General features: G+C 36.6%; 7 protein-coding genes across 7 annotated transcripts; 5 read left to right on the forward strand and 2 right to left on the reverse strand.

Annotated features, from left to right (window-relative positions):
• The first annotated feature begins 26 nt into the window (after positions 1 to 26).
• Positions 27 to 601, forward strand: LOC113691773 (outer envelope pore protein 16-3, chloroplastic/mitochondrial-like). The gene has a single exon (XM_027210069.2). The coding sequence runs from the start codon at positions 75 to 77 to the stop codon at positions 510 to 512; it is 438 nt and encodes a 145-aa protein (XP_027065870.1). The 5' UTR covers positions 27 to 74; the 3' UTR covers positions 513 to 601.
• A 2900-nt stretch (positions 602 to 3501) lies between these two features.
• Positions 3502 to 5312, forward strand: LOC113692388 (6,7,8-trihydroxycoumarin synthase-like). Its single transcript, XM_027210790.2, has 2 exons — positions 3502 to 4387; positions 4576 to 5312. Exons 1-2 carry the CDS (start codon positions 3506 to 3508, stop codon positions 5182 to 5184), a joined length of 1491 nt encoding a protein of 496 aa, XP_027066591.2. The 5' UTR covers positions 3502 to 3505; the 3' UTR covers positions 5185 to 5312.
• Positions 5313 to 17593: 12281 nt separating this feature from the next.
• LOC113693361 (5-OH-xanthotoxin synthase-like) lies at positions 17594 to 20074 on the reverse strand. The gene is made up of 2 exons (XM_027211912.2): positions 19142 to 20074; positions 17594 to 18502 (listed from the first exon to the last, which is right to left on the reverse strand). Exons 1-2 carry the CDS (start codon positions 20033 to 20035, stop codon positions 17894 to 17896), a joined length of 1503 nt encoding a protein of 500 aa, XP_027067713.1. The 5' UTR covers positions 20036 to 20074; the 3' UTR covers positions 17594 to 17893.
• Positions 20075 to 26405: 6331 nt separating this feature from the next.
• Positions 26406 to 27089, forward strand: LOC140008843 (uncharacterized). The gene has a single exon (XM_072053741.1). The coding sequence runs from the start codon at positions 26406 to 26408 to the stop codon at positions 27087 to 27089; it is 684 nt and encodes a 227-aa protein (XP_071909842.1).
• A 3503-nt stretch (positions 27090 to 30592) lies between these two features.
• On the forward strand, positions 30593 to 31780 carry LOC113693362 (uncharacterized). The gene has a single exon (XM_027211913.1). The coding sequence runs from the start codon at positions 30593 to 30595 to the stop codon at positions 31778 to 31780; it is 1188 nt and encodes a 395-aa protein (XP_027067714.1).
• A 5424-nt stretch (positions 31781 to 37204) lies between these two features.
• On the forward strand, positions 37205 to 37993 carry LOC113693364 (uncharacterized). The gene has a single exon (XM_027211915.1). The coding sequence runs from the start codon at positions 37205 to 37207 to the stop codon at positions 37991 to 37993; it is 789 nt and encodes a 262-aa protein (XP_027067716.1).
• Positions 37994 to 38062: 69 nt separating this feature from the next.
• On the reverse strand, positions 38063 to 41129 carry LOC113692279 (6,7,8-trihydroxycoumarin synthase-like). Its single transcript, XM_027210666.2, has 2 exons — positions 40078 to 41129; positions 38063 to 38844 (listed from the first exon to the last, which is right to left on the reverse strand). The coding sequence occupies exons 1-2, from the start codon at positions 40969 to 40971 to the stop codon at positions 38236 to 38238; spliced, it is 1503 nt and encodes a 500-aa protein (XP_027066467.1). The 5' UTR covers positions 40972 to 41129; the 3' UTR covers positions 38063 to 38235.
• Positions 41130 to 72089: the final 30960 nt, after the last annotated feature.

Consider the following 72089-nt stretch of genomic DNA (forward strand, 5'->3'; position numbering starts at 1 on the left):
AAGTTATATTAAAATTACAGCCTCTCTCTGAAATAGCCACTGCAGATCAGTGCCAAGTCTGTTTGGCCAAAGTTATGGATCCGGCAGAATTAAGGTACTTAGAAGATGAAGATACTCCGTTGATGAAAACAATTAAGGGTGCTACTTCAGGTCTAGTCGCTGGTACTATATGGGGAACCATCGTTGCGACCTGGCAGGACGTGCCTCGTGTTGAGAGAAGAGTTGCACTTCCTGGGCTGATCCGGACTCTAAAGATGATGGGAAACCATGGGATTACTTTTGCTGCCATTGGTGGGGTTTATATTGGTGTAGAACAGTTGTTGCAGAATTATAGGATGAAAAGAGACTTTATCAACGGAGCTGTTGGTGGGTTTGCAGCTGGTGCTACTGTTGTGGGTTACAAAGGAAAGAGCATTGCAACTGCACTATCTGCAGGAGCTGCCCTTGCAGCCACTTCTGCTTTTATTGACGTTGGAGGTCAGACCACCAGAATAGATAATGGCAAGGAGTAGTACCCATACACCACCAAGAAGAGGGCTAGTGCTGATTAAGTCGTCTTGCTGATAGGTGTGGAAGGCTGTTGGAACATGTACAAGTGGAAGGATTCAACTGTTTTTTAGTCTGCTGCTTTTTCTTTGTTAGGGGATGGTCCATACTCCTGGACTATGTTTCATGTCTTCCTTTTCTTTCCTATCCTCAAGAAAATTTGAATAAATATGTTGTCTCGTTATTTTTTGGCGTGACATGTGATTTCATGGTTGAGATCGTACCTGATTCTGGTTAATGGTTTCTGAAAGCATGAAATACCTCTAAAAAAAAAAAATTACAGATAATTTTTAAACACATAATATAATCCAAATAGGATTAGTATGGGTAAAACTCAAACCCCATAACTCATTAATTTTTTTCAATTAGACATGCCATGTTGGAGTGAGAGACACTATGATTAAAATAGCTACTTATGTATATATATATATATCAAATTCCATATTACACCAATACCATCAACAGTGTTATAATAATGTTCAAATTTTGAGTCATAAAACAGCCTTAATATATTATGTTCAGGGTATTGCTGAAAAGAATCTAAATCACTAAAAGTCCAAAATAAACTTGCTATTTGTTCCTTTTCTTCTTTTCCTTTTCTGATTTAGGTTCAATGAAGACTCAAAACCTCATAAGAAGTAAAGGGGAAAAGTGGCAGCTTGAAAGTCGAACCAATAATCTCACAATAATGTAACTAATGTCTTTACTAGTTAAACTGGATCTTGAAAACAAACTTTCTGTTTAACATAAATATAGATATAGATATAGATGTGATATGACTAATTGCTGTTTAACATAAATATAGATATAGATATAGATGTGATATGGCTAATACGTTGCTCCACAAATAACCATTCGACACAGGAAATTTGTGATCGGAGTAAGGAAACCATGTTCCATGAAATCAAAATGATAAACGTGACTCTATAAGAATTTGGAACTATCATGAAAGTGACACTGAGTCACTTGACAAGTTAGTCCCCCAAAGTTGAACAGTGACTTTGTGTGAATGGGTCACAAGAACTGGTGGAAGATTTTGATTTGTACCAGCTGAGCTTCAATACAACACATCACAATTCTACTTGGTTTCCCATTTCCCTCCCATATTGTCATATTATTGGTGCTCTAAAAGCTTGATTAATTTGCTTGTCCAGTCATGTTGAATGGTGCCCTTTATGGTTGGATGAGAATAAACCTAGATTTATATAGCCGTGTTTTTCCCGTGCAAATTAAAGTGTCGGCCCAAAAGCTTTTGGTCCTGAATCCTGCCGCGCATTTAATGGCGAAAAAAGAATGGCAGCACAATCTATTCAATTATTTCTCTCATCGACATCCACTCATTCTCTTATTTTCTCTTCTTTGTTCTCAACTCTTTTTTTGTTATCCTTATTTACTCTTTTTTTTTCTTTGTTATCCTTATTTGTTTGTGGGTTTTGTGGAAAAGAATTAGGGTTTTGTGTAGCGCATTAATTCGTGTATTTTTATGACAAAAAATGGACTTCTATCAAAATGTGACACTTGAAAAATGTGAGAAAACAAAATTTGCTTAATTTTCTTCCCCATATTTATTCACGTAATCTATTAGTTTTTTTTAAGACAAAAAGTGGACTTTACCAAGTTGGAACTCCTTAAGAATTACCGAGAGAACAAAATGATTCATCTTAAATGTGAAAGACTTATAATCAAATGGAGGAAAAACATAAGGAATCATTTGTGTGTTTTTTCCTATAAACACACAATGATGCACTTGTAATCACTGGAGATTAAATAGGATTATGCTCCCAAATCTCAGTAATTCAATCTGTGCAGATAGTTTTGTCTCTAAAAAATTGTTCATCTTCTGATAACCATTTTGATTTTTTCATACTTGCAATCAATCAAAACACAGTAATCATGCTCCAACCTCTACAAAAGTCAACTCATTATTTATCCTTCGACATTGTCCAACATTTCTGGAACCAGTTTTTTTTGGCTGCATGTTTTGGACTCATTCTACAGCAGCGATGCTCCATGAGATTCATTATTGATTCATTTAGCATCATGAGCAAGGAGTAAATGATTATGGACTATGTGAGCTCTAGAAAAATCAGGCTTACCCGTTTTTATTCAATGGTGAATTTGAGATATAGTCCTACAAACATCGAGGGATGGAACACAAACCAGTAAACCACCCATAAACGGGAGTTGAATATGGTGTCAAGTAATTTTTTGATAAGTTTAAAGACTTAAGTCACTGGGTTGCGAGTGATGGGGTTGCCGTTACATTTCCAACAGTAATAGTCTCATTTAGAATCCTACTGCATCACAAACGTGCTCGTTCTTCTGGAGCCAAATCACTTTCAAGTCTCACGATTCATGAGAAGTTTTCTTCCTTAGTTTGATTCCTTGCTAATTTGAGCTGAGTGCTTTAGTGACCAGGAATTCCATTTACATTTTATAGTGTGGTCCTACCAAAATGTATTACATATTAGACTAAAACTATAAACTTTTGTTTCCTAAATGGACAAAATATGTGGAAATGGGGTTTTTCATATATTTTACATATATAATTTCAAGGTTTAGAATCTCCATATATTTTACATATATATATATATGTATCTATGTATATATATATATAAGTATATGTACGTATAAAGTTATGATAGATTTAGGTTGGTTGGAAATGGGGCTCTACAATTGACTTCTAGTCCAGTTCAATCTAATTAATATATGATATAAACTCCTACAATTTTGGGTACGAGTTGATGAATTTCATGATTACACTAAAATTATATAAGTTTCCACCAAATGTGGTAATACTTATATCAACTGGACAGAATTGGGTAGAATTGAATTGGAGAAACACGAATCCAGGTTGGTTTCCAAAACAGGCTCCTAGTGACATTCTAATTACCTTTCATGGCCTTTAAATACTGAGCCCTTGAACCTATCTCACTTCACTGCTATCCTTCGATTAAAGATGACAATGCTTTTTCTCTTATTGCTCCTTTTTTCAATCCTCATATCCATAGGTAAAAAGCACAAGCAACTCAGAAATATCCGTCAACCACCAGGTCCTCCAGGGCTCCCATTCATTGGGAACTTGCACCAATTCGACAGTGAAAAGGCTCATGAATTCCTAAGCCAACTCTCCAAGAAATATGGCCCCCTCATGTCATTACAGCTTGGTTCAGTACCAGTACTAGTTATTTCTTCAGCAAGGATGGCAAAACAGGCCCTGACAACCCATGATCTTGTGTTCTCCGGCCGGCCAGCTTCTGTTGGGCGGCAAAAGCTGTCATACAATCGAAGGGATATTGCATTCTCACCTTACAGTGACTACTGGAGGGAAATGAGGAAGATTTGTGTCCTCCAACTCTTTAGCCTTAAAAGAGTACAATCTTTTCGTCCCATTCGTGAAGATGAAATTTCGAGCATGATTCAAAAGATACTAAATCTCTCATCTTCATCACAACTAGTTGATTTAAGGACCATAATAATGTCCTTGACGAGCACTATAATATGTAGAGTTGCCTTTGGAAAGAGGTACGATGAGGAAGGGCATGAGAGAAAGCGATTCGATAAACTTTTACAAGAATCTCAGGCCATGATTGGGGGTTTCTTCATCTCAGATTATTTTCCTTCATTCAGTTGGGTAGATAAATTTTCTGGGATTATTGAGCGTCTTGAGAAGAATTTCAATGAGCTGGATTTATTCTACCAAGAGTTGATACAGGAGCATCTCAATCCAAACAGACCAAATAGCATGAAGGATGATTTGCTCGATCTCTTAATTCAGCTAAAAGAAGAACAATCATCAATTATAGGCCTATCTTGGGATCACATAAAGGCAATTCTCATGGTAGTATATCCCTATTTTCAAGATAATCAATTGTTGAATTTCCTCTTCTTTCTTTCTTTTTTCATCTTCTTTAACAAGCATATTGGTACATGGTTTTCTGAACATAAATCAAGTAAACTGAAAGTTTTTTTTTGGGTTAAAATAGTTGATATGGTCCTTAATAATAATCGTTTACCCTTTTATCACAGGATATATTTATTGCTGGGACGGATACAGCTGCAGCAGCAATTATTTGGGCAATGACAGCCCTGATGAAGAGCCCTTCTGCACTAAAGAAAGTACAAGCAGAAGTGAGAAAATTGGTCGGAGAAAAAGGAAGAGTAGATGAAGAAGATATTCAGGAGCTTCCTTATCTAAAAGCAGTGATAAAAGAAACTCTAAGATTATACCCTCCAGCTCCACTTCTAGGGCCAAGAGAAACTACACAAGAATGCACAATCGAAGGCTATGAAATTAAGTACAAAACATTAGTTTACATTAATGCATGGGCTATTGGAAGAGATCCTGAATGTTGGAAAAGTCCAGATGATTTTATCCCAGAACGATTTTTGAATAGTAATATTGATTTTCGTGGACAAGATTTTGAAATGATCCCATTTGGAGCTGGACGTAGGGGCTGCCCTGGATTTTCTCTAGGACTCGCAACAGTGGAACTTGCACTGGCAAATCTTCTGTATCATTTTGATTGGAAATTGCCTTTTGGGATGAAAGCAGAAGACGTAGATACTGAAGTTATGCCGGGACTAACCATGCACCCGAAAAATGCTCTTTCCCTCTTTGCCAAGAAATATGGGTAAAAATAAATAGTGATATGGAAAAAATAAATAAATAGTGATATGCCAGTATCAGTTTGAAGTATGTTATCAGTGATTGTGTATTTGTATTTCTTTCCTAATATTTCGAAATGATATCAAATATTTTTAAATGTCTACATTTAATCTAATGCAACCTTGTTTGCATCTTTCGAGAAATAATGTGTTGCATCCTGAAGTTGAAGAAGCCCGAGAAGAAAAAGTCATCAAATTGCGCAAAAAAAGTAAAGAAAAGAAAAAGTCTTCCAACAGTAATGGCTTTGGAGTTTTATTCAGAAAATTTGTTTTCATTTTGTAATGTTGGCAGGGCGTTTTGGCTATATTTTTATTAATAAATTCGGGCTACCATCCCTCGCCATATACCAGCTGGTTTAGTCAAATTTTTTTGGGACCACGCCCGCCGGGGGGGAAGAGACTTTTAGTGGATTAATTCCCACCAAGGAATGACAAATTTTTGTCAATCGGGTGTTTGCTATTGTTGAATTTAATTAGCATTTTCCAACTAAAAGCGCCTAAAAGTTTTTTTTTTTTTTTTTTAGATCAACGATTTGAAAATAACAAAAGACAAAGTGCTTATATTTAAAAGCTTATTTAAGATTTTCTCAAGGTGCAAAACATTACTTTCGTCATCTATAAAGTATTTCGTATGATTTATAAATGTTTTGTAAACTCCTTAATGATTTGTGCCGAAATTATGACACTGAAACTATTAAAGGATTTATCAACTCTTTAAGAAGGGTTAATTTTTCATTAACGAACCACATTTGTCAAGTTTTCAAATTTTAAAGGATTAAATTAATTTGTCATGACAATTAAGGGACCATAATAAAAGGGTGATTTTCAACTGAATTTATCTATTTTCTTGCCAAAATCAACTTTTTAATCCTATGTTTTGAAATGAGTTACTGGAGTTGCAAAAATGTCAAAATAGGGGAGGTTAGTGATATTTTTTGAAGTTCAGGGTGCTTAGTGATACTACAAAAAATTTCAAGGCAAGCATCGTCAAACAATTTTCTTTATCCACTTAGGTTATGCCCATTGGCCATTCCCATCAACGTCTTCGTAGCAGACCCATTTTACCAACCTTGGTCACAAATGAAGTATCTAATGAAAAATCGTTCTCAAGTATGTTGAACTTTTTCTTCTTTCTCTATCAACTAGATTAGATCTGTCATGTGAAAGGATAAATATGGATCACATGTACAAAGATGAAAAATTAGATGACAAGGAACTTAACCATCACCCTTAATAGTGATTAATTAGCATCAATTGATAATAGTTACGTATAATATTGTAATATTTTTTTAGTAAATCTTATAGACGCTGACAGCATATACACTATCATCGCTTGATTCATGACATATGTGTAAAAATTGAATTTTAAATTCAAATGTTACATAATTGTCATTCATCCAACGCTGATAATATATACATTGTCAGTATAGAAAAGATTAATTCATAATTTTTATCCTAACTACTCTTAATCAATTGCAGTAAAACATTATAAAGTAATCACAATAGTAATACAACATAATGCAATAAAATGCAAATCATTAACTCCACTATCAATGAGACAAGACAACCTGAACAAAATTGAAAGATCAGATAAGGAAATAATCAAACAATTGCTGGTCATCACTATATCTGGCACCCCAAAATCATACACTTGAGATCCTCGGTGACAAGTTTCCTATGCCAATTCAATGCCACCTCTAGCATTCCGCCAAGTGTCCTATTATTATTTGGGGCTTTAATTTTCTAATAATCCAAATTGGTTTGATTTAACAAAATTTTTCCTCAACCTCTAAGACTTTGAACTGATCGGTCTAATTTTTCTTCCAATACTTTTGTACGGCAACCACTCAAGATTGGTTGCTTTGGGGAAAAAGAAAAAGATAACCCTAAACAAAATTGCCGCACCTTGTCCAATAAGTTGAAAGTTGAAGAAAGGTCTTGAATGTTGTGTCACCATTCCAAAGAGGATCTGACTGCGTTTTCATGCTAATGGCAATTACATTTTGTTTCTTGGTGCTATAATGAATAATCCTGTTAGACCGGTCACGTGGGCATCCGGTGGTTTTTCGTTTCACATTTTTTTGTTTTTGGATCAAAAGGTTGGGGGCAGATTTTGAATACCAATAATGTCATCTTGGTCTCTGCAACTATTCTTGCAGAAAGTTTGGTCTGAATTGTAGCAGCATTCCTTTTCCCTACATCCCCGAGTTAATCTGCATCCCGATCTTCAGATCCTCTGCATTTCCCGGCATTCAGATATCCGTGGAGGCCGACCAGATGAGGACCAAGAATCTGAGCCTCCCAGGTTGTCGTTTCTCTCAAAATTGGAAGAAAAATTAGACCGGTCAGTTCAAAGTCTTAGAGGTTGAGGGAAAATTTTGTTAAACCAAACCAATTTGGATTATTAGAAAATTAAAGCCCCAAATAATAATAAGACACTTGGCGGAATGCTAGAGGTGGCATTGAATTGGCATAGAAAACTTGTCACCGAGGATCCCAAGTGAAAATCATAGCCATATCTTTGATCCTTAGTTGTCCACTTAAGAGGTAGAATTGGCTAAAATAGTGAATAATGACTTTTCCATAAAGAAATATGTCTGGTTTCAACTCTAATACTCTATTTTCCATTGCTTTAGAATATTGACATACTCAAATGGGGAACTTTTCCCTGGTTATCTTTCCAAATTTTCAATGGGTTCAAGATCTAGAGTCGTTGAAGAACAAATACACTTGAGGCGTTGAAACAGAGCTGTTTTAAGATGATACCCGAAGTTCAGGGCCATATGTCCAAGGACAGAACAAAGGAGGCCAGGCAGGGACACCACCTTAAGAATTTTCAAAATCTCTTTTGCACCCCCTTAGAATTTTAAATACTTTATTTGTATTACGAATTTTTACATCAAGAAACTATTTTGATAGTAAATACTTGCCTCTCCAAACTTGAAAATATGTTGTGCTTAGACACTATTGCCATAAAATTCACCTTTTGAAAATAATGTGTTACATCCAAAAGTTCAAAAAAGCCGAAAAGAAAAGGCAATCAATTTGCATAAAAAAGAAAAGAGAAGAAAAGGTTATCCAACAATAATAGCTTTGAAGTGTTAATTCAGAAAAGCTGTTTTCATTTTGTAATTTTTGCCGGAGATTTTGGCCATATCCCCTCCTTATAAAGTTTAGTTTTTTTTTTTTTTAAAAAAAAAATAGATATTCGAGCTAGCATCGCTCCCCATATACCAAGTTTTTATCAGATAAAATAGAAAAATTAGTTTTCACCCTTTCTTTGGGGAGGGAAGGGGAGGGGAGGCGGGGATTGTTATCCTGCATTTAATAAGACATTGGTAATATCTCGAGCTCAAATAGTGGATTAATTCCCACCAAGGAATGGCAAATTTTCTTCAATAGGTGTTTGCTATTGTTGAATTTAATTAGCATTTCGAACTAAAAGCGGCACTTCATTTAGAAGAAACTAATTCTGAACTCAAGTACATAAAAGAATAACTTCTTAAGAATTCACAGTTTCTTAGATATAAATGAGACTCATTAATTTCAGAAACTTTCCTTGAGGCTTCTAATGATATAACTTTATAACCCTAAATTCTAAAAATATCGCTTAATTAATTGAGATAATTTCTTTCCAATTTTTCCTTTTGTAGTCCTACAAATTTACAAAATTATAAGTACATTAACCAAAATGACGAAAACAATGTCAAAAGGTACAAAGGTGCGAGTCTAAGAGGACAAAATATAGAGAGGACAAAGTATAAAGGTAGCAATCATAAGCAGCATGTCTTTTTAAAGAAACTAACAAACAATTCATAGTTTATTTTAGACATCTTCAAGATACAGAAAAATTTTATAGTTTGTCTATTTGGAAAGGAATTGGAGGTTTTCTTTTCTTTTCTTTTTTTCCAAAGATGGTAAATCTCTTCTACAAAAGGTGATTGTAAAACTTTAATATTGGGCTACTTTTATTTTTTGATGTGCTCATCGGGTTCCTTAATTAGAAGAAACACTTTCTTTACTGTAATGTGTATTGGGTGGATTTAAGGAGTCATATAATTTGTGTAGAATCTTCAAACTTTTTTTTTTCCAGATCAATGGTTTGAAAATAATAAAAAGACAAAGTGCTTGTTAAAAGCTTATTTAAGATGTTTTCAAGGTGCAAAACATTACTTTCTTCATCTATAAAGTATTTTGTGTGATTTTTTTACATGTTTCGTAATTTTTAAAATTTTTAATGTTTTGTGGCTAAATTGTGACACAGAAACTATTAAAGGAACTATCAACCCATTAACAATGGTTAATTTTCCATTAAAGAACCACATTCGTCAAGTTTTCAAATCTTGCGGGATTAAATTAGTTTGTCATGACAATTAAGGGTCCATAAGAGAAGGGCAATTTTCGAATGAATTTTTTTTCCTTAAAATGAGTTTTTTAATCCTACATTTTGACATGGGTTGACAAAGTTGCAAAATGTCAAAAATAGGGGAGGCTAGTGATATATTTCAAAGTACAGGGATGATAAGTGATACTATTAAAATTCTCATGGTAGGTTTTTGTAATTATTCATTGTCAATATTATTAGAGGTTTAAACAAATTTCTCCATCCAGGTTTTCCCATTGCCCGTTGCCATCAACCTGTTCATAGCACACCAATTTTAGCAATTTTGGTCACAAAATACAGCATTGTCATAGTTAAAAAAGCAAAATAGAAAAAAAATCATACTCCTTTTTCTCAAATATTTTTTTTTTTTTGGAAAACTCGTTCTCAAATATGTTGAACTTAGGGGAAAGGATGGATTGGATAATTCAAAAAGAGAGAGTGTTATTGAAAGATTTCGGATTCCAGCACACACACACACATAGATCACATGTTTAGATGACAAGAAACGTAACCATCACCCTTAAACGTGATTAATTAGCGTCAATAGATAATACCTACCTATAATGTTGTAATAATTTTTATCGTAACTACTCTTGATCAGAACATTGTAAAATAATCACAATAGCCATGTAACATAATGCAATAAAATGTAAATCATTGATTCTACTATCAAGGTGACAAGACAACCTGAACAAAATTGAAAGATCAGATAAGGAAATAATCGAACAAATCCTGGGGATCACTGTACCCGACACCCCAAATTCACAGCCATATCTTTGACCCCAAGTTGTCAACTTAAGAGTAATAATTGGCCAAAATAGTAAATAAATGGCTTTTCCATAAAGAAATATGTCAGGTTCCAACTTCTACCACTGTTTTCCGTTGCTTTAGAGTAGTTTTTTCGAACGGGCGCTATTAAAACACTTATTAACACACCTAACATTCATCTAACTTACCCTACATATATATATATATATATATATATATATATATATATATATACTAACAATTATTACCCTCCCTTGAATTTATATATTCTTCCTATTTAATTTTACCTACCCACCCTTGTGTTTATTTACGTTTCCTAATTAATTTTATATTTCAAAAAATATGACATTTGAAATATATCTCAACATAGGGGACCTAATAGACCTAGCTGTTTTAAGATGATACCCGAAGTCTAGGGCCATATGTGCAAGGACAGAACAAAGGGGGCCAGGGAGGGAACACCACCAAAAGAATTTCAAAAATCTCTATTGCTCCCCATTAGAATTTTACTAACTTTATTTGTATTATGAATTTTTACATCAAGAAACTATTTTGATACTAAATACTTGCCCCTTCAAACTTGAGAATATGCTGCGTATAGACACCATTGTCATAAAATTTAATTTTGTCATCAAAAATTTTCAAAAATCGTACTTGCAAATTTAAGTATTGTAATTGTTTAGAAAACGATAATTTTTTGATGTTATGTCCATAGGGTACACATTTGAGAGTATAATTTGGTACCCACATTATTGTGATACATTTCACTCCCTCCTCCACCCCTAAAAGTGTAGTGCTGGTGTCAGGACCTTTGGTCGGAGGTACAGAAGTACAGAATAGTATTATGTTTCGGGTCAAGGCCCCGTCATAGAAATGGAGAGGGCAACCGTAAAATGTTTTCCCCGACAATGCTATAAAAAGTTCTAATAGTTTTGGGGGCAATGGTGGAACTAGTTGGAATATTTGGGAAATTCTGAAGGGGCAAAAGCGACGCAATTATGAAAACTCTAAACTTTGTATAGGTTGTTCTATGGCTTAAGGCAATACGGTAGGCCAGTCAACGGAGCGGTCTAGACCCAAACCTAGCTTGGACTTGTTATTTTTTTTTTTCAGGTATGGGTTCAAATATAATTTCATTTACTTGACCTGAACTCTAACCCATTTTCTAATAAAAAACGGGTCGAATACGAAATATTGCATTTCGACCCATATTCGTCTCGGACCCGTTTAAATAAATTAATAATTATAAAAAATTATATAATTCTTAATACACTAATACTTATTATAACAATAATGTCTACTTATTATTATACAATAATACAATAATATGTACAATAATACTTATTATTATAATAATATATATACTTATAAATACAATAGTACTTATTATACAATAAATTAATAATTATAAAAAATATATATTTATTTATTTATCTATTGTAAAATTCGACCCGACTCGTATATGTGAGCTGTCAGACCAGATCTGGAAGATCAAATGTAAGACCTGTCGTGTACACAAGTCAAATCCGAAACATGCATACTAAAATGGGTCTGAATTTGGAATATTCAATTCTGACCCATACCCAACCCATTGATAAGTCTACAATATGGCTCAGCCGCTGCATATGTGTCCAACAATATTCTACTTTTGTCTATTCCTTTATTATGAAAGAAGTAAAATTAAGAAAAGAATAGATTAAACTTTTTTTAATAGTTACTTCTGCATAGGTGTTTTCTATGAATGAATTTGATTAGCAATTCGAACTAAATGCAGTACCTCATTTAGGAGAAATTAATTCTGTACTCAAGCACATAAAAGAATAGTGTCTTAAGTATTCACAATTTTTTAGATATCATTAATGAGACTCACTAATTTCAGAAACTTCTCTTGAGGTTTCTAATGTTATGACTTAGCAACCCTAAACTCTGAAAAGTATTGCTAACCACCCCTATTTTTAATTTTTTGTAATATTTACGACCCATTTCAAAATATATGATTAAGAGATTCACTTTTGGGAGACATAAGATAAATTTCTTTTCAAAATTATCCTTTTGTTGTCTTACAAATTTACAAATTATAATTATATTAAACAAATGATGAAAACGAGGACAAAAAGCGCAAAGGTGCAAGTCTAAGAAGACAAAATATAGAGAGGACAAAGTATAGCAATAGCAATCATAAGCAGCATGTCTTTTTAAGATACAAGCAAACAATTAACAGTTTATTTTTGATGTCTTCAAACTGCAAAACAATTTTATGGTTTGTCTATTTGGTGCCTCAAGGGTTACAGAAAAAGGAATTGGCCAGTTTTTCCCTCTCTTTTTTTTTTTTGCAAAAGTGAAAACTTCTGTTGAAGTGTTACAATTCAGAGGGTAAGCGGTGATTTTAAAACTTTAATATTGGGCCACCTTCATTTCTTGATGTGCTCATCGAGTGCCCTAAAGGCATCAATTGGAAAAAGTATTTTCTTTAGTACATTGTGTATTAGGTGAATTTAAGGAGCTTTTTAAGTTGTTTAGAGTCTTCAAACTTTTTTTTTTGGTCCAGACCAATGGTGTGAAAAAAAAAAACAAAAAGACAAAGTGCTTATATTTAAAAGCTTATTTAAGATGTTTTCAAGGTGCAAAACATTACTTTCTTCATCTAAATAGTATTTCATCTGATTTTTTAAATGTTTTATAAATTCCTTAAAAATTTTAAATTTTTAATGCTTTGTGCCCAAATTATGACATGGAAACTATTAAAGGATCTATCAACCCGTTAAGAACTGTTAATTTCAAAGAACTATATTAGTTAAGTTTTCAAATATTAAGGGATCAAATTAATTTGTCATGACAATTAAGGGATCATAGCAAAAGGTCGATTTTCAAATGAATTTATCCTTTTTTTTCCCCAAAATGAGTTTTTTAATCCTATGACTTGAAATGGGTTGATGGAGTTGCAAAAAAGTTAAAAGTAGGGAAGGCTAGTAATTTATTTTAAAGTTCAACAGCGTTAAATAATACGATTAAAAATCTCAAGGTAAGTTTTTGTAATTATCCCTTATCAATATTATTAGAGTGTCAAACAATTTTGTCTATCCAGGTTATGCCATTGGCCATTACCACCAACCTCTTCACAGCTGACCAATTTTACAGACTTTAGTCACAAAATGAAGTATCGTCATAGTTTAAAAATAAAAGAAAAAAGAAAAAAATCGCGCTCCTGGTTCTCAGTTTGTGAACTTTTATTTCTTTCTCTGTCAACTAGATTAGATTTGTCATGCTAGAGGATCAATATGGATCACATGTACAAAGATGAAAAATTAGATGACAAGAAACGTAACCATCACCCTTAAAAGTGATTAATTAGCATCAATAGATAATAGCTACGTATAATATTGTAATAATCTAACTACTCTTAATCAATTGTAGTAAGACGTTATCAAGTAATCACAATAATAATGAAAGATAATGCAATAAAATGTAAATCATTAATTCCACTATCAAGGTGACAAGACAACCTAAACAGAATTGAAAGATCAGATAAGCAAATAATCAAACAAATGCTGGTCGTCGCTATATCTTACACCCCAAAATCATAGCCATATCTTTGATCCGTAGTTATCAACTTAGGAGATAGAATTGGCTAAAATAATATAGAGCAAGTTTTTTTTATACACCGCTAATGTACAACTTTTTTTTATATATTAATAAGTTTAGATCATTACCACATAACATAAAAGTCAAATTTTAAAATTTAAATTATGCATATGTGATATACATCTGTAGCTAGTAGTATAAAAAAAATCGCTACACTGTCAATGCATAAAATATCAATCTAACGGTAAATAATGACATTTCCATGAAGAAATATGTCAAGTTCCAACTATTATCTCCACTACTCTGTTTACCCTTGCTTTTGAATATTGACATACTCAGAAGGGAAACTTTTCCCTGGTTATCTTTTCCAAATTTTGAATAGGTTGAATGTCTAGAGTCCTTGAAGGACAAATAAACTTGAGGCTCTGAAACAGAGCTGTTTTAAGATGATACACGAAGTCTAGGGTCATATGTGCAAGGACAGAACAAAGGTGGCCAGGAAGGAACACCACCTTAAGAATTTTAAAAATCCCTTTTGCACCCCCTTAGAATTTTAAATACTTTATTTGTACTATGAAATTTTACATTAAGAAACTATTTTGAAATTAATTAGTTGCCCCTCCAAACTTGAAAATATGTTGTGCGGTAGACACTATTGTCATAAAATTTACTTTTGTCATCCAAAATTTTCAAAAGTCTTATTTGCAAATTTAAGTATTGTAGTTGTTTAGAAAATAATTTTTTTTATATTAAGTCCTTGCTGTTCAAATTTGAGAGTATAATTTGGTAACCACATTATTGTAATACATTTCATTCCCTCCGCCACTCCCCACCCTCCCCCCAAAGTGGACATGATTCCACTAGTGAATATAAATGCAGTGACATGGCCAAAACTTTTGTTCAAGGGGTGCAATAATTTATGAAACTTACGATTTGTAATTTATGGACTTTAGCACAACTAAATGTTTCTTATAAGTTCAATAGTCAGGAACCAATTTATTCAATATTCCAAAAATAAAATAAAAAATTGTTAGGTTGTGATTTATTATCTGCAATAGTTATCAAGTCATCTAGTCATGGTATAAAACTGTAGAATATTTAATATTACATGAATAATTATAAGAGGTATATTTTGATACATACAATAGACAATTAATGTGTAATTAGTCAAATTGTCAAATGAACATTTAATTGAGATTAGGAAAGGCATAGAAAAGTTTTAAAAAAAATTAAAAAAAGTGAATTTTCCCCTGAACAGCACATTGCACTGGAGTGCGAATATCATTTTGGTAGATAAATGGAAGCATGGAGCTTTTTTGAGTTATCCTCTAACCAATGAAAATTCCTAAATTTTTCCCACGTCGTGTATCCTTTTTGGTTATTCAAATGTTGTTACTCATTTGATGGGTCTACACGCTTTATAGGCGAAAGATTAACCTCAATAGCAGTTTAAGATGAACATTGAACATTTTTAAAATAAGAGGCATCAAAATGCTATCATCCAAATATGAAGAACTAGAAATAAACCAGATTAAAATGTGAGGGGCCTACTTGTGTTATTTCCCTGAAATGATTCCTATCTTTCTCTCAGGATGCGTTTGACAAAACTAAAATCTGAAAACTACAATTTGAAATCTGAAATTTAAAGTTTGAATCCATTAATTATTGAATTGTTAAATATTATGTCTAATACATTTCTATATATATCACATTCAGTAATAAGTGAATAGTTTATCACTTAATTTTGAAAGCAAGTTTTACTTAAAAAATTCAGTACCACATAATTAATTTAGATATTCAATTTTAGTTATCAAATGCATCTGAATATGTTAAAATTTGAATCTATTTAATTTAAGTGTTGAATTGAGTTATCAAACAGGATCTTAATCAATTTTAGGCTCCGGATCCTCTGTTACACTCATGACGGTTACACCCATGTTGCACACCTGAAAGCTGAAAGTGATACAAGTCTTGCACTATTTGGCGTATTTTTCCACTGTGTTGGTGCAAAACACTATTAGGTGTAACACGTATACCATTTTGGTGTATAATATACAAAATTGCACCAAAAATTGGTTTACGCCAATCTAGTGAAAAGATACGCCAAATATTGCAGGATTCACGCCAATCAAATAGTATGACAAGGGCAAAAAATAGCGTGACAAGAGTGTAACAGAGGACTCGAAAGCCTCAATTTTAGTAGACTCGTTTAATTGCTTACAAAAAAATTTATTGTTTTTAATAATTAATTTACCCTTTTTTTGGGCCAAGCAATGATTTAATTACTACTCGATTCGAAGCCATTGACAATGATAGTGCAATATACAAAAGATCATGTTAATCATCTTCAGAACTGAAACATGCCATATAACCCGTGATGCACGACTGAGATTTTAGCTAACTTCTGACGACAAAAATCTATTACTAAAACAAGATATATCTAAACTTCTGTAAGTTGGGACATAAGTTTCTTGCAAAATTTTGGGTGAAGAATACAAAGTTTTGCGTTAGAAATTTGACCACTTCTAATGTAAAGATCTAGCAAATATCTTATGGAAAGGCAATTTTATAAGGATATATTGCAGAAGTCTAACCGCCAAATATAAAAAATCATTGTCTAGTGAGCAAGATTGAGCCCTAAGGATTTCATTTTAATTACAGATTAGTATTCACCACACTACTTATGGGTCATAAGTTATGATATTGTTAAGTTATAATCCACAACTTTCATCTGAATATTTGTTGATCTACCAATGTGTGCCAGCAGTAAAATAAAACAAAAATAAAATACTAGCAGTAATTCAAGGAATTTGCATCCTTTAACAAGGGATTTGGAATGAGTCCAGAGGGGCATTTTTTTTAAGAGAAAAAAATTTATTTGAACGTAGTTCATTAGTCTAGCTGTAGGATATGTTGTCAATGATTCCAATTTTTGTACTAATGACACTAATTATACTGATTTGTCTAACTGATGAGTAGACTCTAGTTAAAAGAACTCAAGCAAGTACCTTTTTTTTTCACGAAAGTGAGGTTAAATCAATAGAATGTCCAAACAATCAAGGATGCAAAAAATATGAATGTGTGCAATTATATAATAATTTGTGGATGCTAACAAATATTTGTCTTGCACTTGTTTGAAAAATGAATTAACTTTTCATGCACTAATAGTGTAGTGTTTTATTATACTAACAGTTTTAGATGTATACCATAAATGCATGATTTGAACTTCAAATTTGAATTCATATTCTATGGCATGATCTGAACCTATTAGTATAAAAGAAAATATACACTAAGGACCTGTTTGATAATTTAATTGAGCATTTAAATTTAATGGGTTCAGATCTTAACATATTCAGATGTATTTGATAACCAAAACTAAAATATCTAAATTAATTAAGTGGCACTGAATGTCTTAAACACAATTTGTTCCAAAAAAATAAGTGATAATTTTCACTTATCACTTAATGTGATATATACTTAAATATATTGAATTTAGTGCTTAACAATTCGCTAACTTAATGGATTCAAATTTTAGATTTCAGATTTTAAATTTTAGTTTTCAAACTTCAGTTTTATCAAACGCACCCTAATATAGTATTAAAACAGGGTTATCCTTAAAAAATTATTACAAAACGGAAATTTAACTTTCTAGGTACACAAACATAAGAGTGTATTGAGTGTAACTGAATGATGGTCTAAGAAACATAGTTTTACCAAGGATTGTATACGAAAATTAAGTTTGCATTCGCACAATATCCATGTGCAACTTACGTGCATCAATTAGTGCTCTTACACGCTTAATGAAATTCAATCTAAAACCAAATATCAAATTCGTTGAGGATCAAATTTTCTTTCTACTACGAAATTCAAGAGATGCTAAACAATTGAAGAACCAAAGTGAATCTCTTTGGAGATGCTTAGGATAATCAATAATTGACTTCAACACTAAAGATGGAGTTTTGTCACAAGCCATAGATCATTTTTCTTGTTCATGGTAAGACCAGGCAAAGCATCTGTGTCAATGTCTTCCTTCTTCATCCCGGGAGGCAATTCCCAATCAAATAAGTGCAAAATATTGGCCAGCACAAGTTCGACTGTTACAAGTCCCATAGGGTACCCAGGGCAGCCCCTTCTGCCTGCTCCAAATGGGATCAATTGAAAATCTTGCCCTCTCACATCAACAGTACTATTCAAGAATCTCTCTGGCAAAAATTCATCTGGGTTTTCCCAATACTCAGGATCTCTTGCAATGCCCCAAGCATTTACATAAACTAAGGTCTTGGGTTGAATGTCGTAACCATCAATGGTGCATTTTCCAATTGTTTCTCTAGGCACTAGAAGTGGTACGGCTAGGTACAACCTGAATGTCTCCTTAACAACTGCCTTGAGATAGGGAAGCATTTGAACATCATCTTCATCTAGCATTTGTTTCTTTCCCATGATTTCTCTAATTTCTGCTTGCAATTTTTTCATGACTGTTGGTTTTTGCATCATTGCTGTCATTGCCCAAATTACTGTCACCGTACTTGTGTCTGTCGCAGCAAAGAATACGTTCTGCAATTTTAGTTGGAAAGCAACAAACAATAGCGTTAGGTCCATCCCATGTAACATATATTTTTCCTGGTCACCCACATAACACAATTATCACATCCTAATGATGATTGGATAGATACCCCAAACTTTTGCCTAATGCATGCTAAAGAATACCTGTATGTCCAAAGCTTTTTGTCTCAACCATGGACAACTGAAAACAAAAATTTTCTTTGATTATAGCATAACATACAAAATTTGGGTCATCACAAAAACATCTCAATTGAGACAACAATTTGAGGTTCCTATTCAAGCGTATTCAGTGTATTTTATGTTTCAATTGGAAACCTTATCACAATAGTGAGAGAAATAAGCATTTTGTATCTGGATTGAGGCAAATTTTCTGTGGTGTGTAAACATGTCTTAATGTAAGCACTATTGAATTCCCCTGCTTGCCAATCTTCTCCAAAATACCAAACAAAGAAAATTTATTATGCAAGTGTAATTGGAAACATTAAGGCAAAAAGGGTATAAATTAATTTTCAAAGTACCAATAATTAGTGAAAATGTTGTTGGTGATAATTTAGTGACAGTACTATTCTTCAAGTAACAAAAAAAAAAAAAGAATTTGATTGAATTTAAGATTTCCGAACAGATCGTTACCATGAGCATAGCTTTGATGTGATCCATAGTTATTTCAAATGAAGTTGAACCATCTTGTTGTAGTTGAAGCATGAGATCAATAATATCTCCATCCATGGACTTTGGTCTATTTGGATCGAGGTGCTCATCTATGAGTTCTTGATAAAATGAATCAAACTTTTCATATATACTCTCAAGTCGAGCAAGCATTCCAGTGAATTTATCAATCCAGGCAATCGATGGAAAATAATCCGAGAAGAAGAATCCCCCAAGCATTGCCTGAGCTTCATGAATAAGACCATTAAATCTCCTTCTTTCTTGACCTTCCTCATCAAACCTTTTTCCAAAAGCAATCCTACAAATCATCGAGCAAGCAAGAGACACTAGAGTCTCGCTCAGATTAATCACTTGATCAGTGGATGCAGCCTGTTCAGATATCTTTTTAATCATTCGGGACACTTCATCTTCACGAATTGGACGAAACATCTGCAATCTTTTAGCACTCAAGAGATGAATGACACAAATTTTTCTCATCTCTCTCCATTCTTGACTATATGGTGCTAAAGCAATGTCTATGCCATTGTACGTCAACTTTTGCAAGGCTAGCATTTTTGGCCTACTACAAAATATCAAATCTTGGTTTTTCAAGACTTCTTCGGCCAATCTTGCTGATGAAATCACAAGGGTTGGTATGGAACCGAGTTTCAGGAACATTATTGGACCATATTTTTGTGAAAGTTTCCAGAGGTACTTATGAAGGCATGAAGTGTCAAGTTGGTGAAAGTTTCCGATGAATGGAAGCCTTGGAGGGCCTGGTGGATGATGAATTGTTGAGGATTTTTCCTTCTTGTTTGAAATTAGAAGGAGAATTAGAAGAAGTGAAATTGGGAAGACTAGAAGAATGAGGATTTCCATTATTTTGATTCAAAACTAGGCTATTCTCTTGATTGTTGGAAAAACTGACTAGAGAAGTTTGTTTAAATAGAGGAGTCTGGGGAAGAAGGGCTCATTTATATTACGCATGCAAATGTTGTTCATCAATGAGGTCTTAATGGTCACTTGGGATCCTCGGTGACATGTTTTCTATGCCAATCCAATGCCACCTATAATATTGTGCCAAGTGTCCTGTTATTAATTACACTTGTGTTAAACCAAACAAAGTTGAATTATTAGAAAATTAAAGTGTAAATAATAACAGGACACTTGGTGCAATACTATAGGTGGCATTGAATTGGCATAGAAAAACATGTCACCGATGATCCCAAGTGCTTAATGGTGGGGTTTGGCTTTTACTTTCTGAGATCATTTTGTGTGATTTTCCCTAGTCTAGTTTATCTTTTCGATCTTCCCACCCTTGGCTCTTAGCCACCGACGGATCAGAACTTGGGATTTGAGGGGAGAAAATTAGTAAATAAGTATATTTGAGGCGTTATTCTTACATTTTTTGAAAAAACTTTTGAGGCAAAATTTTCTGGGATATAAGTGAAAAATTTTAACATTTAAATAGGATATAAAATAATTTCTAAAATCTTGAGGGTGGGGGGCAAAGTCTAATGTTTAGGAGGTTATAGACAAATTTTTTAATTTGTCTAAAGATTTCTAAATTGTTGGGAGGCATCCGCCAATGCTCTTAGGGCCATACTAAATTAGGTGGGGCTAAACATTGTCAGCCCAAGTCACTCAGTTAAAACACCGCTAAATTTTCTTCCAACTTTAGCTACAGTAATTTACTAAAACACTACTAAATTTTATAAAATTATATCTAAAAAATCCAAAACCACCATCCTCGCTAGCCATTTTCATTTCTGCTATTGCCGGCACTATCTCATCCTACCACTATCGCCACCACCTTCACTGCCAGCCGCCACCACACTTCCCCCCATTTGCCCTACCCCCTTCCATCCTCCTTTACTCTTCCTCTCTCTTCCCCCTCTTAACCTTTCCCTCGCTACCACCCCTTTCCACCACCACCCACCACCCTTCTATTCTTCTTCCCCACTTGCCACCATCTTCTTCCCTCACCTCCCTTCCCCTGCCACCCCATGCTCCTCTCTCTTTCCCTTGACCCCCCTCCTCCAGCTCAGATCCAGTCTCACATGATGTGTCCAATGCAATTTTATGACAAAAATTCAGTATTCTTAAAATGGTGAGGATCTAAAGTGATTTATCTCAAATATGAGAGACTAAACTAGTACAAAAATAAAATGTAAGTGATTTTTTGTGCGATTTACCCTAATTCAATTCTTTTCATTTTCTTAAGAGCAAATTATTCGGGTAACTACTGAACTTTTTGAATAGTCAAGATTTGGCCATTCAACTATTAACAATATGTTTTTCCCATTCAACTATTAACAATATGTTTTTACCCATTCAACAATCAAAAATATAAATTTTGAACCGTTTCGTCTGATTCCATTGTTAACTTTGCTAGATTTAAGGATTCACACGATTTCCGAGCTAAGATATAGTATTAATAGTTTGATATACTAGAATTAACGGTGAAATTAAACAAAATGTCCAAAATTTTAACTTTTGATAGTTTGGTGAGTACAAATATACTATTAATTGTTGAATGGCCAAATCTTGACTATTAAAAAAGTTCAGTAATTATTTGGGTAATTTGCTTTTTTCCTTAATCTATCTAAGAAGACTCACTTTAGCAATTAGTTTGTTCAATAATTTGACTACTACTTGTGTAATGCACAGAGTATCATATTGCAAACTCAATATCAAAAAGCATGAAATCTCCTGTAATTTGGAAATTCAGATGTGTCTAAGGGGAGATATGGGTTGGATAGTTCAGGAGAATGGATTATAAGTGAGAGGTCTCAGGTTCGAACCCTCTTACCTAAAAAAAAAAAAAAAAATCCAAAATCACGTGCCAAAATCACGTGCTTCTTGTTGCTTGGCGTGAAGCATATGAGGTTTTTCTTTAGAAATTTAGTCACTTCCGATGTGAAAGATCTGTCAAGAAAATTTTATAGAATGTTCAATTTTATCAAAACGGGATAAGTCTTATGACCACCAGATATCAATCATTGTCCGCTAGATATCCTGTCTTGATGGAATGAGTCATCCGGTTCACTCATAACTTGTTACTTTATATTTTATTTTATCGTATTGTATTGTTAATTTAAAAAAAAAAAGTTTCACTGGCAAAAATAAAAAGCACCAACAATTTGTCAACGAAATACTAGCAATGATTCTAAAAACTTGCATAACTGGGACTTGAAATGAGTTCGCCGAGGCAATTTTTTGTTAAGCTGTTTCACAAACCTGCCAGTTGCTGTCTTGAGAGTATCACTTAACACTTGAACTTCGATAAGAAAAATACAAAGATTATAGACATTGTAATTTTTAAAGTTATAGATTCTTACTAATCACTAATTTTTTCAATCTATTGCTAGTCTATCGCCTTATCCTGAACTTTTATGTATTTTTCATCCCTGAATTTTGGACACTCACGTGGTGAATCTTTAGAATCTTAGACAAGTACAGAGAATATTGACTAGTTGATAACTTTTAAAATTATAGTGCATGTGTTTGAACAAGAGATATTATTTAAAATAATTATTGTCATAATTTTATTGTGATGTGATATATGTGAACTACAAAAAATTGTTGCGCAAATAAAAAGTTAATTGAAAAATATCTATGATACAAGCAAAAAAAGGCTCCGTTCGACACCTTGTTTATTGGGTATTTTTAAAAGACAATTTTCTTTATAAATTCATCTATAGTAACCCTCTAAAAACACTCATAAATTTTTTTTTTAAATTTCAATCAAAAAATAAATTAAAATAAGCACCCACACCATTTCACCATCACTACCATTTTCCACTGTCACCTTTCCCACCACTATTGCTACCTTGTTACTCGCTCGTTTCCTTCTCCTCTCTTTCTCTCCACTGCCACCCTTTCCCCTATCATTTTCCCCCCTTCTTCTCTCTTCCCTTCCTCCTCATTTTCTCCTCCCTTCTTCCTCCCCCTTCTCCTTTATCCCTCCTTCTTTCGTACACCCCTGCCCCTCTCTCCTATCAGATCTGGTCCAGATCTAACTAGAGAGATGGGCAGGAGGCATGAAAAAAAAAAAAGGGAATGAAGGGAGGATGAGGAAGTGATAGGCTAGGTAAAAGGGGAAGGAAGTGGCTATGTGAATGTGGTGGTGGCAGCTAGTGGCTGGTGGTAAAGGAGAAAGGTGGTGGCTAGCGATAAAGAAGAAGAAAAAGAAAGTGAGTGGTAGGTCAGGAAGGGTAGGTGGTGATTGTCGGTCAGTGTGGTGGCTGAAGTGGGTGGCAAGGGGAGGGTGGCAGAATTTGATTACTATCCTACAATTACACAAAAGAGTTTTATAAAAATTTTATAGTAAGTTATAGTAAAACTTTATGCAAATTTCCAAGAAACACACAATCCACATGGATTCAATTTTTGAGAAAATTTTACAAAGAATCGCACTTGGTGGCGGGGATGTTAATATAGTCCTTGCGAAAAATATCACAGATTTCTTTTGTTTTTAACTTTTATTGACATTGTTAACCATTTCAAGATATAAAATTACAAAACTAATTCGAGAGAGAAGGAAATCTCATTCCAAAAATTCCCCTTTCATTATTCTTTTTCATTTTATGACTGTTAATAGGGTCGGATTGGTCTAAACCAGACCTGTTCAGGCCAAGAAATAAAGGAGAGAACATGGTATATAAATGTGCTAGGCTGGATATGGGCCTCAAGTATGCTGCAAAACTGAAATTGGGCAACACAAGGCAGAGCACGATATGAGCCTGTCCAAGATCCATTTATATTTTAGGGCCTGTTTGGAACCTGAGTTTTTTGGGAGTTTGTCTAAAACTTTATTATAGTGCACTGTAGAAGTTTTTGAAAAAATTTTGTAGAAGTTTTTGTAAGGTGAAAATTTTTTTTTCCTTTTCTTTTTTTTTCTTTCTTTTTCTCTTTCTCTTTCTCTTTCTTTTTCTTTTTCTTTCTTTCCTTTTTCTTTTCTTCTTCTTCTTCTTCCCCGTTACCTCCGCCACCCCCAGCAGCCACCCCTTTTTTTTTTTTTTCTTTCTTCTTCTTCTTCTTCTTCCGCGTTACCTCCGCCACCCCCAGCAGCCACTCCACCAGCAGCCACCCCTCTGCCCAGCCTTATCCCTCTGCCCCGCCACCCCCTCTACCCTGCCTTCCCCCTCTGCCCCGCCAACCCCCTCCCCCCGCCACTACCTCTGCCCCACCTCCCCTGTTCCCCTTCCCGCTTCTCACCATCTTTCTTTTCTTTCTTTTTTTTTTTTTACAAAGAGGTGGGGGAGGAAATGGGGGAAACGCAGAGAGAAAAAAAAAAGACAAGATGGGAGGATGGTAGGGGAGGAAGAGGGGGAGAGGGAAAAAAAGGGGAAAAAAAAGAAGACTGGCACCGACACCGGAAATCGGCGCCGGAGCCGATGACGGAGATGGTGGTGGGGGAGAAAGAAGAAGAAAAAGAGAAGGGAATTTTTTTTTTTGTGTTTTGGATATTTTAAGTGTGTAGATAAAAAACTTTGGGAAGTTTTTTGGAGTTCCTGTAGCAAAAGTTGTTAGAAAACTAATAGCTAAAAAACTTGGTAAAAAACTTGGGTGCCAAACAGGCCCTTAGTTTTCAAAATAATGTATGTATATTTTTAGTTTTTTATTGCATATTTTTAGTTTTTTATATGTATATTTTTGCTATCATGTCAATGTTTAAATTATGTCTTACTTATAAGATTTAGCATTTTGAAGAAGTTTGTGACGCTAATCAAAATTATTTGAATATCAATTATCTTAAGCTTTTGTTTCTTAATTAAAATTATATACTTTTAGTAGAATGTTACCTATTTAAGAATAAGAAACTGTGCGAATTGTCAATTTGGCCAAGAAAGAAATTTCAAGCCCTAAGCCCAATGCTAAAAGAGCCGTTAAGCTCCAGTTGGCCAGGCTCGGTTTGGGCTCACCCAACCAAAATGGCCTAATTGATAGCACTGCGGTGGCTGTCATAGCAAATCACCTTAACTTCCTTAATTTGAAAACTTGGCTGATGCGTTTGATTGAAGGAATCGGAAGGAAAGAATAAGAGAGGAATTAAACAGATTTGATTTTTCTTGTTTGGTTTGATTTTTAAGGAAGGAAAGAAAGAGGGGGAAAAGGAGGAAAATGATCTAGATATTTTATTTAGTTATAATTTCCATCCCAAAGTGGGTGGAAGCAGAGAGAGAACCAAATCTAATAAAATAATTTACAATCTTTTAAAATACCATTTTTTTCTCATCCTTTTGACTTAACTAACACTTAATCTTTTCATTTCCTTTCATTTTTTTTCGTCAAACCAGACTAATGTTGACAATTTCTTTTCTTTTCCGTCATATTCAATCCAAACACAAGGAATGAAACTGCTTTTCTCTACTACACTTTCCTTTCTTTTCTAGTGGTTTCCTTTCTTTTCTTTTCTTTCCCTTCATTTGCTTTAATCCAAACGATGATGAAAAATTACAAGTTGTTAATGGAGTTGAAAGACCTTCTAACAGTTTCGTGTCATCAACAAAAGTATTTTCAAATTTACAAATTCTAAAGTAAATTGACAAAACTAAAAAATCACCTGAATCACTTTACAGGTGAAGAAAATAACTTAATTAATTGCACATTCAACTCTCTAAGATGAGAGCCTCTCTCTCTTGTAGAGCTTTTCCCTCCTCACTGTAGGAGAAAAAGGTCTTTTGAAATTTTGGGTCTTTTGAAATTTTGAACTTTTCACTTTGAAGTGGGAAACTGCTGCAAATCGCTCCAAGCAACTAGTGCAAATCACAACCCATTTCATCTTATACACCTCCTCAAATCCGTAAGACTTGAGCTTTACACCAGCATTCAACCAAAGAATATGAAGGAAACGGACAAACACAGAGCTGTGGCGGTGGGCCTGTACGGGTGGAGACCAAACCCTGTCTGAAGTCGGGGAACACAAAATAAAAAGGGGAAGTTCAATCGACGTAATGGGGAAGAAGTATTTCTGCATGTTCTCTTATACAAGAATATATCAGGTAGTAGCATTTATTGTTTTGAAAACCTAGAAAACAAAAAAGGAAAGTTTCTCTCTATAAAACCTTGTCGTCATTTTAGTAAGTGTAGCTCTGTTTGCCTTGTCGTCTATTTTACCTCATCTAACTAGGTCTAATATCTGATTGTGCTGTAAATAAGAAGATCATCACCTTTTTTACTGCAAGTTTAGAATCCATTTATGTACATCTGTAGTGACTGTACTGGGAACACTCACAGCGTAACCATGGCTGACTCCTTGCACAGAGCTTTTCAGAAGTTTGATCTGGGGGAAAAGGAAGTAGGAGCTGTAGACCTATGTTGGGGAGATGTGGAAGCAGGGAAGAAGGAGTGTAGACTCAGCTTGGTAGGACGCATTATGGGGGAAAAGATCGCAAACTTCACAGGAGTGAAAAATTTCACAAACCATGTGTGGGGATACCCTAGGAACATGAGGGTAACAGAGCTAGGACCAAATGTGTTTATGTTTAACTTTGAGGAGGAAAAGGATAAAGAGAGAGCACTGAAAGGCCGACCCTGGGTTCTGGACAATCAGCTCTTAGTGCTAAAACAATGGAGTGAGGGGATTGAGATGGACCCAGAGGGCTTTAATACATTGTACATGTGGATACAAGTATGGCAGCTCCCAATCCACTGGCTTTGTCGAGCATCAGGCTTTAAAAGTGGGGAACTATTTCAAGCAGTTAAGGACGTTATAATCCCCCCAGGGGGAGGAAAGGAAGGAAAGCATATGAAAATTTTGGCAGAAATAGATATATCCCAATCTCTTGTTAGAGGATGTCCTGTCAAGCACAATGGGGTTGAAGTATGGGCCGAATTTAGATATGAGAGATGCCCAGATTTTTGCTATAAATGTGGGGTGATCGGACATAGTGATAAAACTTGTAACTTTGAGGTTAAGACGGGGTAAATTTTGAGAGAAGGTCAGTATGGAGCGTGGTTGAAAGCAGGGAACATTATGACATCTCCTATGCGAAGTCCAGTGGGAGAAAAAGTGCCAGTTCAGGAGGCACAAACACAAATCCAAATACAAGGACTGGAAATACCGACTCCTGGACAAGGAAGAAGCAAATTAAAAAAAGATAGGCCGAAGCAAATTAAAAAAAGATAGGCCAAAGCAAAGAGACTCTCAAAATAAAGGGGTGCCGAAGAAAGGACAGAAGGGTATGGTGCAGAGAGACAGCCAAGAGGGTAACTTGGTGGAAGGAAAGGAAATAGTACTGATCAGGAAATTGGAGGAAAAGGAAAAAAGAATGGATGAGGGACAAGGTGAGGAAAATCAGGTGAGTACTCCCTTAAACACAGGACCAAATGAATACACTGGGGATCAGATAAGAGATAAAGTACAGGAGATGTGTGTAGATGTAAGTGAAGGAGAGGGAGAGCAAGAGATAGACAATAGGCAAAGAGAAAATGAGGTGGAGGAGCATAGCACAGGGGAACCAGGAAAGATTAAAAAAAAAAAAGAGGGCCTGAAGGAAAATGTGGGAACTGGACGAAAGCCTCGACTTGGAAAAGAGACCATGAGAGGCAGAGGAGCCCCTCTGACAGAGATAAGTTTGCAATCAAAGTAGCTCAACCTGAGAGAGAAAAGGAAGACCATATTAAGGGATGAACCAGAGGACATGATTGTGGACTCAGAACCTACGGAACAGGGAAGAACAAAGGTTCCAAAGAAAGAAGTACAACTGGAAACACTACTGAGGGTGACGGAGGCAATCCTTAAAGGGCCTCCAATGTGTCAATGAAGGTTGGGGTGTGGAACTGTCGAGGTGCAGGGAGCTCCTTGACAGTTCCCCAACTTAAGGAGGTAATACATCTTCACTCCCCGGGAATCTTATTCCTAAGTGAAACAAAAAACCAAAAAAAGTTTATGGAAAGTGTAAGACAGAAGTTAAATTTTGAAGATAGTGTTATAGTAGACTCAGTAGGTAAAGCTGGAGGTTTAGCTTTGTTTTGGAAATATTGGATAAAGGTGGTGGAGGTGGAACTCTCCAACTTTTACATTGCTGCTCGTATGATGGATATGGAGGCAAGGTGTGAATGGACTTTTATTAGAATTTATGCTAGTACAGATGATGGAAGGAGAAGAAGTTAGTGGAGAGAAATAGAAAGGACAATGAAAAAATGGGGAGAGAAATGGGTCATAGTAGGTGATTTTAATGATATATTGTCAAATGGAGAGAAGTGGGGTGGAAGACAAAGACCTGAGTGGAGTTTTGCTGAAAGGACGAGTTACTGGGAATGAGCTAGTAGACATAGAATACAAGGGTAAGCCTTGGACTTGGTGCTCTCATTGGGAGGGTCAGCAGATAAAACAATGACTAGATAGAGCACTGGCAAATAAGGAATGGACCAAACAGTTTGAAACAGCAAAGTGTATCCACAGTGAAAAAGAGGCTTCTGACCATAGTTTGATTATCATTGCAACTGAATTTTCTCTCTCTGCAAAGTTTCTCTATGCAACTTCTTCATTTTTAATCTGAATTTTGTTAGTGAAGTAAGGATCCATGGCTGCCCTTCAGCCTTCGGCTGAGGGGCAAGGGATGTCTCCTACAGAAAAAAAATCTTTTTCTCAACTCTTTACACAACCGGCGGTATCTACAATCCAGATCACGCAGACATCAGTTTACAAGGGAGAAGCTGCTGTTGTTTTTTCAAAAGCAGACGCGGATAGACTTGCGGCACCATTTCGATGGGCTTTGGTTGGAAAATTTTCTCACGGGCGACCTTCATTGGAGACTATTCGAAAGTTTTTTGCTTCATTAAACCTGAAAGACCAAGCTTCCATTGGATTGATGGATTACAGGCATGTTCTTATTAAATGCAATGCTGAAGCAGACTTTAACAGAATTTGGACGAGAGGAGTTTGGCAATTGAGCAAATATCCAATGCGTGTATTCAGATGGACCAGGGATTTCCATGTGCATAGGGAGTCTTCTTTGGTACCGGTTTGGGTAACTCTTCCGGCTCTCCCTATTCATTATTTTGATAAACATTCTTTGTTCTCCATATTGTCACCAGTAGGAAGACCCATGTTCTTGGATTCGGCAACGGCTGCTGGAACACGTCCTAGTGTGGCCAGAGTGTGTGTTGAGATCGATATAGCTAAAATCATCGTGTCTAGGGTCTGGGTTGCTGTAGAAGAGGAATCTGGTTTTTGGCAACGAATTGTTCCAGAGAATATGCCAACTTATTGTTCATCTTGCTTACGATTGGGTCATTCTCAAGTGGAGTGCAAAAAAAATTTGCTTGACGATGGAATGCGGCAACATCATCAGCAGCAAGGATTAAAGTTACAAGGGAATAACGTTCAGTTGTCCCACCTTGAAAATGTCCATAAAAAAGCTGTTGTGAATGAATCTCAGGATGTACGAACTACATATATGATTCATGAAGGAGGAACACAACAGATTGCAGTAGAGGAAGTTGCTGGTTCTCATATGATGGCCGAAGAAGGAGATAAAATGGTTCAAAATGATGACCAGCTCAATCCACTGTTAGCTGAAGGAGATGAAGGAATGAAGAAAAAAAATTCAATGAAGGAGGACTCTGGTCCTATTATGATTGAAGAGAAAGATGACGCATCAATTCCTAAACATTCATTCATAAGCAAACCAAGTTCAATTTTTGCTGAAGGACAAGTTGCAGCTATGGGAGATGAAACCGACAACATTGCTATCCAAGCATTTTCGCACATGGAGGGTTCATCACATGCACATCATGGGGAACAAACAATAATGGATGACCAGCTGGATAAGCAACAAGCAAATGAGAAACAAGGGACCCATCTTCCAGCAGACAACTCATTCATATTGGAAAATCATCATATGGCCAAAAGTAATGCATTGGACAATATCTATGTTGACTTACGTGGGGCTGAGGAAGATTTTGTTTCCACAGACAATGCAGTTGCGGGCAATTTGTCTCCAAGATTGGTGGTCCCACCTCAGCAGCTGCTGGAATCATCAACCGACGCTTTAAATATTGATCAATCAAAAAGGGATGACCATGAGTTCCGACATATGCGAGGAAAGGGTGTTCGTGCTCGATTCACATCCGACAGACAATTAAGGTCAGAGACATCATCCAAAAACTCATTCCATGCTCTTTCTCATGATTAATGGAATATTTTGGAATATTAGAGGGATTGCAAAGCTTCCTAATTTAAGAAGATTAATTAAACTAGTACGGCTTCATCAAGTTCATTTTGTTGTGATATGTGAACCAAAAGTAGATGTGTCAAAAATTGAGTCCATTCGTCTTCGATTATCATTTGATTATGTCTTTGTTAATTGCTCGAGTGATATTTGGGTTTTCTATAGTAGTCATTTCGTTTGTTCCACTGTTGGTAGTTCAGACCAGCATATATCTCTTCATGTTCAAAACCCGTTGCTTCCTAATCCAATCATCATGTCCTTTGTTCATGCAAAGTGTTTGGTGGAGGAGCGTCGAGAATTATGGTGTTCATTGTTAAATGATAAACCTACAATACATCCTTGGTGTATTGGGGGGGACTTTAACGTCATTTTGGCACCTCACGAAAAACGTGGAGGACGTCCTTTTGCTATAGCGGAAGGAGCTGATTTCATGTCTTTTATGGAGGAGGCTGGGGTCTTTGATGTAGGATTTTCAGGTTCTAGTTTCACATGGTCTAATAATCGGAGGAGTAGAGCTCGGATTTCAAAAAGGTTGGACAGATTTTTAGTCAACGGGGCTTGTTTGGATCTCTCTGACGCCATTTCTGTGCTCCATTTGACAAGACACCCTTCGGATCATGCTCCGTTGAAGATTTCATTTGCAACTAGGTTGGATAATAAGCCACGTCCTTTCCGTTTTTTGAATGTTTGGACATCCAAACCTGAACTCTTAGAGGTGATTCGCCAAGCTTGGAATCAAAATGTTGATGGATCTCCATTGCGAATTTTATGCTCTAAATTATTGACAACGAGAAGGGCTATTCAATCATGGAACAAGCAATACTTTGGTAACATCATGGACACTGTACATTTTGCGGAAATTGCGGTACAACGAGCAGAGGAGATGGTAGATCAAGATGACTCAGACGAATACCAGATTGAGTTAAATAAGGCTCAAGCGGATCTCCGTCATGCACTGTCAATTGAAGAGCAGTTTTGGAGACAAAAGGCTAGAGTCAAATGGCTTAAAGAGGGAGATAGAAATTCACGGTATTTTCATGCGGTGGTAAAGCAAAGACGTGTTCAAGGAATGATACATTGCATCAAAAATTCCAATGGAGTTTGGATGGACAAGGATGAGGACATAGCAAGCGAAGCAATATCATATTTTAATTATCTTTTCACGGGTCCTTTGGATTCATTTACGGATATGTTGCACCTAATTCCGCGTATGATTTCTCCAGAGGACAATGGAAAGCTAGAGTCACTGCCTACGATCGAGGAGGTATATCAAGTAGTAAAATCAATGGATGAGGAAAGTGCTGCTGGCCCGGATGGTTTCACAGGAAAATTTTTTATATTTGCGTGGGAAGTGATCAAACAAGATATTTATAATGCAATACTCAATTTTTCTGTGGGGCGGAGTTACCTCGGTTTATCACTTCTACCTCGATCGTACTAATTCCAAAAATGACAAATCCTCAGGAATTTTCTCATTTCAGACCAATCAGTCTATGTAACTTTTTCAATAAGTTGCTTTCCCGGATCTTGGCGGATAGACTGGCTGGTATATTGTCAAAATTAATTTCCCCCCAGCAAACAGGCTTTGTGAAGGGTCGTAATATAACGGAAAATTTTCTACTGGCTCAGGAAGTGGTTTCGGGTATTGGAAAAAGGAATAGAGGTGGTAATGTGGCTATGAAGCTAGATATGTCTAAGGCCTATGACCGGGTCGCTTGGGGTCATATCATCAATGTCCTGAGAAGTTTTGGTTTTGGAGAAATATTTATTGATATGGTATGGCGCTTGCTTTCTAATGTCTGGTTTTCAATTATTATTAATGGGTCTTCACATGGTTTCTTTAAGTCCTTGAGAGGGCTTCGTCAGGGTGACCCATTATCACCTGCGCTTTTCATTATCGGAGCTGAAGTATTGTCTAGAGGATTGAACAACCTTGCACTACAATCGGGCTTTCTGGGTTTCAAAGTTCCATATGGTTGTCCAGATATAACTCACTTGGCGTTTGCGGATGATATTCTCATATTTGCAAATGGATCCGCTTTGTCTCTAAGGGCGATCATGCAGGTGTTAGAGGCGTATCAAAGATGTTCGGGACAACTTATTAATGTGCAAAAAAGTTGTTACTTGGTCCATCCAATGATGTCAATGGCGAGACGAAGGGTGATTCATCGTATCACAAAATTTGCCTGCAAGCCTTTTCCGATAAGTTATTTAGGGTTTCCGCTCTACTTTGGAAGATGTAAATCATCATATTTTGGAGAAGTGTGCCAGTCTATTATAGGCAGGATTCAGTCGTGGAAATCAAGGTTACTTTCCTTCGGAGGCAAGATAGTTCTAATCAAGCATGTCTTGGAATCAATGCCAGTGCATCTAATGTCAGCAGCTGTGATCCCGAGTAAGGTTTTTAAAATTATTGAAAAAACCTGCTCATCCTTCCTGTGGGGATCATCACCCAACGAATCAAAGTTTCACTGGATAAGATGGTCTCAACTATGTTATCCGGTTGATGAGGGCGGAGTTGGTTTCCGGAGACTACAGGATGTATACACAGCATTTTCTTCCAAGCTATGGTGGAATTTCCGAACAAGATCATCGCTGTGGGATACATACATGAAAGCAAAATACTGCAGAGGTCTTCATCCTTGTCAGGTAGAACTCAAAAATAAGGATTCCTCAATATGGCGGAGGATGGTAAATGTGAGCCGACAAGTGGAACTTTCTATGTTATGGGTTGCAAAAGAGGGGGCTTGTCACTTTTGGTATGATAACTGGCTAGGATGTGGTGCTTTGTTCTTACAAGTACCGGTTAACCTAGAGTTGTCATTCCATAATTTTATAAACAATGGTCACTGGGATGTGAACCTCTTATGTCGCACAATACCAAAGGAGTATGTGTCCTACCTTTTACACCAACCCATTCCGGAAGATGGGAGTGAAGTGGAAGTCTTTTGGATGCCTACAACATCTGGAAAATTTTCCTTACATTCGGGTTTTCAAGATATTAGGCAGACCCGAAATAAGTCGATGGTTTTTGCATCGATTTGGCACCCTCGTATCCCTTTCAAAGTTTCATTTTTCATGTTCAGATTGTTGAGAGGGAGGATACCGATACCAGATAGGCTATGTGAACTTGGTTTTCATTTACCGTCCAAGTGTTTCTGTTGTCCTTCGGCATCCGAGGAGTTTATTGAGCATTTATTCTCCAACGGCCACACGGCGTCGGTAGTTTGGAGTTATTTTGGAGGATTATGTGGATTAAGCCCAGGAACTTCTTTGCGGTCTCGATTAGTAGGATGGTGGTTGAGGTCGTATGATTCTGAGTTACGGCGGATTATGGGCCGAATTATTCCTACTATTATTTGTTGGCAAATTTGGAAGGCAAGAAACAAAGCAATGTTCGAAACTGCTCAAATGCGACCATCTGCAATCTGCCAAGCAATTTTTTTTGGAAATTAAGTCCATGGTAGGGATTCATTTCAAACAAGCATTCCGATCCCAGTCTTTCCGACAATTGTATGATTCGCCGAATTTTAATGTTGGAAGAATTGCCTTCAAAGCTATTCGCTGGGAGTCAAAGGAGCCAGGGCGGTTCATACTAAACACAGATGGTTGTTCTAAGGGTAATCCAGGTCTGGGTGGAGGTGGTGGTGTTCTAAGGGATTCAACGGGATTACCACTTTTTGGTTTTTCGGCTTATTTTGGACAAACTACAAGTCTCCATGCAGAGGTTCGGGCACTTCTCATTGGTCTTCAAACGTGTATACAAAGGGGGTTTGGGAATATATGTATACAATCGGACTCATTGGCCTTAGTTCGAATTATTCATCGTCAAATTCAGTGTCCATGGCAGATTACAAGGGAGGTCAGGCAGATTCGGCATTTTTTGGAGTACCCGATTTGTTTATCACATTGTTATCGGGAGGCTAACACAGTTGCTGATGCGTTGTCCAATGAGGGGGTATCTCATCCACATCAACATGTCAGGATGTATGACACCTTTTCTACATTCCCAAGACTGGCCCGTGGGGCAATACGTCTAGACAGAATAGGAATGCCTTCATTTCGCAAAATTAAACATATGTAGAAGGAAATTTCTGTATGTTGTTTATCATTATATGAATAAAATAAAAAACTAGTTTAAAAAAAAATATTATGCTTGACACAATGCCATGAGGGAGAAAGGGGGGGAGGAGATTTTATTTTGATAAAAGATGGGCTCAGTCGCAACACATTTAGGATTTGATAAGTAGAGCATGGGAAAAACCTCAACAAGGATCCAAAATGTTTAGCCTGACAAGGAAGGTGAAAAGTTGTAAAATGCGCTTGATAGAATGGAGTAAGGCAAATAAGACAAACTTTGGAAAAGAGATAAAGAGTCTGAAGCAGCAAATCATGGATGCAAAGGCGGGGAACTATGAAAAGAATAAAGGGCTCATAGCTGAACTAAAACTGAAGCTTAGCCAGGCCTACAAACAAGAAGAGCTGTACTGGGCACAAAAGGCAAGATGCAAGTGGTTGCGAGAGGGAGATAAAAATACATCTTTCTTCCATGCAAAGGTGAAAACTAGAAGGCAAAGGAATAGACTAACATGCCTGCAAGATGAAACTGGAAAATGGTGTGAGACAAAACAGGAAATTGAAGAGGAAATATGCAATTTCTACCAGAAAGTATACACATCTTCTCAGCCATCTAACATTGAAGCAGTTACTGAGGGAGTTCCCCGTACAGTCACTAAGGAGATGAACATAATGCTGACTAAACCAGTGGAGGAGAGGGAGGTGAATACTACTTTATTTTCTATGCATCCAGATAAGGCTCCAGGTCCACACGGTATGTCCCCTTTCTTCTTCCAAAAGTACTGGAATATCTACAAAACTGATATTGTGTTAGCCATTCAAAGTTTTATTTCTGGTGAGCATTTGCTCAAAGCTTTAAATGAAACTATAGTGACCCTGATTCCCAAAGTAGAAGCCCCAATTAACTTGTCCCAGTATCGTCCTATATCTTTGTGTAATGTCATATATAGAGTCATTGCAAAAGTGTTGGCAAACAGATTGAAAAGAGTCATCCCAAAGTGTATTAGCTATGCACAATCTGCTTTTGTCCCAGGAAGACATATCCTTGACAATGTCATCCTAGCCCAGGAACTGATTCACTTCTTGAAAAATAAGAGAACATGTAGATATGGTTTCATGACCCTAAAGCTCGATTTATCAAAAGCCTATGATAGAGTGGAATGACAGTTTCTTGGGAGAATGATGATGAAAATGGGCTTCTGTCCCATCTGGGTAAAATGGATCCTAAACTGTGTCACTACTGCAGCTTATTCTTTCAATGTCAATGGCCAACGGTAGGTTATGTCAAACCACAGAGGGGTATAAGGCAAGGAGATCCCCTATCCCCCTACTTGTTCCTTATATGTGCTGAGGGGATGTCCAATCTGATGCACCAGAGTATACAAAAGAAAGCTATAACAGGAGTCCAAGTGGGAAAGGCATGTCCGCAACTGTCTCATTTACTCTTTGCTGATGATTCTCTCTTTTGCTGCAAAGCTAGCATCCAAGAAGCTGAACAAATGAAGGAGATGTTTGCTATCTACAAGAGAGCTTCAGGACAAGCCATCAATTATGAAAATCTGCTATGTTCTTTAGTGCAAACACAAGCAAGGAAATAAGAAGTAACATCTGTGTTGCACTTGGGAATATGAAGGAAGCAGTAACTGGCAAATACCTAGGACTACCTATGCTGATAGGAAGGTCCAAGCAACAGGTATTTGGATACATTAAGCAAAAGGTGAAGGACAAGCTCCAAGGATGGAAGAGGAACTTGTTGAGTCCAGCAGGAAAGGAGACCCTTATCAAATCAGTGGCAATGGCACTTCCCACCTATACCATGCCATGCTTCAAGATTCCCAAAGTGTTGTGCAAGAACATAAGTAGAATGATAGCTGCCTTTTGGTGGGATGGGGGAGGAAATGAAAGGAAAATGCACTGGACTAGCTGGAAAAAAATGTCTCAGGTGAAAGGTAGAGGTGGTCTAGGATTTAGAGATTTAGAAAAATGTAATGAGGCACTCCTGGCCAAGCAAATGTGGAGAATACTTACCAATCCAAATCTGTTGGTAAGTCAGGTGATGAAGGCAAAATATCTAGCAAAGCCACAGAACTGGAGTAAGGATCCCCCAAAAACAGCCTCGTGGGTATGGAAAAGCATAATGGGAACGACGAAACTGGTGAAAGAAGGAATAGGAATGCGAGTAGGAAATGGGAGATCAATTGATATTTGGCAGGATAAGTGGATACCAGGGAGTAACAATGGAAGATTAACAACTGTAAGACATCCACAATGCACGATTAAAAAAGTAGCTGAACTGATCACGGATGGAGAATAGAACCAGGCAGCTCTCAAACGTTGGTTTATAGAGGAGGATATCCAAAAGATAAAGGCCATTCCAATAAGCACCACAGGCTGCCAGGATAGAATGTACTGGAGATACACCAAATCAGGTGTATTCACTATGAAGTCAGCCTTTGATGCAGCAATGGAAGCAAGTCAAGAACAGCTGAGGGGAAGGGTGCAAACAAATATTGAGAGCACCAGTTATGATCAACAGAACTCAAAAATCTGGAAGAATGTATGGTCCTTACAGCTAAAACACAACACAAATTAAAGCATTTTCTTGTGGAGGTGTCTGCACCACAGTTTGCCCGTGAATGAACAGATAAATGGAAGGACAGGCAAAGGCACTCCAATGTGTAGAAACTGTGGGGAGGAGGTGGAAACAATTGAGCATATGCTATTCTTTTGCCAAGATGCTGAAATGACTTGGAAGCTATCACCAGTGCAATGAGATGGTTTGAAGGACATGAGAAGCAATTTTGTAAGGTGGTGGGAAGGGATATTAGGAGCAAAAGAAAGGGATCACGGACAGGGGCACATAGCTCTCACCGTCAATATCCTATGGCAAATATGGAAGGCAAGAAATAGGAAAGCTTTTGAGGCACAAGAGGCAGATCCTAGAAAGTCAGTCCAGCAAGCTCTAGTAGAGTGGGAAGAGTATATAGAAGCTCAAAAAGGTACAGATGGAGAGTTCATTCAACAAACAGCACACTCAAGCAATAGAGGGAAATGGAGTCCACCACCAGGGGGATTGATAAAAATAAACACAGATGCTGCTTTCTCACAAAACATGAGGAGAACAGGCATGGGAGCTGTGGCTAGAAATGCTAAAGGCAAACTGATGAAAGTTTGGGCACGAGCTGCTTACAAAACTAGTGAACCACAAGTGGAAGAAGCAGCAGCAATTAGGATGGGAAAGCAAATGGCTCACGAAGCAAGCTGGAGAGCAGTAGAATTCCAATCTGATTGCAAAGAGGTGGTGGATAGGATAAACAAGGAAAATGGGCAGCAATCAAGAGTAGATGTTATCCTGGAGGACATTGCGAATATGAGATGTTTGTTTGCAAAATGTACTTTCTCTTTTGTCCATAGAACTGGAAATTGTTGTGCATATAGTTTGGCTAAGTTTGCGGTACAGCTAACAAAAAATGTTGAATGGGAAGAGTACTTTCCCATGTGGCTCCATGAGAGTGCACAAAATGAGTACAAAGGAAGCAATCCTGATGTATCAAATCGTGTACTATCAAGTTTATGAAATGAAGATTATGGTATTTGACCCAAAAAAAAAAATTGCACATTCAAAATACCTCAAACAACTATGAAATGTTTTGTCAAACAGGCATTCAACAGGTGCTTATTCATCCTCAAAGCATATATCAAATTTGTTAAGGATCAACTCGTTTTTCTGCCACAAAATTTGAAAGATACTGAACAATAAAGAAGCAGAAGTGAAGCTTTTTGCCGATATTGTGGATGATTAACAATATGACTTTAGCACTAAACATGGAGGTTTGCCACAAGCCTCAGATCAGTTTTCTTGTTCATTGTGATACCAGGCAAAGCATCTGTGTCGATGTCTTCTTTCTTCACCCCAGGAGGTAATTCCCAATCAAATGAGTGCAAAATATTGGCAAGTACAAGCTCCACTGTTGCTAGTCCCATGGAGTAACCCGGGCACCCTCTTCTGCCTGCTCCAAATGGGGTCAAGTGAAAATCTTGCCCTTTCAGATCAATAGTACTATTCAAGAATCTCTCTGGCAAAAACTCATCTGGATTTCCCCAATACTCAGGATCTCTTGCAATGCCCCATGCATTTACATAAACTAAGGTCTTTGGTTGAATTTCATAACCATCAATGGTACATTTTCCCATCGTTTCTCTAGGCACAAGAAGTGGTACGGCTGGGTACAACCTGAATGTCTCCTTAACAACTGCCTTGAGATAGGGAAGCATTTGAACATCATCTTCATCTAGCATTTGTTTCTTTCCCATGATTTCTCTAATTTCTGCTTGCAATTTTTTCAGGACAGTTGGTATTTTTATCATTGCTGTCATTGCCCAAATCACTGTCACTGCACTTCTGTCTGTCCCAGCGATGAATACATTCTGCAGTTTGATTGGAAGGAAATAAACGATTGAGTTCGGTCCATCTTAACGATTTCACTAATAAACTTTTGGCTAATGATTGCTGACCAATATCTATAGCTTTGCCTTTAACTAGAGACAACTAAGTGTTTGCTTTATTCGTCACTCAATATACAAAATTTATGTCATAACATAAAATTTCATTGAGACGTGAAATATTTAGTGTGGATTGTAACTTTTTTTTGAAAAATTTTTATGTTTTTTCGTAAATATAATTTTCAATCACTTTTTTATTTTATATATATCAAATTTTTATAATATATTTTTTTCATAAAAATTCTAAAAAAAAAATAGCAATTCAAACATGATAAGAGGATGTGGCATGTGAACAAGTGTCAGAAGAGCTTAAAACTCGGACCACGGGCAAGAACGGTTGCAAGTCAGTAGACATCCTCTTGTACAGATCAATTCCAAGTGTACAGATCTATGCTGAGTACCAGAGGCGTCCTCACTCCTCATGCGACAGCTCCCCACAGGCATTCGAGCTGTAGGTCAGTAGAGTGCATACAAAAGTGAACAGTATTGAGCACTAAAGAATGGGCAGTATAAATATCCATACAAGTGCAAAGGTAACGAACTTTGATCACTTTTCTCTCTACATATATATTCACCTCCCTGTCTCTCTTAAAATCACTAATTTAGGCATTGGAGCCCATTCCAGACACAGAGCCCGCCACTCTTTCGCCGGCCTGAATTCTCAGCCCGCAGCTCGATCACTAAATCCTTTCCTAGTTGGCATGTTCTTGGTACACATCACCGGTGTCAGGATCCCTACTTCTACAGTTCCTATTCAAACATATTTAGGATATTTTCTCTCCATTGAAAGGGTTATCACATTAGGGACAAAATAAGCATTTCATATCAGGATGGAGACAAATTTTCTATGGTCCGTCGGGGCAAACATATTTTAATGTGGGCACTCCACAGAAAAGAATTAATCCATGCATGCCAATAGCAAGCCTTCATGGTCACTTTACAATTTATGCAAATTGAAGTTCAAGAAATCTTGAAGGCGTGCAAGTGTCTTGAATCTTATGTGGGGCAAAATTAAGAGGTTACGGCACAAAGAGTATACATTAATAGATAATTACCATGAATCGCTGAAAAGTTTACTAGTGTCAAGTGACTGTACTAGTCTTCTGTGAATTTAAATGAAATATTTCAATTAAGCTTTCCAAACAGATAATTTCTTACCATGAGCATAGCTTTGATGTGATCCATAGTTATCTCAAATGAAGTTGATCCATCATGTTGTAGTTGAAGCATGAGATCGATAATGTCTCCATCCATGGACTTTGGTCTATTTGGATTGAGGTGCTCGTCTATGAGTCCTTGATAGAACGAATCAAACTTCTGAAAAGTACTCTCAAGTCTCGAAAGTGTTCCAGTAAATTTATCAATCCAACCAACCGGAGGAAAATAGTCCGAGAAAAAGAATGCCACAAACATCGCCTGAGCTTCATGCAGAAGACTACTGAATCTCCTTCTTTCATGACCGTCCTCATCAAATCTCTTTCCAAAAGCAATCCTACAAATCATTGTATTAGTTAGAGACACAATCGTCTCACTCAAATTAATCACCTGATCATAAGATGCAGCTTTTTTAGATATCTGTCCAATTACTCGGGACACTTCATCTTCGCGAATCGGACGAAACATCTGGATCCTCTTAGCACTCAAGAGATGAATGACACAAATTTTTCTCATCTCTCTCCATTCTTGATTGTATGGTGCTAAGGCAATGTCTAAGCCATTGTACGCTAACTTTTGCAGGCCCAGCATTTTTGGCCGGCTACAGAATATTAGATCTTGGTTTTTCATGACTTCTTCTGCCAATCTTGCTGAAGAAATCACAAGGGTTGGCACGGAACCGAGTTTCAGGAACATTAATGGACCATATTTTTGTGAAAGCTTCCAAAGGTATTTATGAAGGCATGAGGGGTCGATTTGGTGCAAGTTTCCAATCAATGGAAGCCTTGGAGGGCCTGTCGGAGAATGATGAACTCTTGAGGGTTTTTTGGTCTTGTTTGGAAGGAGGAGGAGCATTACAAGTAAAATGGGAAAGACTAGAAGAATGAGGAATTCCATTATTTTGACTCAAATCTAGAATATCTTTATGAATGTTGGAAAAATGGCTATAGAAGTTTGTTTAAATAGAGGGACTTCAGAAAGAATGGCTGATTTATACTACGCAACTGATATTGGTCTTCCTGGTGTCGGCAACAAGTAACCGAAATTTTCACCGCCCAAAGTGAGCTGCGAAGTGGTGAGATTTGGCATTTTTCTTGCTTGTGATGTGGTTGGTTTTCCCTTGTCTAGCTTATCTTTTCTGATCATCCCAATGCTTGCTATTCTGGCCAACCGTTGTGGTTTTCCCTTGTCTGATTTATCTTTTTTGATCTTCCCAACGCTTGCTATTCTGGCCAACTGGATAAGTTAAAGGCTAACCAAAATGAGCCCAAGTCAATCAGTTTCTCTTATCTGTGTCGTTCTATGTGTATTTAGTTCCACATTCTTTTTAGGTTTTATTCTACACAGCTTTGTGCTTGTTTTGTGTCAGTAATTCGTTCTTTCAAACCCTATATTACATTGTTAATAATTAGCAAATGGATGAATTATACTTTGTACCCTCAAATTATTACTGTACTCGTACTTTAGCCCTTAAATTTAAAATTTAGGCAATTTATTTCTTAAAGTATCAAAACCTCCTCAATATAGTCATTAATAAAACCGTCAAAATTAATCAAATGTTCCGTCCTACTTTGACCATCACTTGCCGACTATTGCTTTAATTTGATTTCAATAATTTTGTCAATGATTATAGTGATGTGAGATGTCAGGGAAAGCCTCTTAGAATTCTTTCTACTATTAGGTTTAGGGTTTGAATTTTAAATTTAATAGTTGGAAGCGAGAAGGATGTAGGAAAGGGTGGGATGTAAAAAGAAGTATTGATGTAAGAAAAATTTTAATACTTTAAGTAGTAAAGTGTTCAAAATTAAAGTTCAAAAATGAAAGTGAGAGCCCCTTTAAAGTTTAAGAGTCCAAAATGAAATTTACTCATGGCAAATCATGAAATAACAAGGTCATAGCTTATAATTAGTTTATAAATCACATGTACTCACTCTGTCTTATTGAAAGTTTTTATGTTTTCCTTTTTGATACATAAAATTATTGTCACTTACCTAAATTAGCAATGAGAACTTTCACACTATTGTCAGTTTCCTTCAATATAACAGCCTTTTCTTATCTTTTAGTGAGCCCAAATATGTACTTATCACGTACAACCATTGCACTTGATAGTGCGTGACTCCCATGTGCAAACAACAATTGTGCAAGAGACTTTCCTCAAAATACAGGTTGGAGACATGTCATTCCTTTGCATCCCACATATCTCATCACATAACTTGTGGCATTTATACGATGAAACACGTGTGAATACATTGAAAGTCAAGCGGGGTATTACTGAAACTTAAATCCAAATCATTTAAAAGTCTTGCATTATTGATAATAATTGCGAGTCTCAAAATGTGACAAATATTGCAAATATTAAGACAGAATGACTCAACATGTATATATCATCTTGAAAGTTGAATGAATAATTTGGTAAAGAAAAATACAGGGTTGGCATACGATTTACTCTTTCATTAACTCTCCCTTTTCTAATCATCTTCTCATCAGCTGAAATCTTTGAGAGTGGCAGCCAGCCTATGTTGTTTGTTTATGGCAATAAAAGAGATGTGTTTATGATTTATCGCAATGTATAGTACCAAGTAAACTGGCACACTAAAGAAGACAAAATAAATGAGGAAAAAAATTTTATACACTATATAAACTAACTCAACATGCACTGCACTAACAGAATTTTTCAGTTTGTTGCAATTAAAAAATTATGTTTCATCTATTTAATATACTGTCACGTGCAACGCATGTGCTTTATTTCTATCTAGTTAGGATAAATGACAACTTAATAATCTCGAACTAAGCATCAAATCGGCTGGTTTCAATGACTTAATTTGCCTGAAACATTTCTTTTTATGCCAGAGCACTAAGCATCAGAACTAGAATTTTTTTTTTTGTTGGAAAAATGGCTCGACAAGTTTGTTTAAGTAGAGAGGCTTAAGAAAGAATGGATGATTTATATTACGCATGCGACTAATGTTGATCATCCTGGTCACCGCTAACAAGTAACCGAAATTTTCAACGCTTTGAGCTGTGAAGCGGTTGGATTTGGCTTGTTCTTCCTTCTGATGGTGATGTGGTGTGGTTTTCCCTTGTCCAGTTTTTATTTTTTGGTCTTACCACCGCCGGCACTTCGGGCCAAACTGAATAAGTTAAGGCTAGCTGAAACGTGCCCGTGCAAGTCATTCAGTTTCTCTTATCTGTTTCCTATGTGTATTTAGTTGCATATATTTTTAGCGCTCACTGAACACAGCAATTGGTGCTTGTTTTGTGCCACTAGTTAATAACTTCAAACCCTAATGTCCCATGGTTGATAGTTAGCAACTCATGCAGTGACAAGGTTGTGACCTACGGTGGGAGTGGGAAAGGTGCGGAGACGGATGAGAGGGTGTTAAAAAAAAAAAGGATCATGACCTACAGCTATTAACATGTACTGTATTATTCTCGGACCATTTTTGGTTGGCTTAGTGTAAAAAATATTGTATACATACTTATTTGATAATTAAAAGTTTGAGTGATTTTGCCTCAAATTATCACTACTAGCCAAAGCAGGCTCTTGGGATTGTAAGTCACTTACGGAGGTACTTTACAGATTATATATCGATATAATCCTACATTGATAGAGGAATTAGAACACATCAACTTTTGTGATGAAGTCCAAACTTTTATTGCTTATTCATTTGTTTGCTGTGTAAAAAAACATTTTGAATTCCCAGTAGAAAGAGATTTTCCCAAGAAAAAAGCTTTTAAGGTTGTCCAATATACCTTCTTTTTCCAAATAATTTTACGAATACGCTTTTTTGATGTAGAAGTACGTTTTTTTGTTCTTACCAACTAAGTCAACTCTTTTGGTCCAAAGTATATATTTCATTTTTAAAATTGAATGAATAATTTGAGAAAGAATCACACAGGGTGTACGATTTACTCTACCATTGACTCCCGTTTTCCAATGATCTTCTCATCAGCTAGAATCTATGAGAATTGGACACAGCCAATGTTGTTTATGGCAATGATCGAGATTTATGTATAATATATAGAACCATCTAATTTGATACATTAATGAAAATTACCTTAATGAAAAGGAAAAGTTTCATGCACTGTACAAACTAACTCAACATGCACAAGTACCAAAAATTTTCAATTTGTTGCAATTAAAAATAAATTTTAACTATTTAGTATCCTAACACGTGCAATGCATGTGCCTTATTTCAAAGACTTTAATTTGCCTGAAACATTTGTTGTATATACGACTTCATGAGCTTGAGCAGATTATTATACTGTGTAACTTATTGCTAGTTTGGCTGTAGAATACTACAATCTTCTTTCTTCCTTTTTTTTTTTTTTTTTTTCTGGTTTGGCTTTTCTGTTATCACTTTTTGGTTCATTATTAGTGCGAAGCTATCATATTCTCCTCGAGCTTCTTCATCCAACTGATTTTGTCCATTTATTTTTTTCACGTTTATAGCTATATCAAAAAATTTAGATGTTAGATGATTTACCTTTTGAATTTATTGCCACATATACGATTGCATATGAATGCATAGGAGTGCAAATAAATCTAATCAAACCAAATGCCTTAATGTTTAAATTTGTTTGATTATTTTAACTAGTTTGAAATTTTGTTCAAACTTAGCATACTTTATTTACTAAATCGAACTCGAACGATCTTTTATCGAGATAACTCAAGAAGTTTAAATTTTTTACATATAAAATCTAATTTTATACTAATCAAACCAAGTCCGAGTCAATAAAAGTTTATCGAATATAACACGCTGTTCAAGTTTGGCTTGTTTAGTTGGTGAACTAAATTTGAATAAAGTCTTACAAGTCAGGCTCAATTTGATATTGAGTAGTTTAGCTTAACTTTTAGATTTATGAATGCAAAATGGATATATTTTTGTGTTATGCATAGCATATCATGCTTTACGTGATTAGTTATGTAGGTTTTATGTCATTGTTTAGAGGTTGCTATCTTAATTAGATTTTGGCATGTACAGCAACCTATATAAACATTATTTTTGACATGCCATTATTGTACTTTGTAACTAACAGGTTTACTTTAAGAAATCGGTGCTTTTAAATTATTCATTAGATATTATTTTCTGCGATTTGGTTTGGTTTCTTGTCATTCCATACTAGTGTGATTGAACCACCAAGTAAAAATATTAATCACATTTTTATCAACGTGATCATGGTCTTGTTTGATAACTTAATTCATCATTTAAGTTTAATGGATTCAAATCTTAATATATTCAAACGTATTTAATAACCAAAAAATAAATTCGAGTAATGCGAAATAAAATCGAACTCGAGCTCGAGCTTAACTTTCAAAAGTTTGATGAGTTTGAGATCGAATTCAAGTTCAAGTTTTTTAACTTGAGTTAAACTCGAGTAGTGAGTTTGACTCGAATCGATTATACCCCTAGGTACAAATAGAAGTAAAATGTTATCTCTCCTCTTACATATATTTTTTAATGCATAAGAGATGATAACGTTATAGAACTTGTCAATCAATGGGAGGTAAGAGAGAGATTTGTGAAATTATCCCTTGATAGTTTTCAAAATTCTCATTCACTGAACACAATATGCTGTTCGCCCTTGATAGCTTTCAAAATGATCTGACGTTAAATTAAAGGACAAAAGGTCTAGTGGAAAACTAGAAAGAATAGTACTTTCGAAGTTACATTTTAACCCTCCACATATCACAACCATAAAAAACAATTACAAGAAAAGGTCATATATTACAGCAATCCATTTCAAACAATGGCAACGAATGTGAAATTGATTATTTTTTTCAATTTTCTGCATATTATATTAGTCCTTGTGTCACTTCATATAAGCTAAATTATGTCTCTCAAAAAAAAACAATTTACGTCATTCTATTCCACAAAAAAGGGAATTAAGAAACAAAAAAGGGCCAGTCAGATTCGTGTCATCTTTTGCGCTTTCATGATTGAGAGATTTATTATGTCCCAAGAATTCTTTTATTATTATTATTATTATTATGTCCCAAGAATTTATTTCTTTAGTACTTTTCCTTTCTCAGTTATTGGGAAAGAAGATATATATTTTAGACCTACCACATTATTCATGGGTATCAGGCATGTTTGTCTTTTTATTTTTTTTTCTTGTTACCCTTTATTCTCTGTTAGAAATTGCTCTTCTAATCGGATCTCATCTCGCAAAATAGTTATTGAAACTCTAATTTTTATAATGATGTTCCCTTTTGTAATCGCAATTCTACTTTTTTTAAATCTGCTTTCTCTTACTATAAAATTAAAATAGTGAAAGTATCATTACAAAAAAATAAAAATTTAAAAAAAGTGGATAGTCATTAACATTTTCCTTTTTTATATTTTTGAGGACTGATGAATTATCTGCCAACTATGGCGCCATTGTTCCTTGAGCTGGATAACTCCTTCAAGAAGAATGGATATAAAAAATAATGATACATGCTTTACTGATTGTTGTCATGTTGATGGTAAACAAGCCTTGTGGATAGGGTTGTAAATCGAACCAAGTAGTTAAATATTTGATTTGAACTTGGCTTGAATTATACTCGTTCAAACTTGTTTTTTTAGGTTTCAATCTAAGTATAAACATGATTTCAAACTCGAAAATATTAACTAACCAATCACGATTTTCACGTTGTTCAACTAGATATGTTCATAAACATATAACGCAAATAAATTTCATAAAAATATACTTATAGTTTCCTTCCTTAATTAACTCCACTTATTCCTTCCCGTATATATATTACTTATCTTCAAAAATAGCAAGTATATAATACTCTTGTCTCTTGAATAGGCATAATTGAATTGAATCACATCTCTAATTCATTATAATAGATTTCTTGAATAAGCATAATTGATTTTAATTACATCCATAATTCATTGTAATAGACTTCTTGAATATCAGAAACACTACAACAAAAATGGCCTTTAGCGGCATTTAAAGGTGTCAGTATAGATAATCTAACCTGACACTTTATCTATCCTCACACCTAGGGCGAGTGTTGTCCCTTCCAATGTGGCGATAGGCTCAAATCTTTAGCAGCATTCAAATGTGTCAGGAAAACCATGCTGCTATAACATTCCCTTTGCCAACAAAAATTTTTTTTTGTGATAATCGAAAGTGTCCGTATAGCATTAGGACATCAGTAGCGGATCAGTAGGATATCCAATTTATGAAGGCATCTTGAGTTGTCTTAATATATGGCTTTAAGGACACGTAGCCATGTGAATTTACACTGCTTTGGACGACATGCCCATTTGTCATTAGTGTTTTTCGAAGCTAAGCTATGCTGACACTTTCAATTGCCAAGAGTTTTTGCCCTGTTTTTTTTTTATATGGAAGCAACTTGCAATTAGTCCTCCCTGCTGTACATTCCATCAACCAGAATCCCAAGGGACTTGTAAAATTATCCCAAAGAGTAGAATGCATATAGCAATTTAAAAGAAGAAGTCAATACTCAAATATAATTCATTAAATTAAAAGTCGATAACAAGTATAAACATAGCAAGTACTAAAATCGCAAACAAGTGCTAAAAGCAAGTACTAAAATCCCAAACCAGTACCGAAAGATTCTCATTTACAATAACTTGAAAGACTTTCTTGTGCACAAACTAAAAGACTCTCATCCCTAACAAGTTGAAAGAAGTAGAAGTAGCTTTCAAACTTTCCATTTTGTTGAGAGTCCTCAGTCATAACCATGAAGTCCCCATCATTCTTCAGCTGGTTCCACCTGTGTACAAAGACCAAGGGGATCATTAGATCATCATAGCTAGAACTAAAATTCCAAAAAATCCGCAATGTATTTAAGTGCATATCTCACCAAATGACAAGGCCAAGCAACTGGTGCACCAAGTGCATCTTGAATTGTTTGTTGCAAATCATATGGTCTAATCAATTGCTCACGTGGACTCATTGCAACTTGTATCTGTATTTCACACCAGTTTGACCTCATCCAATGGATTCGGACTCCGTAAATATCCCTTTGCCACGATTTTTGTTGGGTCAAACAAACTTTTTAGTGAAACCATATTCCCTACCTAGTAAAGTGACGGGTATTTTACATACGTACAAGTTAAAAAACCGAATTATACCCGTTCACTGTAAGTATACAGATCAACTAGTAGTTTAGGGTATATATCGGGTCGATCCCATAGGAAGAGTGAACAATTACCGGTATTACTAAAATTTCTCCAAGCTAATAAACAAGAATGGCTAACACTCTACTCTATACTAACCTACTGCTACTACTCAGAAAATGCAAGAGCTACATCTCTGCACTTCAAGTTTCTCCCGTATGTCTCTCCTATTTTCAATAGTTTCTAGCTAGAGAGAATTTGCCATCAGAAAATCTGGCTACGTATGGATGTCCTGCTTCTTCCTTGTGTCTCTGCATAAAAGGTGGTAGAAGGGTCTTTTTTCTCTTTTATGATTTCAACCACTTAGATTTTGTAAAGGAAGTCAAAAGAAAATGTTGTTTTGACTTTCTTTAACTCATTTTGTCTTCCTTTTTGTTGCAGAAGCATGTGCCACCAAATTCACTGACTTCAAATAGCTGAAAAGTTGTGTGAAAAGTGACAAAAAAACAGCTGTGCCACTTGCAGAAGAGAGAGATAGATCCGAGCCTCGGATCCGAGGGGTGAAAATGGATCCGAGCTCGGATCGTTTGTACTCGGATACACTCCTCCAGAAGTACAGATGAGGGCTCGGATTTTTCTTGATTCACACGGATCCGAGCTCGGATCCGTGCTGGTATTTTCCACTTTTTCACATCTTTTCCCTTTTCTTCATTTTTGCTCCTAATTTCTTGTGTACTTGATCCTCTGGACAATCCTTGCACTTCTTTCAGCTCATGCATGAATTTCATACATCGATATTCCTTCATAATTTCACAAAATTAACGCATTAATCCACTCATTTATCAAATTTTGAACACTTAAACAATATTTAATCAATTATCACCAAAAGAGTTCAAATATGGCTTTAATCTTCTCAAAACATACCAAAAGTTCATGCTAAACTTATACAAAATATACATTAAATATTCACTTATCATAAAGATCCAACAAGTACAAGAATCAAACTCATGCCAAATTCTAGATTACAAATGTAAAAGTTTAAAAGTTGTAAATACTTACTCGAATAGGTCGCGTGGCTCATGATGGAGTATGGCTTGACACATTGTTAGATGATGATGAAGGATGTCTCAGGCTGTCAATTGGAGAGCCCCTTCCATGTTGAACTAAAACCATTTTCTTCAAGCTGGCTATTTCATCATCTTGTCGCTGAAGCCTTTCCTCCAAACGGACCAATGTTGACTGTTGTTGAACACTTATACGGTAACATGTGTTACGACTAGGAATGTCTTCCCATAAGTCTGTTGGATTCACACCATCACTAAACAAGCAAACATGACCATGTTTGTCTTGCTTAACCACCTGGGCAAATATATCTGTCGCGCCCCATTTTTTTTTGATAAAATAAATAAATGGTTTGAAAAAAATGTATTTTTTGATTCAATTTGTGATTGGAAAATGAATTGTTATTTAAAAGAAAAATGGGTCTAAATGGGGGTTTGAGAATGCGACGATTTGACCCAAAATTATAGTTTAAAAAGGGTTTTTGAAATAAAAAATCGGAGTCGCCACTTGGTAATGAGTTAAGGTGTACCAAGTCACCTAAAAAAAATGAATTTTTAAAGAAAAATAGGAAAAAATATTAAGAAACCCCTTTTAAACGACTCCTAGTCCACGTAAACCAACGAAAAAGGTTCGGGAGTCACATTTGACGAAGGGGAAGGCAAGGATAAAAATCCAAGGCACCCCTTCGACCTAGCCAAGGCTAGTTGCGTGATTTAATCAAATATTTTCTTGTTTTAACCAAAGAATTTATTACATTTGGATGTACTATATGAATGCAAACCCTAGACCTAGGGGTATTGGGGAAAATTTCTCTTCAAAGGTTGAATGGTGCCAATCACATTAATTGTGAAGCCCAATAATGACCCTTTGGAGAGGTCACGAATAATGCGAGTGGGATGCAAATGAATGAAATGCATGTATGCAATGTGAGGACATGAGTTTGAAAAAGTAATAAAAAACAATAAATATGTAAATGAAAATGTGCACGTGAGCGGGCAAGGTATGGTAGGTGAAATGATAATATGAAGTGCATGTGTGCAAGTGATGATAAAAGTGTTCGTGTGCAAGTGAAGAAACATAAAGGTGCACGTGTGCAAAATGGGAGGAAAAATGAAAGTGTGATGAGGGTATAAAATGGTAAAGTGGATTTGAAAATGCATGAGCCTAGGGAATTCATGCATATTGGGTACGGGGAGACCTAAATCGTGACTCAATTTGCCCTTTTATAGAGGGAATACAAGCGTGCTAAGGCTTAGAAAAAGCCACACTCGTCTATATCCCATATTTAAGGGGACCCTCAAGCAGATGAACCCTATAACTAGCATGAAATGCAAAAATCCTAAAATGGAGGGAAAAGGGGTTCGAGGGGCATGCAAAATGATAAAATTAATTAAAAAAAATGCATGACATGTAATGAACATGCAAACATGTACTAACGAGGGGAAGTCCCTAAGGGTCTAGCGTTGGACTAGCCCATTCTATGAATTCCGACTAGCGTTGGACTAGTGGAAACGTACATTCATCCATCACATTCATTTATAAATATAGAAAGCAAGTAGACATGCAAAATCACTTATAACACGTAGCACATAACACTTAGCATGCTCGACTAGATGCAATAGCTTAATAAAGCAAGTAACACGTAACACATAGGCATGCAACCAAACTAATGAACTTATTACATTCACTAATTAAAACAAAAGGGGAAGGGGAAAATGGACCAAATTGCTCGCCAAAGCCCTATCTATTACAAGCCAAGAGGTGTACACATACCCCATTAAAAGAATAACTTCATGAAAATGAAAGTAAATGACATAAGTAAAAGGAATTAAGAAAAAACTAGGAAAGCAAAGTAGGCATGCAATTCACTTAACACGTTGGGTCATATAGGAGAGATAAACAAAGATAAAAGAAATTATACCTTCCCCTAATGGTAAGCAAATGAAGGAAAATGGCTTCAAAACAATAAAGAGGTCAAGGCATCAATTTAAAAGTAAAGTATAAGCAAAAACACCAAAACCCACCTAATTGCGACTTGAATGAGCTCAAAAAATGCTTAAAGACCAAGAAAACGGAATAACCCGTTCAATTTCCAAATATAGCATCTACTAAAGACCCAAAACAAGCATTACTCAAACATTCAAGTCCAAATAAATCGTTTAAGCACTTCAAAGATTCCAAAAATAAAGAAAAAGAGCCAAACAATGATTGAAGTTGCAATGATTTTAGGACTTAATTACAAGATACTAAAACATGCTTGGGCTATTGTGGCACAAAGAGAAACTTAGAGGGATCAAATTAATTGAATTCTTCAATTTGCTTGGGCCATGGTAAGATAAGGAGAGACTTAGGGGGCCAAAGCGTAAAGAAAAGGCCAAGGAATGGTTCAATTTGCACTTTTAGAAACCAATTACAACCATCAACAACCACTCAAGTCTAATTAACACATTTTGGGAAATTCACAAGCTCAAAAGCAAGGAAGGGGGCCAAGTCATGACTCAAATTGCAATTATTTTAGAACCCAATTGTAAGCTACTAGAACATAGTTGGGCCTTAGTAATATGCGGAGGAACATGGGGGACTGATTTGCAATTTTTTTTGAAACTTTTTACATGTCAAATTCATGCAACAAAGAAAACAACGTAAACAAGTTTCTGCAATAAACTTTCGGCAGCTTCCTCTTGTAAACTTCATGCCAGATTTTAAACAAACTAACTAACTAACACCAACTCTCAAACACCCTTGACAACTGAACATTTTTGTTAACTCAATCCCTTCATAAACAACCAACCCTTAAAATGAAATGAAAGATCAAATGATGAACCATATTGCGGCAGAAAATAGAACTTGCTGGAAATTTTATTTCCCAAAAACGCAGGTTCCCATCCAAATGCCTAATTTTGATCTAAACTTTGTTCCCCAGATACCAAAATGGAAAACTAAGCAACCAAAATAAGAACTTCCGCATCTAAAAAGGCCAAAAACTTAACAGGATATCACGCCACATTCTGAAAGAAAAACATGTTTCAAAATCTGCTACAACTAAAGGAGAAGTCTGCTGCAGCTTCATTTACAAATGGGCTCTAGACAGCCTTAAGTATAACCATTTCATTTGTCCAAACTCTGGATTAAGCAATCAAAACAAATAAAACTCACATCCAACAAGCAAAACATAGAAGGAAATTATATAAAACACTTATGGAACTTTTAGGCAAGATGGAAAAAGATTGCTGTAATCTTATTGATTCACTTTGAGTTAAGCGCATATGATATAGCAAGGGTGAAATATCTTGAAGACTTTGCTGGACAGCCTCAATAATAGCCTTTGGTATATAAAAATCCTCCAAACACACACTAAACCCCTCGGAATACAGATTTTCCATCAACAAGGGTGTCAAACAACTGAAGAATCTTAACACCTCCTTAGGACCTTTTTGTAAAGAAATGAGAACATGTTTGGGCTTTTGTGGAACATGGAGAAGCTTGAAGGATTAAATTGATTAAGTATTCAAATTACTTGGGCCATAGTGAGCTAAGGGGGGACTTGGGGGGGTTCAAAGGCAATTTTGAAACAATTTCCATGCAGGTTCATGCAACAAGCGTAAGAAACTTGTTTCTGCAACAATCATTTTTGCTGAAAGCTTTCTGCAGCCCAAAACAACATTGCTACTTTCATTTCCGCAAAACAAATGTCAACCTCGACACAAACTTAATCAAAATTCTTTCAAATCAAACCAACTTCATTTCCGCAAACAACTTCAACATTCAATCAAACCAAAACATAAAAGAAAAATCATGCAAATGCCATGAAGAAAATTTCTGCTATAACCATTTCGCAGCTTCAGGAAAAATCTTTCCTTCCACAACCATTCTCATGCAATTTCTTCTTACACTTAGACATATTCATGCAAACAACCAATAAAAGGCTTGATTGAACTGTCATCTAGACAAGATACCAGCTTGGAACCGAAATGAAAGAGTAAACAAAAAAAAACTAAAACCGTAAGACATGAAGATTCGGCCAGCTATGTACATTTTCCAGCAATGTTTCTTGCCATTCTTGTGGTCATTCTAATGCAACTTTTCCATCCAAACAAAAACTAGAATCTTAAACAAACATCATAACTTTGATCTTAACAATAAAATTACCAAATTCAACATCCTAATAAGCCAAAACCTAAACAGAAAAACACACCAGTGCTTAGAGAAAAGTCCAGCCAGCATTCGGCAATTGGAGTTGTTCATTATTTCATTTTTTTTCTTGCTTAGCCGGACCAATAAACTTCCTTAGCTTGAACATCTAATTTTAATTAAACATCTAACCAAGTGAAAATCAACCACTTTCCAGCAAATTTCATGCTAAAATACCCATGCAATTTCCAAAACAAACTTCAACGGCTAAACTGGAAAAATTGGTTTAGCAATCCAGCAACTTCCAATAAAATTTCCAGCCATGCAACCAAATTCCTCAGCCATAAAGATCACATGCAACACCAAATAACAAACTATCTATCAGATTGGATCCAAAATCAAGTTCAAATGTCATCAAAATCACCATTTAACCAGAAATTCAACCCAATTCTCTCGATTGACATGCATGCAACCGGATTTTTGGTATTCCTTCAATTTTCTTGTTTAATCCAAGTTAATTAGCTTCATGCAGAGCTAGATCATCCAGGCTTTGGTTAGTTAAACATACATATAGCTCAGATCATCAAAACTTGGTCAACCGAAGCTGCAAATTTCCAGCTTAAACTCTCGGCAACCATTTTCTTCACAAACAGATTTTTCTATAACTTAAGTTATCATCTAACCACACAATCCTCACATGCATGTCCTTAAACAACTTCATCAACCCATAAACAACTAGTTTAAGTCCAGAAATTTACCTCAGCTTAAGACTTAGCTCACACGCCAAGCAGCTGCAAAATTTTCCTCCTCTCGGCTTTGCTCACGCACGCAGGGTTGGTTGGTCTGAGTTCAGTGGTTGCAGTTGTAGTGATTGTGGTTGAATTGAGCACGGCTGGTTGAGGTGAAGAATAATGGCAGCTCTCAGATGATGGAGAAAGTAATGAAGCTCACGCAATTGTCTCCTGCTCTCACCCTCTCTCGGACAGTTCAAGTACCGAAGCTCGCACCGCTCTCTTTCTGGCTTCTCTCGTCAATGATACCAAGGCAGAGAAATGTTGTTGTGAGCTCAGCTGGGAGCTCAACTCATGCGCAAGAAAGCTGAGAAAATCTTCCTTCCTCTCGGCTCGCACGCACAGGTTTGGTTCGCTTGGCTGTGGCAGATGGTGGAGCTGGTGGTTGCTGCGGTGATGGTGTTGGTTGGAAGATGATTGCAGCTAGTGGAGGTTGAAGAGAAACGAAGGGGACTCACGCACAACTTCTCCCTCTCTTCCTTCGAGCTCACGGACAGAAACAAGAAAGATTGCAGCTCCCGAGTTTTTTTCTTTTTTTTTTCCAGATGCAAGGTGCGGCTCCCTCTTTGTCTCTCTGGTCGATGATTCCGATGTGAGGTGGAGTGGTAATGCCAAGTTGTGATAGTGGAGAGAAATCTTGTTGTGTTCTGAGGTAGTGGAATGGAATGAGTGGCGGATGAGGGAGGTAGAGTGTTTTAGAGGTTATAAGTCGGCATAGAGATGGAAGGTGCTGGAATGTAAAATGGAAATGGATTCGGCAGAAATAGAATTTTGATTTTTTGATTTTTTGATTTTTTGATTTTTTTTTGAAACAAACAAAATTGATAATAATAAAAACAAAATAATTAACATTTGATGAAAAATAAACTAGAACAATAAAGTGCAATTTCCATTTCTTTTCCATTTCCTATTTTCATCGTTTTTCTCTTTTTTTTTTCTTTCTTTTTCTTTTTTCAAAATAACTTAACAAAAATAAACAAAATGCCAAAAGATTGAATTTAGAAGACATAAAACATATTTTGTGGGCAATTTTCTTTTTTCTTTCTTTTCTCTCCTCTTTTCTTTTCACTTTCTCATTTTCATTCATTTTCCAAGAGATTCTATGCTAACAACTTAAAAATAAAAATAAAACTAGAAACTAAAACTAAAAATCGAATAAAACTAAAATGAAAAAATTAAAAATAAACAGCAAATGAAATTACACCAAAATTTGGTGTCTACAGTTTGCCCCTCTTTGTCTGAGTTTTGAAAAAACTTGAGACAAAGAAGTAGACACCAAATACTTACCTGTGTTATTCGGCTGCAATGGACGCTTCTGAAATGAGGATCGACCTCTTTAACATTTTTTTTTTTTTTTTTTTTTTTTAAATGGAATTGACCCAAACAGGAAATTAAAACGGGACTGACCCGAGCAGAAATTTAAAATTGGGACTGACTAGAGAAGGAAATTCAAATCATGGGACTGGCCCGAACAAGCTTTAATCGCGGGACTGACCCGAATGAGCTTTTGAATCGTGGGACTGACCCGAATGAGCTTTTGATCGAGGGACTGACCCGAAAATGCTTTTGATCGAGGGACTGACCCGAATGAGCTTTTGATCGAGGGACTGACCCGAAAATGCTTTTGATCGAGGGACTGACCCGAAAATGTTTTTGATCGAGGGACTGACCCGAATGAGCTTTTGATCGAGGGACTGACCCGAAAATGCTTTTGATCGAGGGACTGACCCGAATGAGCTTTTGATCGAGGGACTGACCCGAATGAGCTTTTGATCGAGGGACTGACCCGAAAATGCTTTTGATCGAGGGACTGACCCGAATGAGCTTTTGATCGAGGGACTGACCCGAATGAGCTTTTGATCGAGGGACTGACCCGAAAATGCTTTTGATCTAGGGACTGACCCGAAAATGCTTTTGATCGAGGGACTGACCCGAATGAGCTTTTGATCGAGGGACTGACCCGAATGAGCTTTTGATCGAGGGACTGACCCGAAAATGCTTTTGATCTAGGGACTGACCCGAAAATGCTTTTGATCGAGGGACTGACCCGAATGAGCTTTTGATCGTGGGACTGACCCGAAAAAGCTTTTGATCGTGGGACTGACCCGAAAATGCTTTGACAATCGGTCAGTGGGATTAAACCCGAGCCTGCCGTGATAAAATTTGTGTTGATTTTTGATTGATGATTTTTCCTTTGCTCTTCTTTTTGACTTTTGAAAATCTTTCCAAAAAATTAATTTGCCCCAGTATGATGAATTTTTGGCAATGTGAGTCCAGAGTTGATTCTGTATCGCCATGCTGTTGCATTTTTGATGAAATTTGCTTGCGACATTTTCAATCTGCCTTTGTTCACCGGAGGACTCTTTCCGACACCGATTCCAGTGCGAGGTGTGCTTACTTTCGTCTGTGTATGCAATTTTTCTGCAAAAGAGAGAAAAAACACAGAAATTGCCACCATCATTTGATCCGTTTTCCTTTGAGAATCGTGTAAACATGAGTCTTTCAAGGCCTTTATCAAATTTTGCTGCGGCAGTCGATTGAGTTGGATTTTTCACCCTAAGGCCTTTCCGATTTACAAACTGATCAGGTATATGCTTTGCCATATTGTGAAGTCTGCGTAACTGACTTTGTTGAACCTTAACCCTTTTCAAGAGATGACTGAACCCAAGTGTGCTTTGAATAAACCACGGGGATTGTTATTCACCAAAATTCAATTGACCCAAAAATGATGCATGCAAAGTAGCTTCACATGTCATGCATGAATGAAAAAGAATGCAAAACACGACCAATTGTGCTTAATCCTACAAAATGCCATGAATACAAGCAATTGAGGAAAAATGAGTTTCATCAGAATGTATTTGCAAAAGAATATTTTACAAAAAATGACACAGCTTTGGCCAACAGATGTCATGTTCAAATCTCTGGATATCTTTATTCTGGAATCCAACATTGGTAGAAGGATGACAAAAAATGAGGAGAAATCCAAATGAACCAAGTCGCCAGCCGTTCCTCCTCGTGCTCGCATGCTGCAAAAAACCTACCTTGGTGCCCTTTCGGGTTTTCACCAAGGTTGCCCCACTCTTTTCTTTTTTTTTTTTTTTTTTTTTTTTTTTTTTGAGGTGTCCTTTCGGATTTTCACCTAAGGAAGCAAATGGAAAAGCTCAACCATGATCGACTCAGAAATGTAAGTTTGAAAAAATTGCTGACATCAGTAAAATGCGCTCCCCTTATAGACTTAAGCGAAGGCATCATGGACATCACTTGTCAGTTGATTAGCAAACTTCCCAATAGAAATACAACAAGTGACGAAAGCCAGGACTTTGGGCTTTTGTAATGAGGTCAGGTGGGGTGTTTTCAAGAAAAGTTGAGGCTTGAAAGCAATTTGTGCTTATGAGAGGTGAACTAACTTGAGATTGCATCATTTTGAAATTATCTCCAATTTCTGAACAAAACCGAGGAAATTTGCCCCAGTTTGATTGGATTTTTCTTTCTTTGCATTTTCATTGCATATTTCTCACTTTTGCATTTTCCGTCAAAGCTAAATTTGCCCCAGTATGGGGTTTATCGTCTTCCATCTTTCTTTCAAAGATAAATTTGCCCCAGTGTGGGGTTTTACCTTTTCTTTCTGATCGTCTCTGTTCACAATGAATTTGCCCCAGTGTGGGGCTTGCAATCCTCAGGGGCGGCCAAACGAAAAAATTATTGTTCTGATAGCTCAAAAGGGATGACTAGGGATGAAATGTTTTGATTGGAAAGGAAGATGGCCTGACCTTTGCCTCGTCCCTTGCATGATTTCCAAAAGAAATTTGCATAATCAGAAATAAAACTTCTTACACATGTCTGAGTTGATAGGTTGAGAGACTGTTTGTCCGTCCATCTCTTCAAAGATAAGTGCTCCACTCGGTAGCACCTTTTTGAATGACAAATGGCCTTACCAGTTTAGGCCAAATTCGTCTTTGATTTCATCTTGCATTGGCAAATCTCACTTTAACTCTTTGTCCTTCTTCTTTAAAGGACCGGTGGCGGACCTTTTTGTTATGAACACAGGCCATACGACATTCAACTGCTTTTCATCCATCAAAATCAATCGTCGGTGACGCTGCTTTAACCAATCAGCTTAGAACTTGGCAGAGGAGGGATTTCTTGATGAAAGGCTTTCTTAACGAAAGGATTTTCAATGAAGAGCTTTCTTAATGAAGGGATTTTTCAATGAAGGATTTTTAATGAAGGGATTTTTGGTCTTCTCAAAGAAGGGATTTTTCAACGAAAGGATTTTTGGCCTTCTCAAAGAAGGAATTTTTCAACGAAGGGATTTCTGACCTTCTCAAAGAAGGGATTTTTCAACGAAGGGATTTCTGACCTTCTCAAAGAAGGAATTTTTCAACGAAGGGATTTCTGACCTTCTCAAAGAAGGGATTTTTCAATGAAGGGATTTCTTAATGAAGGGACTTTTGGATGAATGGTATTATCGGAATCCAGAACAGTAATATTCAAAGGGTCAAATAATTTCATCTTTGGCCATTTAAAAGAATTAAAATTCAGGACAATAATCAAATAAACAAATTGTACATTTAATGGAAAAACTAATCAAAGCGGAAACAAGACAAAAACTTAATTGCGAAAGATGTTTTCATGAAGCCATTCACATATGCAAGAAATGGTTTTTGTGAGCTTTAATAAATAACAACCCCTAGATTTACCGAAATTCCCTTCGAGAGGGAAGATACTCGGCCATCCAAATTGTGCAAAGCTCCTTCAGGATTTTCAAATTTCGTCGTTGGAGGTGGATGCCTCGAAGGTGTCCTGGTGTTCAGGAAAAGGATTTGTACTTATGATCGGCCCTTGTTCACCTCTTTTCCTTAGCACTATTTCTCCTGCCTCGATCATGTCTTGGACTTTGTGCTTAAGTGCCCTGCAATCGGCGGTTGAGTGGCCAGGTACTCCCGAATGATAGGCACAAATAGCATGTGGATTGTACCCAGCAGGCATGCCATGAAGGTAAGTTGGAGGGGGAATCACGCCTATTTTGTTGGCAGCCTTCAATTGCTCATACAATTGGTCCAAAGGCCTGCCTAGGTTGGCGAAGGTTCGGGTACGGCTTTGATTGTAGGTTTCAGTGGGTCGGAGATAGTTGTAGGTGGGTCTATTTGGTGGGAAAAATCTTTGGTGGTAAGGAGGCCGAGGACGAGCTTGTTGAAAGCTTGGTTGAGATATTTGGGAAGGGGTTGTAGGCGGGTTGGCATAATTTGGGCGAGGTCGAGGATGAGTGATATTGGTGTGGTAAACAGGATGAGGATTTGAGTAGTAGGGGTAAGGGTTTGAGTAGGTAGGGTATTGTCGAGGTCTGGGTCTTGGGACAGGGTTTTGATTCCAGGTGAAGGCAGTTTCCCCCTCTTTCTTTTTAAATTGCGGGTTCTTCTCACTAGTCCCCTGTCCTTGCAAAGCATCCAACTGGGATTTGAGGGCAGAGACATTAACAATCTTCCCAACTTTCACGAAGTCATCGTGCTCCTCAAGTTTATTGACAATGGCGGCGAACGAGCATCCAGTCATGCGAAAAATTTCTTCGAAATATGGGGGATCATGTGCTTTAATGAAAGTGCGTATGATTTCGTCCTCAGTCATCGGTGGCTCGACTTTGGCAGCTATTTTCCTCCACCTCTTGGCATAAGTCTTGTGATCCTCGGAGGGTTTTCTTTTTGTTCCTTCCAACGTGGTTCGTGTCAGAGTCAGCTCGCAGTTATACTCGTATTGCTTTACAAAAGCATTGGACAAGTCAATCCAGATTTTTACTTCTTCGGGCTTCAAATTTGAGTACCAGTCGAGGGCATCCCCCTCCAGACTTTCCGGGAACAACCTTAGAGGCAGGTTCTCGTCGTCTACAGGCTTTCCTAACTTGTTAGCAAATAGTCGGAGGTGTGTCTTGGGATTACCCGTCCCATCGTACTTGTTAAACTTAGGGGTTTTGAACCCCTCAGGCAATTGCACATTGGGAAAGAGACAAAGCTCATCGTAGTCCAGGACTCCTTGCTTGTTCAACCCCTGACTCTTCCTCATAAACTCATCAAAACGATCAAGACGTTTGAGCAGCTTTATATCAACGGGAGCAGAAGGTTCCCCCATTTCTGCCTTGGTTTGAACAGTATGATCTGGTAGGAATGGCTCAGCAACAGGGTGATAAAAGGTATGTGGCTCAGGTGGTATATTTGAAGTGATTTGGGGTTGTAGACCTCGCATGTGAGTAAGAAAAAATGAAGGATGAGGAGGGTAAGTGTATGGCAAATTTGTGGTGGGATAGGTGAAAGTTTCTTCGGGTGCAATAGGAAATGATGGAGTAACAGTGGCATGGGCCGAAGGTAGGACAAATGGCTCTTGCTCAGGCTGTCTGGCGGGTACAGGTTCGGGTTGAACTCCGCTGCTAATTAGCTCATCATTCAACTTCTTTTGGGCGGCCATCTCAGACGCCATCTCTCCAAACTTGGTAAGCATCTCAGTCAACTGAATCCCCAAACTTGCAGTCTCGGGTTGAGCGGTAGTAGCAGACCTATCTGACTGTTCCGGTTGTGAACTCATGTTTACACGACTCCTCTGGGCTTGACTACGGGATCGCGTTATGATGGGGCTTCGACGAGAAGCTATATTTAAATATTACCTGAGAATTTTGAAAGGAATTGCCTTTAGATTTAACCCTTGCTTAGTTATTCCAATAAAAACAAAGAAAAAGAAAAGAAAAAACAAGAGTTAGTAGATATTCAGAAAATTCGGATGCATGTCCTATGGGGGAACCCTTTTGTGCCAAGGGTAGGCCTAGCATGAAAGTGCAGTCCTCCAGAGCAGGCACTATACAATACCTGATGGATCCGATCGACTGATCGTGTGAAGAATGATTTGAAAAATTTGGCCACTTGGAGTGAGAAGAGACATTTGCCCTAAAACATGAGGACGAAGTCGGAACGGATTGTTTGCTTTGATCTACACATAAAATGATTTGTGAAAGGGATTGCCATGTCTCGATTAATTTATTCAATGAACCCTAAAGGGGAAAAAGCGAGTCAAATGGATAAAATTGGTGATTTATTCAAAATCGACCGATTTACCCAAAAATAGGTAAGCTGATCAAATGTATCGGATAACATTGACGATTTATTCAAAACTGATCGAATAGATAGACTTGGTCAACTGAATTGAATGAAATTGATGATCTCTTCAAAATCAACTTGATTTCGCCCTAAAAATGGATAAATTGGCCAAATGAATGAAATGGAGTTAATGAAATCGGCCAAATCACCCTAAAAGGGTAAATTGGTCAAATGAATTGATGATTTATTCAAAAATCGACCGGATGACCCTAAAAAGGGTAAATTGGTCAAATGAATTGATTTATTCAAAAATTGACCGGATGACCCTAAAAAGGGTAAATTGGTCAAATGAATTGGATAAAATGAATTTATTCAAAAATGATTAGATTGAACTAAAATTGAATGAATTGACAAAAATGGATTGGATAAAATGGATGATTTGTTCAAAAATCGATTGAGTTCTCTACCCATTGGGTAGTTTCAAAAAATTACAATGCCTTAGTCTATGAGCCTTCTAAAATCAAGATTTGGCCTCTATATTTATCGTCTCATCAATGGGGAATCATTTGTGAATTTTCTTCAAATTAATGTCCTTTTACGCAAGGAAATTTTACCAATTAGGTTTAAAAATGGCCAAAAAGTGATTTTTAGACGCTTATATGCAAACAAAAAAATTGCTGCCGTCTTTGAAAAGATCGGATCCTACCTTACCTCGTGCACTACCCTTTTGGATGGTACAGAAAATGTAAACGTGCAAGTCTCATTGGATTATATATCCGAGACACAGGGCGGTTTATACCTAGCACGGGATCCCCTAAATGGCATTCCCTTCTAAGGTGGATGCATGATGCCAGTTTATTAAAGCAGGAAAATATGCAACTCGAAATGAAACGTGACCTAAGGAACCCTTTATCTGCCAGGGTAGGCCTAAAATGGCATGGCATTATTATTTGATGAAATATGTCACAATTTTAAACATGCGATAGCCTATCTATAAGGGTAGGCCCTAAAAGAAGTCATGCCAGACCTCCTATTTCCTAACGTTTGTGAATGCAAAGGCAAAAGACAAGGAAAGTTAGTTCAACACATAACACGTTGGACAATTAAAGGATATAAAAAGCAGGAAACATAAATAAGGAAAAAGGGTGGGATCCCTCCCCTCGTGAAAGGTGTCCTTAATAGGGTAAGGCAGACTCTACCCTAGGTGAAACTATATGGATGCATGAGGTTGGGGTTCGCTAATGCATCTATACTCAATAAGCTCAGGCCCCCAAGCCTTCAGACTCGTGGCCAAGGGTCATCACTCCCAAGGCCCTTTGTCGGTGGCTCGAGCGATTCCCCAAACACCGCTACGCACACGTCGTGTTACGGCTGCATGTTTGAGTGAATCTATAAAAAATCCTCAACCTTCGACTAAAAGCTAAAAAGGCTATCAACCCATAGCTTAAAGCGGAAGATTGAGTGACCCATTGGATCATGCTACACACACATCGTGTCGTGATCACACGTCCAAGTGGGTCGCCTAATCCTAGTAGGGTGGAGTGGCGTGACAAACCACTAAAATAAAAATAAATGAGGGGTGAAAAGTTAAAGCGTATGCACGTATGCTAGTGCTCGTTTGGAGGGGAGGGATCGAGAACCCACGCAAGGCTCTAAGGTAGAATCCCCTCCCAAATGCAATGCAAAGCGCGGAATCACATACAAACATCCATTCATCAAAACAATCGTAGGCGAACGTGTGAGGAAGTGAGTTGATACGCGAAATGCAAAAATCCTAGAAAAGGGAAAAATGCAACCCTAAACATCCAATGTGATAAATAAAAAGGTTTAAAAGAAGAAAAAGATTGATTAAATCAAATTTGCTCGGACTCTCGAATGTCCCCAGTGGAGTCGCCAACTGTCGCGCCCCATTTTTTTTTGATAAAATAAATAAATGGTTTGAAAAAAATGTATTTTTTGATTCAATTTGTGATTGGAAAATGAATTGTTATTTAAAAGAAAAATGGGTCTAAATGGGGGTTTGAGAATGCGACGATTTGACCCAAAATTATAGTTTAAAAAGGGTTTTTGAAATAAAAAATCGGAGTCGCCACTTGGTAATGAGTTAAGGTGTACCAAGTCACCTAAAAAAAATGAATTTTTAAAGAAAAATAGGAAAAAATATTAAGAAACCCCTTTTAAACGACTCCTAGTCCACGTAAACCAACGAAAAAGGTTCGGGAGTCACATTTGACGAAGGGGAAGGCAAGGATAAAAATCCAAGGCACCCCTTCGACCTAGCCAAGGCTAGTTGCGTGATTTAATCAAATATTTTCTTGTTTTAACCAAAGAATTTATTACATTTGGATGTACTATATGAATGCAAACCCTAGACCTAGGGGTATTGGGGAAAATTTCTCTTCAAAGGTTGAATGGTGCCAATCACATTAATTGTGAAGCCCAATAATGACCCTTTGGAGAGGTCACGAATAATGCGAGTGGGATGCAAATGAATGAAATGCATGTATGCAATGTGAGGACATGAGTTTGAAAAAGTAATAAAAAACAATAAATATGTAAATGAAAATGTGCACGTGAGCGGGCAAGGTATGGTAGGTGAAATGATAATATGAAGTGCATGTGTGCAAGTGATGATAAAAGTGTTCGTGTGCAAGTGAAGAAACATAAAGGTGCACGTGTGCAAAATGGGAGGAAAAATGAAAGTGTGATGAGGGTATAAAATGGTAAAGTGGATTTGAAAATGCATGAGCCTAGGGAATTCATGCATATTGGGTACGGGGAGACCTAAATCGTGACTCAATTTGCCCTTTTATAGAGGGAATACAAGCGTGCTAAGGCTTAGAAAAAGCCACACTCGTCTATATCCCATATTTAAGGGGACCCTCAAGCAGATGAACCCTATAACTAGCATGAAATGCAAAAATCCTAAAATGGAGGGAAAAGGGGTTCGAGGGGCATGCAAAATGATAAAATTAAAAAAAATGCATGACATGTAATGAACATGCAAACATGTACTAACGAGGGGAAGTCCCTAAGGGTCTAGCGTTGGACTAGCCCATTCTATGAATTCCGACTAGCGTTGGACTAGTGGAAACGTACATTCATCCATCACATTCATTTATAAATATAGAAAGCAAGTAGACATGCAAAATCACTTATAACACGTAGCACATAACACTTAGCATGCTCGACTAGATGCAATAGCTTAATAAAGCAAGTAACACGTAACACATAGGCATGCAACCAAACTAATGAACTTATTACATTCACTAATTAAAACAAAAGGGGAAGGGGAAAATGGACCAAATTGCTCGCCAAAGCCCTATCTATTACAAGCCAAGAGGTGTACACATACCCCATTAAAAGAATAACTTCATGAAAATGAAAGTAAATGACATAAGTAAAAGGAATTAAGAAAAAACTAGGAAAGCAAAGTAGGCATGCAATTCACTTAACACGTTGGGTCATATAGGAGAGATAAACAAAGATAAAAGAAATTATACCTTCCCCTAATGGTAAGCAAATGAAGGAAAATGGCTTCAAAACAATAAAGAGGTCAAGGCATCAATTTAAAAGTAAAGTATAAGCAAAAACACCAAAACCCACCTAATTGCGACTTGAATGAGCTCAAAAAATGCTTAAAGACCAAGAAAACGGAATAACCCGTTCAATTTCCAAATATAGCATCTACTAAAGACCCAAAACAAGCATTACTCAAACATTCAAGTCCAAATAAATCGTTTAAGCACTTCAAAGATTCCAAAAATAAAGAAAAAGAGCCAAACAATGATTGAAGTTGCAATGATTTTAGGACTTAATTACAAGATACTAAAACATGCTTGGGCTATTGTGGCACAAAGAGAAACTTAGAGGGATCAAATTAATTGAATTCTTCAATTTGCTTGGGCCATGGTAAGATAAGGAGAGACTTAGGGGGCCAAAGCGTAAAGAAAAGGCCAAGGAATGGTTCAATTTGCACTTTTAGAAACCAATTACAACCATCAACAACCACTCAAGTCTAATTAACACATTTTGGGAAATTCACAAGCTCAAAAGCAAGGAAGGGGGCCAAGTCATGACTCAAATTGCAATTATTTTAGAACCCAATTGTAAGCTACTAGAACATAGTTGGGCCTTAGTAATATGCGGAGGAACATGGGGGACTGATTTGCAATTTTTTTTGAAACTTTTTACATGTCAAATTCATGCAACAAAGAAAACAACGTAAACAAGTTTCTGCAATAAACTTTCGGCAGCTTCCTCTTGTAAACTTCATGCCAGATTTTAAACAAACTAACTAACTAACACCAACTCTCAAACACCCTTGACAACTGAACATTTTTGTTAACTCAATCCCTTCATAAACAACCAACCCTTAAAATGAAATGAAAGATCAAATGATGAACCATATTGCGGCAGAAAATAGAACTTGCTGGAAATTTTATTTCCCAAAAACGCAGGTTCCCATCCAAATGCCTAATTTTGATCTAAACTTTGTTCCCCAGATACCAAAATGGAAAACTAAGCAACCAAAATAAGAACTTCCGCATCTAAAAAGGCCAAAAACTTAACAGGATATCACGCCACATTCTGAAAGAAAAACATGTTTCAAAATCTGCTACAACTAAAGGAGAAGTCTGCTGCAGCTTCATTTACAAATGGGCTCTAGACAGCCTTAAGTATAACCATTTCATTTGTCCAAACTCTGGATTAAGCAATCAAAACAAATAAAACTCACATCCAACAAGCAAAACATAGAAGGAAATTATATAAAACACTTATGGAACTTTTAGGCAAGATGGAAAAAGATTGCTGTAATCTTATTGATTCACTTTGAGTTAAGCGCATATGATATAGCAAGGGTGAAATATCTTGAAGACTTTGCTGGACAGCCTCAATAATAGCCTTTGGTATATAAAAATCCTCCAAACACACACTAAACCCCTCGGAATACAGATTTTCCATCAACAAGGGTGTCAAACAACTGAAGAATCTTAACACCTCCTTAGGACCTTTTTGTAAAGAAATGAGAACATGTTTGGGCTTTTGTGGAACATGGAGAAGCTTGAAGGATTAAATTGATTAAGTATTCAAATTACTTGGGCCATAGTGAGCTAAGGGGGGACTTGGGGGGGTTCAAAGGCAATTTTGAAACAATTTCCATGCAGGTTCATGCAACAAGCGTAAGAAACTTGTTTCTGCAACAATCATTTTTGCTGAAAGCTTTCTGCAGCCCAAAACAACATTGCTACTTTCATTTCCGCAAAACAAATGTCAACCTCGACACAAACTTAATCAAAATTCTTTCAAATCAAACCAACTTCATTTCCGCAAACAACTTCAACATTCAATCAAACCAAAACATAAAAGAAAAATCATGCAAATGCCATGAAGAAAATTTCTGCTATAACCATTTCGCAGCTTCAGGAAAAATCTTTCCTTCCACAACCATTCTCATGCAATTTCTTCTTACACTTAGACATATTCATGCAAACAACCAATAAAAGGCTTGATTGAACTGTCATCTAGACAAGATACCAGCTTGGAACCGAAATGAAAGAGTAAACAAAAAAAAACTAAAACCGTAAGACATGAAGATTCGGCCAGCTATGTACATTTTCCAGCAATGTTTCTTGCCATTCTTGTGGTCATTCTAATGCAACTTTTCCATCCAAACAAAAACTAGAATCTTAAACAAACATCATAACTTTGATCTTAACAATAAAATTACCAAATTCAACATCCTAATAAGCCAAAACCTAAACAGAAAAACACACCAGTGCTTAGAGAAAAGTCCAGCCAGCATTCGGCAATTGGAGTTGTTCATTATTTCATTTTTTTTCTTGCTTAGCCGGACCAATAAACTTCCTTAGCTTGAACATCTAATTTTAATTAAACATCTAACCAAGTGAAAATCAACCACTTTCCAGCAAATTTCATGCTAAAATACCCATGCAATTTCCAAAACAAACTTCAACGGCTAAACTGGAAAAATTGGTTTAGCAATCCAGCAACTTCCAATAAAATTTCCAGCCATGCAACCAAATTCCTCAGCCATAAAGATCACATGCAACACCAAATAACAAACTATCTATCAGATTGGATCCAAAATCAAGTTCAAATGTCATCAAAATCACCATTTAACCAGAAATTCAACCCAATTCTCTCGATTGACATGCATGCAACCGGATTTTTGGTATTCCTTCAATTTTCTTGTTTAATCCAAGTTAATTAGCTTCATGCAGAGCTAGATCATCCAGGCTTTGGTTAGTTAAACATACATATAGCTCAGATCATCAAAACTTGGTCAACCGAAGCTGCAAATTTCCAGCTTAAACTCTCGGCAACCATTTTCTTCACAAACAGATTTTTCTATAACTTAAGTTATCATCTAACCACACAATCCTCACATGCATGTCCTTAAACAACTTCATCAACCCATAAACAACTAGTTTAAGTCCAGAAATTTACCTCAGCTTAAGACTTAGCTCACACGCCAAGCAGCTGCAAAATTTTCCTCCTCTCGGCTTTGCTCACGCACGCAGGGTTGGTTGGTCTGAGTTCAGTGGTTGCAGTTGTAGTGATTGTGGTTGAATTGAGCACGGCTGGTTGAGGTGAAGAATAATGGCAGCTCTCAGATGATGGAGAAAGTAATGAAGCTCACGCAATTGTCTCCTGCTCTCACCCTCTCTCGGACAGTTCAAGTACCGAAGCTCGCACCGCTCTCTTTCTGGCTTCTCTCGTCAATGATACCAAGGCAGAGAAATGTTGTTGTGAGCTCAGCTGGGAGCTCAACTCATGCGCAAGAAAGCTGAGAAAATCTTCCTTCCTCTCGGCTCGCACGCACAGGTTTGGTTCGCTTGGCTGTGGCAGATGGTGGAGCTGGTGGTTGCTGCGATGATGGTGTTGGTTGGAAGATGATTGCAGCTAGTGGAGGTTGAAGAGAAACGAAGGGGACTCACGCACAACTTCTCCCTCTCTTCCTTCGAGCTCACGGACAGAAACAAGAAAGATTGCAGCTCCCGAGTTTTTTTCTTTTTTTTTTCCAGATGCAAGGTGCGGCTCCCTCTTTGTCTCTCTGGTCGATGATTCCGATGTGTGGTGGAGTGGTAATGCCAAGTTGTGATAGTGGAGAGAAATCTTGTTGTGTTCTGAGGTAGTGGAATGGAATGAGTGGCGGATGAGGGAGGTAGAGTGTTTTAGAGGTTATAAGTCGGCATAGAGATGGAAGGTGCTGGAATGTAAAATGGAAATGGATTCGGCAGAAATAGAATTTTGATTTTTTGATTTTTTGATTTTTTGATTTTTTGATTTTTTTTTGAAACAAACAAAATTGATAATAATAAAAACAAAATAATTAACATTTGATGAAAAATAAACTAGAACAATAAAGTGCAATTTCCATTTCTTTTCCATTTCCTATTTTCATCGTTTTTCTCTTTTTTTTTTCTTTCTTTTTCTTTTTTCAAAATAACTTAACAAAAATAAACAAAATGCCAAAAGATTGAATTTAGAAGACATAAAACATATTTTGTGGGCAATTTTCTTTTTTCTTTCTTTTCTCTCCTCTTTTCTTTTCACTTTCTCATTTTCATTCATTTTCCAAGAGATTCTATGCTAACAACTTAAAAATAAAAATAAAACTAGAAACTAAAACTAAAAATCGAATAAAACTAAAATGAAAAAATTAAAAATAAACAGCAAATGAAATTACACCAAAATTTGGTGTCTACAATATCATTGCGACCAATTGGATCTTGCGAATCCGATGGATGCTGATTTTTCAGTTCATTCATTTTTTCCTACATAATAAAGGAAAACACTTGTTATTGCAAAAGCCTGTCTGAAAACAATGATAGAATTTATAGGCTTGTGTTCTTGGATCCTTACCAAATTCTCAGCAACTATGGTACTTGATGGAGTTCCATCGGCATGGGTATAAAACTTATTGAACATTTCTACTCTAGTAGAAGGTCTTCCCAACTGTTTGGCCAATAAGAAGTTGAATTTTTTAAATTATAGTTTCAGCATTTAGCATATAATTAAAAACAAGCTAACATAATGAAACATGTATGAGTAAAAAAAATTAGCAACTAAAAAAAGGATGAGGTATCACCAAGTGGTTCCGAAGATGAGCAAATGACTTTTTTTCGGTTGTGTGGTCCATCTTCTTCTCCCCTCTAGGTTTCTTGTTCCTCTCACTTAGTTTCTAAATTTCAAAATCAAAAGCAAGATTACAGCATTGAATAAACACAACTTTATGAAGAATGTTGTAGCTGATTTGTACCTTTGCTTCTTCACTTTTCCAATAAGCCCAAAGTTTGATCCATTGCTCTTCCCGTACCCTTATGTCTTTTTGAAACCGAGCTTCAGCATTTGGCACGGCAGGATCAAAATATATAGCCTTTAAATCTGCCTTCCAGCTTCTCCATTTTTGCCAATAGATCTTAAGGTCCAAGCTTCCAGTCCCATAGGCAAAGCAAACCTTTCCTGAAACGTAGTTATGAACAAGAAAATCAACATAACTTCACAGTAATTTTTGTAGAAAGCATACATAATACAAAAGCTACCTTTACCTTTATCACTTCTAACATGTCCCTTTTAAGTTTCCTTGGCATCTTAAGCCAACTTTCAACATCTATTGGACAACACATACCATTCCTAGCCAAACTGCCCAAGAATTTAGAGAAAGAGGTTTTCTCACTTATTGGGATCCCATTGTCATCGAGTTTAATCTCAATCCGTGGAAGGTCCTTAGGCCGATCCCAAATTTCTTTCATAAATGTAGGCCTCGGGTTTTCTGATGTACTTCACTTGAATCATTTGTAGTTTCTTTTCCTGTATAAAATAAGAAAAAGGTGCAAGTTATGAACATAAAAAATGCACTTTTGGAATTGGTTCAAAATAGTTAGTAATACCTGCATCGTCCGAGTTGCATGACATGAAGGTGGTGTCATTGGAATGTGGACCTCGAGAATCCTAATTTGGATTTTCTTCAGTTGGTTCATGCCTTGTTCCAAGTGGAGATTGTTGAATTGGAGAGTTTTGGCACTGCTCATGCAACTGTGAACCTCCATCAGCTTGTTGAGTAACTTGGTCACCTGATTCATGCATTATTCCCAATGTAGAATTCTGAATTGGAGATTGAGGTACCCGAGCAGCTTCTCCTTGAACTTGTTCAATTACATTTTCATGGCTTGTTCCAAGTGGAGGCTGCTGCCTTGTTTCATGACATGAGGGAGGTTGCTCAATTGGTTCATCTCTCAATCCATTTGTAGCACGCTTACATTTTCGACCTCTACAGGCCATACCTGCATCATTCACCATTTATTTGATACCAGGTCCACCACCATATATATATTTTTTGGGTGAAGAAAGGGACAAATGTAAATGTTTAAAATTTATTGAAGCAAACACTCTATCTATTGCAGTGCATCAATCTGGGATAATGGATAAAGTATGCAAGCTAAAATTAATGAACAAGTTATCTTGACTACAGCTTACATTGCAAGCCGAGCTCAAGCATATTTTTATTGAACTAATTTTGAGTTGCAACGAATATTATTGAATCAATTGTATATCAAACTCGGGCAGTTTGCTTCTAATTATATTTGAAAAACCTTTTTGCTTATAAATCAGAACTTGAAAACAACTTTAAGAACTTGATGATTACAGTTGGGTAAATTTGACAAAACCCACAAATCAATTCTCAAAATCCTAGTACTATCATCTCTATCAACAAAATGTTCTCACGTCATGAGGTCTGCTCAGGTCATGTAGTTCCATTTGAGAGGTTACAGAAAAGCTCCCTTGGAAAGTAAAAACAAAACAAAACCAAAAGAAGTCCATCATTCATGGGGAAACCCCCTACTTGCTCAAATCAAGCAGTCCAGTACACAATCATTTGCTGGTGAAAAACAAAACTAACAGAATAGGCATTTTAGAACCCAATATCTACCAAGTACTAGCAAAGGCACTTACAATTTTCAACAATCATACTAGAATCCAGAGCTATCATTTTCATTTGTGACTACAAATTTCCTCATAAACAATCAGCACCAACAATTTAGAAGTCCATCATTCATGGGGAAAAAAAACTTTGGAAATTTATTCTTTAAAACTGTAACAGAGAGCAACTGACAATACACAACACTACGTTGCATTTGATAGCTCTCACAAGCCACATTGTCCTAACCTGACAGGAAACAAGAACAGATAGCATCTCTACCAGGCTTTTGACCTATGCAACTAGAAATGTGCTTCTTAGAAACGGAGAAGAAGCTTGTCAGAAATGGGAATCGAACAACCTAAAAACTAAATCTGACAAGAAACGGAGAAGGTGTGCAAGAACATGTCTACCATGCAATGCAAAATTAGACATAAAATACTGAAATTACCTCAAACTATGGCTTGAATCCCTAACTTCTCGGTTTCCCCAAGCTTCAAGATCTGAACTCCAGCTTTCACCCAAGCTTTGAAGCCCTAATTTCTGATTTCTTGCCACCAAGCCAATGCAACAGCTGAATTAGGGATTTTCATGGTGCGAGCTCAACAAAGTTACCCAAATGGGTGCGAGTTCATGGACGGGTTTACCCAAATTAGTGGTGCGAGCTTGAAACAGAAAGAGAGGACAAAGGGAGAGGACAACGAGAGAGGGAGAAGATGTCTGAAATAAAGGCGGTACTAATGATGCCAAAGTAAATTAGTCAAGCCTCTTGAATTTTTCACTTTGCCACGCTACTAATGACAATTTTTGTGTGTTTGGGCAACATTTTGTTAAAACTATATAACAACTAGAAATATAACAACTAAAAATTTTGTTAAAGCTATATAACAACTAAAAATTTTGTTAAAGCTATACACAATATAATATA

The sequence above is a fragment of the Coffea arabica genome, chromosome 6c, assembly GCF_036785885.1.
Source record: "Coffea arabica cultivar ET-39 chromosome 6c, Coffea Arabica ET-39 HiFi, whole genome shotgun sequence".
In the NCBI taxonomy this organism is placed as follows: Eukaryota; Viridiplantae; Streptophyta; class Magnoliopsida; order Gentianales; family Rubiaceae; genus Coffea; species Coffea arabica.

Bases quoted from the DNA above. Each gene is read 5' to 3' on its own strand.
- LOC113693364 (XM_027211915.1), top strand. From the start codon at position 37,205: ATGAGAAGCAATTTTGTAAGGTGGTGGGAAGGGATATTAGGAGCAAAA.
- LOC113693362 (XM_027211913.1), top strand. From the start codon at position 30,593: ATGTCCTTTGTTCATGCAAAGTGTTTGGTGGAGGAGCGTCGAGAATTA.
- LOC113692388 (XM_027210790.2), top strand. From the start codon at position 3,506: ATGACAATGCTTTTTCTCTTATTGCTCCTTTTTTCAATCCTCATATCC. The intron at 4,388-4,575 runs GTAGTATATCCC...CTTTTATCACAG, and splicing joins ACATAAAGGCAATTCTCATG to GATATATTTATTGCTGGGAC.
- LOC113693361 (XM_027211912.2), bottom strand. From the start codon at position 20,035: ATGGAAATCCTCATTCTTCTAGTCTTCCCAATTTCACTTCTTCTAATT. The intron at 18,503-19,141 runs GTAACGATCTGT...CTAAAATTGCAG, and splicing joins ACATCAAAGCTATGCTCATG to AACGTATTCTTTGCTGCGAC.
- LOC140008843 (XM_072053741.1), top strand. From the start codon at position 26,406: ATGGCTGACTCCTTGCACAGAGCTTTTCAGAAGTTTGATCTGGGGGAA.
- LOC113692279 (XM_027210666.2), bottom strand. From the start codon at position 40,971: ATGGAATTCCTCATTCTTCTAGTCTTTCCCATTTTACTTGTAATGCTC. The intron at 38,845-40,077 runs GTAAGAAATTAT...ATCAAACTGCAG, and splicing joins ACATCAAAGCTATGCTCATG to AATGTATTCATCGCTGGGAC.
- LOC113691773 (XM_027210069.2), top strand. From the start codon at position 75: ATGGATCCGGCAGAATTAAGGTACTTAGAAGATGAAGATACTCCGTTG.